Source organism: Orbicella faveolata, unplaced genomic scaffold (genome assembly GCF_042242905.1).
Source record: "Orbicella faveolata isolate gen_17 unplaced genomic scaffold, um_ofav_v1 contig_26, whole genome shotgun sequence".
NCBI classification, from domain to species: Eukaryota; Metazoa; Cnidaria; class Anthozoa; order Scleractinia; family Merulinidae; genus Orbicella; species Orbicella faveolata.
In genome coordinates, this window is record NW_028301554.1 from 19920001 (window position 1) to 19981520 (window position 61520).

The 61520-nt window shown below is 38.6% G+C and overlaps 3 protein-coding genes, 1 long non-coding RNA gene, 1 other non-coding gene and 1 pseudogene across 7 annotated transcripts; 3 read left to right on the forward strand and 3 right to left on the reverse strand.

Moving 5' to 3' along the window:
* Window positions 1-1185: 1185 nt before the first annotated feature.
* On the reverse strand, window positions 1186-2456 carry LOC149108467 (melanocortin receptor 5-like). The gene has a single exon (XM_089296078.1). The coding sequence runs from the start codon at window positions 2446-2448 to the stop codon at window positions 1528-1530; it is 921 nt and encodes a 306-aa protein (XP_089152204.1). The 5' UTR covers window positions 2449-2456; the 3' UTR covers window positions 1186-1527.
* A 6412-nt stretch (window positions 2457-8868) lies between these two features.
* On the reverse strand, window positions 8869-9854 carry LOC149108468 (5-hydroxytryptamine receptor 1D-like; annotated as a pseudogene).
* A 4456-nt stretch (window positions 9855-14310) lies between these two features.
* On the forward strand, window positions 14311-28000 carry LOC110066742 (tRNA:m(4)X modification enzyme TRM13 homolog). Of its 2 annotated transcripts, XM_089295449.1 has the most exons (14): window positions 14316-14535; window positions 15314-15357; window positions 16104-16170; window positions 16671-16733; window positions 19130-19199; window positions 19542-19648; window positions 20276-20354; window positions 20689-20780; window positions 21635-21713; window positions 22594-22668; window positions 23080-23170; window positions 23690-23928; window positions 25319-25412; window positions 27166-28000. In XM_089295449.1, the coding sequence occupies exons 1-14, from the start codon at window positions 14395-14397 to the stop codon at window positions 27341-27343; spliced, it is 1419 nt and encodes a 472-aa protein (XP_089151575.1). In that variant the 5' UTR covers window positions 14316-14394; the 3' UTR covers window positions 27344-28000. The 2 variants fall into 2 exon arrangements, with proteins under 2 accessions (XP_089151576.1, XP_089151575.1); XM_089295450.1 differs by lacking the exon at window positions 22594-22668 and having other exon boundaries at window positions 14311-14535.
* Window positions 15731-15803, forward strand: Trnan-auu (transfer RNA asparagine (anticodon AUU)). Its single transcript has one exon. It is a non-coding gene; the product is annotated as a tRNA-Asn (tRNA).
* Window positions 28001-29802: 1802 nt separating the features above from the next.
* LOC149108469 (uncharacterized) lies at window positions 29803-31422 on the reverse strand. The gene is made up of 2 exons (XR_016208979.1): window positions 31340-31422; window positions 29803-29990 (listed from the first exon to the last, which is right to left on the reverse strand). It is a non-coding gene; the product is annotated as an uncharacterized LOC149108469 (long non-coding RNA).
* A 16386-nt stretch (window positions 31423-47808) lies between these two features.
* On the forward strand, window positions 47809-59150 carry LOC110066723 (neuronal acetylcholine receptor subunit alpha-10-like). 2 transcript variants are annotated; one of them, XM_020773965.2, is made up of 7 exons: window positions 47809-47898; window positions 51377-51484; window positions 54630-54772; window positions 55521-55565; window positions 56268-56377; window positions 56904-57349; window positions 57841-59150. In XM_020773965.2, exons 2-7 carry the CDS (start codon window positions 51421-51423, stop codon window positions 58563-58565), a joined length of 1533 nt encoding a protein of 510 aa, XP_020629624.1. In that variant the 5' UTR covers window positions 47809-47898; window positions 51377-51420; the 3' UTR covers window positions 58566-59150. The 2 variants fall into 2 exon arrangements, with proteins under 2 accessions (XP_020629624.1, XP_020629623.1); XM_020773964.2 differs by lacking the exons at window positions 47809-47898; window positions 51377-51484 and adding an exon at window positions 53885-54232.
* The last annotated feature ends 2370 nt before the right edge of the window (window positions 59151-61520 follow it).

Here is a 61520-nt window from a genome sequence, read left to right on the forward strand (position 1 = left end):
TTTATGGAGACTCAACCGCCGGCTGTTTCAGTACATCTAATAAATAAAGCTAGTAATTTCGAACCGAAAGTGAATTCTATGCAATAGTGTGGAGAACATTTATTTCAATAGACCATTTCCGAGCTACCTGGTACCTCTGTTTCAAAACCAGCCCCCGTGCAAAACCTTTCATATGAAAATGAGTTTGATTCGCATGGAAATAAACCTTTACTTTTAAGCAGAACGCATTTCCATATGAACGGTTTCGCACGAAGACTCGTTTTGACAGGCAGGCAAGAGGCAACTGGAAAGTGGTCTATTTACGTGTGTGCTTTCATAGACATTTTTTATTTTCGCAGGAAGGAAGCTACAGAAAATGTCAGTTAATGTTTTCTTGTTTTATATATTTAGACATGATCCGAGCCCTTGTTAGGCCTTTGATTTACTCCTTCACTGACATGTTAGTTTTTTTTTCGTGAAAACTGCTAAAACGACATCGTACGATTTAATACAGTGGGAAAGAAAGTTTGAAAGTTAGGAAGGCAGCATTTGTTGAAGTTCTGAAACAATCACATCTGGTGTGACAAACTGCTAAGGGAAGTCACGTGCATTTTAGGGCCTTGCCAATTTTCTGATGGAAGCTAATGCTTTATGTATGTAAGCATATTGTATATTTACGCATGATTACTCAAAATGTTAGTTTTTCCCGTGAAAAGTAATAAAACGACATCGTAGGAATACACTGGGAAAGAAAGTTTGAAAGCTAGGAAGGCGGCATTTGTTAAAGCTCTGAAACATTCACAGCTCGGTATAACAGCTAACATGTGGTTTTGACAACCTCATAAGGGAAATCACCTACAGTCTTAGACCTTTTCAATTTTCTGATGAAAGCTATGTTTTATGTATACAAGCATATTATGTATATTTACACATGATTACTCAAAATGTTAGTGTTTCCCGTAAAAATTAAAAAAAACGACATCGTAGGAATACATCGGGAATGATAGTCTCAACGATGGGAGGTCGGTGTTTGAGAAAATCCAAAAATTCCAGGCATCAACTGGTTTGACAAACGGATGAAAGGACGTTATAATACCTTTTGCTTCAAACCCATCACCGATTATTTAAGAAATTAAAACAAAATGTGAATAAGCCAGGGCATGTTTTATCGAGACATTTCATTTCAGTGATCGTTTCTTTCTGCTAGCTGAGCGTCTACCGTACCTTTACATGTACAAATAGCATTCGTGTCGTTTTAAAAATAGAAATTTTCATTGCAAGATTGCTAAGTACGTTGAGTGTAGGTCATTTGGGGGCCGTCGACAATCGAATTTTATTTTTACGAATTACTTTTTCCCGATAGTCCTTGGTTTTACTTCAAAGTTTCGCCATTTTAACATGCATTAAGCCAAGTACTGCTTTTATTAAACGATTCTTCCTTTATTTCGATTCTATTCACGGACATTCTGTTACCCGGTTGCCCGGATGTCTTCGCCCATCAGCAGAGCTTGGCCTCAACTAAAAACTCAAGCAACAATTAAATAAGGTCTAGGATGATACACAACAGTTGAATTTGATTGTGTCCTTCACTGCTTGTCTCACGTCTTTGATCTTCCAACAGTAAAGTATCGGGTTCAGAGATGAGTTTAAGAAGAGAAATGAAAATGTTACGTCTGAAGCGCTGCCTAAGTCTACATGTAGTACATCATGAAACGATAAAATATTGACAACAGAAAAGGGAAGATAACAAACAAGTAATGCCAGCTGCACCCATGCTATGCTGGAAACCGTCTTCTTGTATCGCGCTATATTCAGTGGAATTTCTCCTCCGTTTGGTGGTTGTCCTTGTTGTTGTTGGTTTTCTTGTAACTGAATTTGATGATGGCGGAGTCGGAGATAAATCTTGATGTAAGAGATGATTGAGGTCAGGATACAAAGTATTATCATAACCATGAACACATTTCCTCCAATTTCCACTTTCCCAAACTGTATCCATGCAGCTAATGCGCAACTTAGCATCCAAACACAAATTATGAGCGCTCGTACTCGTCTTAATGTTACAACATGTCTGTATCTCAGCCCCATCATCAGAGCGAGAAGTCTGTCCACACTTATTGCCGTTGAGGACAATATCGATACTGCCACAAAAACAACAACTGAAGCATCGGAGATGGAGCTCATAACATCCCAGTTAATGTCTAGATCTGTTATTTCGGGAAGCAGAGTGATGACGAACACTGGTTGTGTAATAAGGCCAACCCCAAGATCGGTGACTGCCAAACATCGAAACAAAAGTTTTGTTGGAGGATAAATAGAAGTCACTTTATGAAGAGCGATTAGGATCAGAGCATTGCTTAGTAATGCTGTTATGGAGAGAAAAATGTTCAGGGCTACGAGAAATACATACAGGCCATCTACTGACCTTGCAGATCTCGTGTAGTTTCCATCGTTGACAGTTATGTTCGCCATCGTTCTCTGTAATTAGTAGTTGGTTCTTGAGTAGACAGCATTTTAAACTGTAAAGACTTGACTGAACTGCTTAATTGCGGTTAAGCGGATGATTTTATGTTTGTCACCGGATAATAAGGCCAGTTACGTTTTTTTATGGCTTATCACATCTATTGTTTTTTTTTCTTACAGACTTGGTGGCGTTTAAACAGGTGTTAATTGTTGTTTGGGTTAAAAGACTTAAATATCGCCCCTTTTTGTTGGTTTTTGCTAAGTTTGTTTTTTTCCCTCTTGTAGAAACTGCATGATTAGAAACAAAGATCCACAAAATAGAATCGGACGAGTGTTCATTATAAAACCTTTTCAATTTTTGATAGCTTTTAATGGAAGTACAGAAAATGGCATTAATGTTTTTGTACATAAGCATATTTTATATATTTAGGCATAATTCGAGCTACTGACACGACTGTCGTTTACCGTTCATCGCTCAAAATGTTAAGTTTTTTTCCCCTCGAAAACCGCAAAAACCGTATCGTAGGAATAAAATGGGAAAGAAAGTTTGAACGTTAGGAAGGCGGTATTTGATGAAGTTCTGAAAAATTCACATTTAGGTATAGCAGCTAACAACATCTGGTTCGACAAACGGATAAAGGATGTCATAACAACTGAGAAATAACCTGCATACTAAGTAGTAATTGACTATCTTTTTCTTTTGTGTTTTATCTTTTAACATGTAGTTAGCAATTAGCTGATCAGAAGAATTTTAAAGTTGTCATATACCCGTAAAACTCAGAAAATATAGCCGTTGTTTCCACTCATCAAAGTACGGTGGCCTGTAAGGGACACCTCGATATTTTTCATCGTCACATAAAAAAATTTTGCTTTGGCGACTTAATAAATGAGCATAGCTTTCTTTTTTGTCCTCCTTTGTCTCTCGACCGCGATTTTATTAATCGCGATCGCGACTTATAACTTTCGATCGCAACTAATAACTCTCGATCGCGACTTATAACTCTTGATCGCAACTTATTTCTCGCGATTGCAACTTATAACTCTCGATCGCGACTTATAACTCGCGATCGCGATGTATAACTCGCGATCGCAGCTTATAACTTGTCGATCGCAACTTATAACTCTCCGTATAACTCTCGATCGCGACTTATAACTCGCGATCGCGACTTATAACTCGCGATCGCAACTTATAACTCTCGATCGCGGCTTATAACTCTCGATCGCGACTTATTACTCTCGATCGCAACTTATAACTCGTGATCGCAACTTATAACTCGCGATCGATATAATCGGTCGCTACTTATAGCTCTCGAGCGCGACTTATATTAAAACTCTCGATCGCAGCTAAATATATATATTTAAGCCAGCGTAAAAGCGTAGCTCCTGGGCCGGGTTGTGCAGAGCCCGAGTAAGCTAACCCAGGAAAAGGTAGAATTTGAATTTGAGTTTTCAACTTTGCGGTGAGGTTTTCTGTATATTGTTTGGCCTTCTGTTTTGAGTTTTAATAATCACCATATATGCGAAACAAAACAGCAAAAAACATTTGTATAGAAGAAAAAGTTATAATTCGGTTAACTTTTAATCCTGGGTTAGCGTTAACCGCCTTCCGAACAATCCTGCCCTGTTTTCAACAAGTTAACCTGACATGAGACCGCAATCCAATCGAAAACCAGCACTTGGTCTGCGGTCAACTTCAAAAAACGCGTGACCTCGATGAGCTGTAAACTGGAGCCCGCGATATGGTCACATAATACTGGTCAGCGGATACCTTGTTTTGACAGATGTCAATTGATCACAACATGGATGTCCAATGTCAAAGAAGTTCAGGGTAAAGCAAGGGTGCATATCTCTGTCACCTGTTATTTGGAGTATGGTCGCCATGTTGCGCGACTCCGTCGTCGTCGCCGTCGAAAAACAACTGGGTTTCCTTCTCTTCCCATATGAGTATGAGGCTCCGCTTGGCGGCCCATCGGGCCGCCGGAGCTCCGCTATAACTCGCGACTTCTAACTTTGCAATTTGATTTCCTCTGTGCAGTGCGCGTGCGCTTACTGCCCGAAACAGTGTAATATGGCGGCTGCAGTCCGCAATTACGGTAGAAACCCGGTAACTCGAACTCTGAAGGGAGACGAAAAACAGTTCGAATTAGCGGGGGTTCGAGTTACCGGGGTCGATTGAATATCCAACTTGCCACGTTAATGATTGATAGTTTGCTGATTTTTCAGCACTTCAGTATACAGTGACAGCTAAAGCACCGCATCCAGTATTACTCGTAAGATCGGAAAATGACTGTTAAATATATGAACGGTCGGTTGCACTGATTAAAATCAAATTGCTGTGGTGTTAGTTTTGAGTGTTTTTACCGATTACAGGACAAGAAAAGCTAATGGGATGACATCCCTGGTAAGTTACATGAACCAGAATTCGAGTTATCGGGGTAAATTTTTATTAAGGGAAACGAAATTTAGTTCGAGTTAGCGGGGAATTCGAGTTATCCGAGTTAAAATGACTGAAAAGTGGGGTCAAATCCATGGAAAATGGGGCTTCGTTCGAGTTAGTGGGGAATTCGAGTTATCCGAGTTCGAGTTACCGGGATTGTACTCTACTTCGCTGTGACTTTTCTTGTGGCCCTTTTCCGATTTCATGCCAACGGAGCTCTTTTAAATTACATTCCTAATTTACGTAGCGGCAATGGAAATCGAGAGGCCTTGATAGAGGATTTCTTCTGTCTTGGATTTTTTTAGCTGCTGGGAAGTGCTCTCATTTCTGCTGGTATATCATGGCACCTCAAAAGGATCCTCAGAAGTCGTGGACTACGCAGGAGAAGTATCCGTTCAAGTATCAAGAGAGTCGTGGATGCTGTAGAGCAAGAATTACAATGCAACCTGATGTCTTTGAAATGCTACAAAGGCACTTAACACACGTTTACTCCTTTTTGAAGCCAATCATATAGCAAATACAAACTAAAAATCATAGGGAAAATGCACACCTCCTCCACTTCGTCCGCCATATTGTAACTTGCGGCGCGTTCTGTATTACCTCTCACCGGGCCCCTAGTGTTGGCGCGAACGCGAGAGTTATAAGTCGCGATCGAGAGTTATAAGTCGCGATCGAGAGTTATAAGTCGCGATCGAGAGTTATAAGTCGCGATCGAAAGTTTTAAGTCCCGATCGAGGGTTATAAGTTGCGATCGAGAGTTATAAGTTGCGATCGAGATTTATAAGACGCGATCGAGTCATAAGTCGCGATCGAGGGTTATAAGTCGCAATCGAGAGTTGTAAGTCGCGATAGCGAGTTATGTATTGCGATCGAGAGTTATGAGCTGCGATCGACAATAAATCAAAGACAAAAAAAGAAAGCTATGTTCATTTAATTAAGTTGCCAAAGCAAAATTTTTATGTCGCGATGAAAAATATCGAAATGTCACCCACAGACCACCGTATCAAAGACTATACAAGACTCTTAATTTAAAAATGAATAAAACATCACATGTTTTCCAAGACTGTTTATTTTAACAATCCAATTTCTAAGCACACAGAGCGGGTATTGTAATATAGATAGGACCCTGCACGCGCTCTGATTGGTCAGAAATCCATGTTATATTTATAATAAAGTTTCCATATAACGCGCGCTCTGATTGGCTGAAAGAGCGTGCTTTATCAGAGAACGGAGCACGGGTTGATGACGGTAAGTTGGCTTTCAAATTTTTGCTTCGGAAGTTTGACAAATTTGCCCCAAATTAAACATCGCCTGTGATTCAGACGCAATGGAAACGAACTGTTTGTCTGTAGTAAATATGGCTCACAGAGACCATTGTTAGCAACAGTAGTGTTAAAACTGTACTAAAAGAACAAGTTTTGCTAGATTCCCGCCGACAAAACACGTAGCGAAATAAACAAATTCTCAACCTAAACAGTGCTTCGATAAAAGAAATTATATTTGTTACGAAGGCAGAAATTATACTTAAGAAGTAAAACAACGACAGAAAACAACAACTGAACTGTCTCTGTTTACGATGAGAAGCTTTATTTTTGTAAAAATGCTCAATTGCTCAAACAATACTTACATGTAGTGCAGTAACGCTCGTTCTCCGGTCATCTCAGCGAAGTGAACCTTCGAGTGGTCAGTGCAAAGCTTGCTCTGATATTCTCTTCTGTGCTCGGAGTAGAACCCGTGGGAGCCGTTTAGTCTTTCTAACTTTTACGCTAGTTCGGGCAATCTTGCTGCACGCGGCTACAAGCCGTAAATAACTGTAGCTCCTTTCAAATTCAACTCGGCATTTTGCATTTTCATCCGCAAGCTTTGAGCTCCGCGTTTCGTAATTTCCACTGGAAAAGTGCACGTTTTCATGGGCCACAATACGGCCGGATTCCTCTGGACTACTTGACAAGCCTTCACCTGCTTTTAGATCCGTATTTAAAAATTAACTTAAAAGCGAATTTCGAAGGCATCGTTCTTCTCTGGAAAGCCACTCAAACTACTCGAAACTGACAGTTTAGCCAGTCCAGGTTGTGACTGACAGCTGTCGTTTCGTTAGCCAATCAAATTATTTGAACAATTCTAACAAAGATTGTGATTGGCTTATTTTAGCGTGCTTTATCAGAGAACAGTGCACGGCTGACGCCACTTTTGCTCGTTTGGAAAATAAAGTTTGGTTCGAAAATTCAGCCCAATGCGTGGGGAAATTATCGGATTCTTTATCATAAAACAAATAAAGAAGCCTCGACTGTGCTCTGTTCTGTTGTAAAGCACTTAGGAAGCGGTAGAGCACTCAAGAAGTAGGGAAAAACACTGGACTACGTCTCGTGTTTTCCCCTACACTTCTTTCGTGCTCTACCGCTTCCTGCGTGCTTTGCAACAGAACAGAGCACAGTCGAGGCTTCTTTAACACAGTAAAAGTGTGTTTTATTGTTTTTTTCCACATTACCTCTATATCATAAAGCAAATGAAGAAGCCTAAGTCGTGTATTACACCGCGATAAAATACTCCGGACATTTGAGAACACGAAGGAAATGTAGAAAACACACTCCTGCGGCTCGTTTTTTGTACATTTCCCTCGTGTTCTCAAATGCCCTTCGTGTTTTATCACAATGTAATACGCGGCTTAGGCTTCTTTATTTGTTAATTATAGACTCTCTTACACAAACAGAATCTTCCTCATTTCACAATTAGATATTTTTGGCTAGATCACTAAGCACGTTGGGTGCATGTCATTTGGGAGTCTGGAAATCGAATTTGATATTCAAAGAATTACTTTTTGCTCATGGATTTTAGTTTTAATGAAAAGTATCTCCATTTTCACACACGTTTTGTGACTTTCCGCACACATACCAGCGTTTACTGCCTTGTTAAACGATCCTTTCTATTTCGATTACACTAGAGAGATATTTTACCACGGGTAAAAAGATTGTTGGGTCGCTTTGCCCATTTTAAAACGTTGCGATAGTAATATCTGCAGGTTATTTTGGCCATAAAACAGACCGATTTTAAAATTATTTGAACGAGGGAAGGTTTCGTTTCATGAGTGAAACGAAAGAGGAGGCAGCGTGGCCGAGTGGTTTAGGGCGCTTGTGTTGTAATCCCGAGGTCTCGGCTTCAGGGCACAGCGGGATTTGTTTCCCGGTAGTCACGCTTTATAAATAGCCAACTGGTCTGCCTCCCTCCAGTTGGGATTTTTGACTATGTTACGTTTATTTGAAATATTTGTTTCCTTTGTTTCAGTGCCATGCCTGTAAACTAGCCAAGCTTAGTACTTGTATAGCTAAGTGCATGACCACTATAAATAATATTTACATTTTTACATTTTTTTTAACATCTACTTTTTTGGATAATTTCACACGAGCCCCACTTCCTTAGTGTCTCATCGTATTTAAGAAAGTCAGGAAACCCGAAGCAAAATCCCAGGAACAACACTCGACAAGTTAAGAGATTGTTAAAGAGCCTATAAGGAGGTCGGTTCCTTGCTGTTGTAGCTGGGAAAGCACTGGCAAAGATATTAATACCATTTGCCTTGGCTGACAGGTTTTCTTATGCGCCTCCCCAAGTCCGGATTTTAATTCTGTTTACTTGGGCGTTCGTTTAATTAATAATATAGCGGAGTGAATCATGTCCTTCAGTATCGTGCTATGTTACCTGGCCTCCTACTCTGTTCAGTTCAAATTTCGGTGGTATGCGAAATCTTGTTTTCGAGGTTTCATCGACAGCAGCACAGTTGATAGAATTTTTTAAGCTGAGTAAGCACTGGACATAAGTGTTTAACTGGGGGATAAGGTAAATCCGTTTGCTGCAGACTGTGAGGGCTTCGGCGATGCTCAGAACATGAAACAAGTTTTACCAGCCGCAGAAGTTCGGTTTGGCGGTTTCTCGGGTGTTTTTAGCCCATTAGCAGAGCTTGATCTCGACTGACAACTCGGGCAACAACTTAATGAGGTCTAGGATGATGCACAACAGGCGAATTTAATTGTGTCCTTCACTGCTTGCCTCACGTCTTTGATCTTCCAACAGTAAAGTATCGGGTTCAGAGATGAGTTTAAGAAGAGAAAAGAAAATGTTACGTCTATAGCTCTGCCTAGGTCTACATGTAGTATATCATGAAACGATAAAATATTGAAAACAGAGTGGGGAAGATAACAAATGAGTAATGCCAACTGTACCCATGCTATGCTGGAAACCGTCTTCTTGTATCGCGCTATATTCAGTGGAATTTCTCCTCCGTTTGGTGTTTGTCCTTGTCGTTGCTGGTTTTCTTGTAACTGAATTTGATGATGGCGGAGTCAGAGATAACTCTTGGTGTAAGAGATGATTGAGGTCAGGATACAAAGAATTATCAAAACCAAGAACACATTTAAAATAATGGAGTGAATTTTGTCTTCCCCAAACTGCACCCATGCAGCTAATGCGCTACTTAGCATCCAAACACAAATTATGAGCGCTCGTACTCGTCTTAATGTTACAACATGTCTGTATCTCAGCCCCATCATCAGAGCGAGAAGTCTGTCCAAACTTATTGCCGTTGAGGACAATATCGATACTGTCGCCAAAACAACAGTGGAAACATTAAAGATTGAGAACAGAACATCCCAGTTAATGTCTATATATGTGTTCAGAGAAAGGAAATAGATGGCATATAGTGGTTGTGAAATAAGGTCAACTCAAATATCGGTGACAGCCAAACATCGAAACAAGAGTTTCGTTGGAGGATAAATAGAAGTCACTTTATGAAGAGCGATTAGGATCAATGCATTGGTTAGTGATACTGTTATGGAGAGAAAAATGTTCAGGGCTGAGAGAAATACATACAGGCCATCTACTGACCCTGCAGATCTCGTGTAATTTCCATCGTTGGCAGTTATGTTAGCCATCGTTCTCTGTAGTTAGTAGTTGGTTCTTGAGTAGACAGCGCTTTAAGCTGTAAAGACTTGACTGAACTTCTTGTGGTTAGGCGGATGATTTTATATGTTTGTCACCGGATGATAAGGCTAGTTTCGTTTGTTATGGCTTATCAGATCTACTCTCTTTTCTTGCAGACTTGGTGGCATTTAAACAGGTGAAAATTGTTGTTTAGACTTTCAAATATCGCTCTTATTTGTCGGTTTTCTAAACGTTTTGTTAATTGAAATGGTCAGCTAGCGCAAGTTTTAAGTTGGTTGTTCCTTTTGGTAGAAAATGTCGCTTATCATTACTTCCTGCGCACTATTCGTCAGTCTGTTGTCTTTTGCAAAATTTGATGGCACTTCCGGCAGCGAAAGACACAACTGTCCCGCTTTATCTGCCAAACATGCTCTACCCCATAAATTTTTCCCCTAAATTTCTTGCATCCTGTTAACTTTTTACCCAAATATCCAGTATCCTGAAAACCCCTAATAGGGCCTCACTGATGAACTGATAAAGCTGATCAAGATACACAGATCATAATCTTTTAACTTGATACTGTCTATCGTTTTCTTTTTTCCTTTTTTTTTTTTTAATACACATGTGACTAATCCTGAAAAAACGCAAAGGCTCCCAGCCAAATTACTTTATCGGGATTTTTTTCATTGATTTAATATTTTAATTTAAATCCTCATTACGCTATGCATAGATTTTGTTTCATTTCTAAAAGGTCAGATTTTGAGAGAATTTCAAAATATTAAAAAATTCGTAATTTTCTGAAAAAAGCATGATTTCGAAAAAGGAATGCATAGCTATCTTGCCAACGTTGGCTTTGATCGAAAAAGGCTGGATTTAATGAAAAACCGCGTTTCCTTTAGCATTTAAAGAAACCGGAAGTGCGCCCGATATATATTGGAAGTTACCCTATCAGTGCGTGCGCAGTTTACACTACTAGCGCACTTCGGTAAGATCAAACAAAGCCACACGGAGTTAGTTTTTCTCTCTCTATTGCTCTTGTCTTTCTGTCTTTTTCTTATTTTGTCTCTGCTTGTACTTTTTTTACTTTGCATTTTGTGAAACACAAAGAAAAACATCTAAAACGTAAGCGAATTTGGAAGTTATATTGAGTTGTTTTTATTTTCCGCGCTCACGCTGACGTAAGTAATCGGAAGTGAAATTTCACCTCCTTAGCAACGCGCGCGAGCGGAAAATAAAACTAACTCAATAACTTCCAAATTCGCTTACATTTTAGATGTTTTTCTTTGTGTTTCACAAAATGCTAAGTAAAAAAAGTAATTTGCCTGGGAGCCTTTGCGTTTTTTCGGTATTAGTCACATGACCATGGGCGTGGCCTGATGACGTCATCACTAGTGTTACTAATCATGAAAAAGTTAAAACACATGAAATAACTCTGAACTAACTAAAAATGATCAGATTATATGAGAATAAATTTTCCTTAGCAACGGCTCGAAAAGATCAGTTAATGGGCCCTTAAACTTCTTCTTCTAACATTTTACAGTTTTAACTGCCCAAAATTTTATTGCATGTTTTTACAGGTGAGACATTGCTCTTTAAGCGGAGGGTAGTTTTGGGATCTCAAGTGATGTACTTTTGGCGATATTTTCCTTTAAACTTCGCCTTTTTTATGGCGCTTCATGAGTAGTCCGAAAGGGAAGAAATTTAAAATTCTGTAGAAAAATCAGGTGATGATCAAATTGCCAAAACAGCCTCTCAATGTAACAAGAAACATTTGCTTGTCTCGAATAAAGGGTTTTTACCCGGATTTAGATCGTTTTCTTTGTATGGCAAATTGTTAAAAATGTGCCCTAAAATGGCCGCTGAAAGCCCTCTCAGAGCGGCAAAACCAAGATGGTGGCCCCAGCGCTAAAATACGAATTGAATTGAACTGAAAGTTATATTTTTGTGAATCACTTATCTAGACCATTCATCTGAGAAAGTTTGAGGAATTTGATTTTTTCTGGTCCAAATGGCCATAGTTGAAAATTACAGAGGGCGCCTCTTAAGATCCAGCGGAGAAACTCGAGTGAAATGAACTCCGAAAATGTATTTTTACTTCAAATCCATCAAAGATTGTACGAGAAATAGAACATCACATGTCTCCCAGTCTGTTTATTTTGATAATCGAATTTTTTTTTAACACTCCCTGACTGAGCGGACATTTTAGCCTCACTTGTACAAATAGGATCTTCGTCATTTTACAAAAAAGGTGGCCGAACACAGTTTTCAAGAGCCTCTGCCTAATTCACCATTACTTTAAAGCTATTTATGCTTTGGCGCCCGTTTTTTGCAAGATTCAAGGTTAACCACAGAAGGGTTTATTCTCACATTTTGGCTAAGGTGAGTGCTGTTGCCATGGCAACGGGGCTGGTTAAAAACAAGGCATAAAAAATGGTTTTTGTTTATTTAAAAAAAATTCAGTCGTTAGATTTTTTTCATCATTTGCCCACTATGAATTGACATTAAATCCCTTCTGTCAACACTGTTCTAATAAAATTTTGACATAGGCGACTTTCGTAATTCGCCGTAAAGCGTTTTCACTGCATGTTCTGTATTATTAAAAATTCCCTATGTCAAAATTCAGATTTTTTGCGATAGATCATTCGCGTGGTTTCTGAATTATTTTTTTGCCAAATTTCTTGAAATTCTATCGACTGGATCGTTAGAAATCGGCAAGTTTCTGCAAAAGCAATCGGTCTCAATTTTTCGAGCAATTGCGCATGCGCTGCATTTAACTGGGTTCTTTCGGTAACAAAGAAAAAGCTGAGAATTGCTGGGTTCTTTGCGTCGTTACCTTTTCTAACATAGCTTTGTAATATAAGACTAAAGGCATCAATACACTGCGTTCAATAATGGAGAAAAATAGCACATATAGTGTGGGTGGTGAGTAAATAAAATGATCGCTCTATTGAAGGCACGTTTGTTTTTCAATCCTTGTGCACGCGCTGAATTGCATCAGCAAAAGCGTGCACGAAAACTGTGTTCGGCCACCTTAAACATTTTTCGTTAGATCGGTAAGCATGTTGGGTGCATGCCATTTGGGAGCCTGGAAATCGAATTTTATTTTCAAAAACCTTTTTTTTTAATGGCCTTTAGTCTCAATAAAATGAATCGCCAGTTTTACATCAGTACATTCTGTCACTTTTCGCTTTCATATCTGTGTTTACTGCATGTCTTGTTAAACGATCCTTCCTGTTTCTATTATATTAGAGAGATATCTTACCACGGCTGAAGACTTGCTTTGTCGCTCTGCCTCTTCTAAAACGTTGAGGTAGTCATGTAATATCTGCTTGTTATTTTGCCGGCCATCAGAGAGGCCGATTTTAAAATTCTTTGAGCGACAGATTGCAGTTTTGTTTTCAAGCAATGTTATATTATTTTGGATCGTTTCACGCAAACCCCACTTGCTTAATGTCTCGAACAGAAACAATTCAGCAAGCCTGAGGCGAAATCTTAGAAACAAATCACGTTCTTGAAACTTTAGAGTTTGTTAGAGAGCTTGAGGAGGTCGTTTCCTTGCTGTTGTAACTGAGATGCGGTGACAAAGATATTAACACCCTTCGCCGTGGCTTTCAGTTTTTCTTATGCGCGTCCCCAAGTCCGGGTTTTAATTCTGTTCACCTGGGCGTTCGTTTAATCAATAATATAGTGGAGTGAATCATGTCCTTCAGTATTGTGCCATGTTGACTGGCATCCTACTCCGCCGGTTTAGTTCAAATTTCGGTGGTGTGCGAAATCTTGTTTTCGAGGCTGCACAGTTAAAGACTTTGTTTAGACCGAGAAAGTACTGGGCATTAAGTGTTTAATAGGAGTAAGGTAATTACTGTAGACTGTGAAAGCTTCGGCGATCCTCAGGAATATGACACAAGCTCTATGATCCGCAGAAATTCTGTTTGCCGGTTTCTTGAGTGTTTTTAGCCGATCAGCAGAGCTGTGTCGCGACTAACAGATCAAGCAAGAACTTAATAAGGTCTAAACAAAGCAAGATTTCGAAAAAGGAATGCATAGCTATGTTTCCAACATTGGCTTTAATCGAAATTCGTCGAAAAAGGCTGGATTTCATGAAAAACTGCGTTTCCTTTAGCATTTAAAGAAACCGGAAGTGCGCCCGATAGATATTGGAAGTTACCCTATCAGCGCGTGCACAATTTACACTACCAGCGCACTTCGGTAAGATCATACAAAGCCACACGGAGTTAGTTTTTCTCTTTCTGTTACTCTTGTTTATCTGTCTTTCCCTTATTTTGTCTTTGCTTGTACTTTGTTTTTGCTTTGTATTTTGTGAAACACAAAGAAAAACTTCTAAAATGTAAGCGAATTTGCAAGTTTTTGTGTTGTTATTATTTTCCGCGCTCAGGCTGACGTAAGTAACCGGAAGTGAAATTTCACCTCCTTAGCAACGCGCGCGAGCGCACGCATGAATCGGTTAATGGACCCTTAACGTGGAGGGGTGATAGAAAATGACTTCTTAGGGAATATTTACGCTCGCGCGCAGCGCGCGAATGGTCGAGGCTCGCAGATTGCCCAGCGGTTAAACAATTTGGCGCAAGAACTTACAACTCTCCAAGATGGCGGACGACGTGGTAGTAGAAACTGAGAGGAAATCCTGTGCGTTTTTCTTAAAGCGAAAAAACCGCTTTTGTAGAATGACAGTTGGAGAAGGGAAAAAATATTGCGGCGAACATATGATTGTTGCAGGTGAATCTGAAGTAAGTGCTTGTTCTTTGAAATTAAGGAATCTAGATCATTATTATTTCACGTGTATACCTCAAATCACTTTAGATCACTTACAATATTTCATACGTCGTAGCTCATTTTCTAACGTCGGCAGGGATCTTTTGTAGAACGCCGAACGCTGAATGCAAAATTTATTATTTGACGGAAAAATGTCTTTCTCGTTGTGTCAGCCAAACTTGGATGTTTTACAGTGGTAATGGTGTGCATTAAAGTAAATTTCAAGGGGTATAATGCTTTTGGCTTTGAAATTAATAAATTTCTTCATAGACATGTGATTAAAACTGAAATAATTCATTTAAATGTATGTGCCTTGTTTTAGGTAGGAGGGTTCTGAAGACTCAGTGTTGGTTACTGAGAATAATTCTCCACCTTGCTTCAATGTCTTCAAGTTGTCAGAAGAACCTTGCTCTTCCTTGCTGTTTATTACCGTGAAATTTTCAGTGCTGGCTGTTTTTGTTTGGGGGCAGGGTGGTGGGGTTGGGATAGGGGACTAGTGAAAATGACTCTTGGGCTTATACATTTCCCTACTTACAGCTTGCCTAGAGGGTAAGCTGTAGAACTGATTTTCTTTAATGGGCTATTTATAACATGTTCTCTCCATTTCCCAAAGTCATATATTGGTAGCTCTGGCTATATGTTTTAACTTTTGCTAAAGATCTATCCAATGAGGAGGTAACAAGAACTTTATGTTTAGATTTCACTGGTTAAATAGAAAACTTTTCCATTCCATTCATCTGTCTTTTCTGACAGGCTGATGGTCGAAAAAGGATTACCTGCCCTTTGGATAAGAAACAGTAAGATCATCGTTATTTAGACATGATTGATCATCGTAGTTATACACACAACTTAAGCAGTTCGAATATATGATATTTCATATATTCACTTGTATTCTTCACCATCTACCTGTATATTACGAACTCACAATGTGACCAGCTCCCAGTTGGCTTGATAGCTCAGTTGGTAGAGCACTGCACCGGTATCGCCTGAATTGTGTTTTGGGCTTTAATTTCACAACTGCTTAAGTTGGGTGTGTAACTGCAATGATCAATCATGTCTAAATATCTTTCTCCGCAGTTTAAATATATGATATTATATATATTCACTTGTCTTCTGCACCATCTATGGGTATATTACGTTACGAACTTACAATGTGACCAGCTCCCAGTTAGCTTGATAGCTCAGTTGGTAGAGCACTGCACCATTATCGCAGAGGTCATGGGTTCTAATCCCATTCAGGCTTAATAATTTTACAGCTGCTTAAGTTTTGTGTGTAGTCTGAGCACTATTGGGTTTGCTTTATCTGTGGCTGGAGGACAAAGTGGGGCGAGTTTTTTTTCCAGCCAATTGCTTAGCATAGTAATGCAAAACCAAATCACATAATTTTATGAACATTTGTGTGAAACCACTCTTATTGATTGGAAATAATCATAAGGTTTCTTGGGTGTTTTAAGAGACTGCTGTGTTCAGGATTAAGTTTGCTTTAGAGTTGTTTTAAATGTATTGTGCTTGCTTAGGGTTGTTCCTTTTTGAATCATTCTAGCACAGTATTTGAAGACCAACTTGAAAAGCATCTAAAGAAGTGCAATCAAACAAAAAAGACTCGAGTGGTAAGGTTGTGAGTAAACATAAAATTATTGATCAGTATGCATGTATGTAGATTTGTAGTACATGTACATTGTATCTGTAAATGATGTGCTGGTTTTTTTGATGATAGATTAGCACATATCAGTACCATTCTAGAGACTCTGGTTTTAGAAATCTCATGGTTAAAATTATTTTAAGCATGTACTTTTGGTTTGAGGGTTTGAAACTCGTCTGTGTTTATTTTCCTTTGTTTCAGATTTTGAGAACAGAGGAAAGTAGCAATTAGGCTACTGTAGCTTGAAAAATTTCAAAACAGAAATGAATTTTCCCATATCTGTTCCTCCATACCATGAAAATTCCTTATCAAACTGGTTAAATGGATTTTTTTTTGAGCTTAGAAGATAAAAAATGGATAGCAGGTGCTCTTTATCTCTGAAAAATATATTAATCGACTGTTTTTACATGTTAGATGTATGTCTGGTAACAAAATAGTGAGCCTGGTGTGATGTTTTCTTTCATGCAGGTATACTTCAGTGCTAACATCAACTCTGGTATACCCAATTATAAGTTTTCTCCTGCTGAAAAGGTACTATTTGGGAATGTTTTTAGTGTGATGCTTTATCCTAAAAATTCAAAGATACCCTGCCTTCTCCCAAAAGAAACTTCCTGAAAATAAATATCCCAAAATTCAGTTCCAAAATTTAAAAAGTGAGCCCATGCATTTCTAATATTTAGAGTTAGCTCTCAAAACAATGTGGACAAATTATCCTCATTTTACAAAGCATTAATTTTTATGCATATATGCTTTTGTTACATCATTTAGAGAGTTAACACATATACCTGCACTTGACCTAGCAAATTGAATATACATGTAAGACTTCTGATGCTTTGGTGACACTCATGTCTACTACCTTGCTGGAATTCCTTATTGAAGTCTTGCCTGAAGGTGTCATGGTAGAGGGATTGACAGTGTTTGGAAATCACACTCTTATGCTGGCGCTTTGAAAGAAAATCCCATCAACCTATACATTTTCTGAAAGCTTAAGAGTTACAGAATACAACCGTATCTTTGGAATTTTTCAAAAGGTTATTGCCACGGTAATATTAAAAGAAATACCCAGAAACACTGCTTCGCTTAAACTGGTTTGCTTCTGCGGGTGAATTATTGGAGTGGCGCGATTAACATCGGAAATGTTTTCTCACTCATCACCCTCAAAAATGGTGTCGGCGATTTTCCAGATGTGGTTTGGTGTTTTTTCTACACCCTCCTAAAGTTTGATATTTTCAATGCGGACGTTTCCTTCCACTAAAGAGGCCATAACTTTGAAACGGAAGCGAAATTAAACAAAGCCCGACACCCTTTTTCGAAGGAGGTATTCTGGTACATACCTGCCAATTTACAGCCAATTCCATCGGAAGACGCGTGTAAATGAATTAAAAATGTTCATCCTTATATGCAGTTTTATTTTATTGAGACAAAGAAGAAAAACCTTTTATGAGATTGGTATGATTAGGTGTTGAAAATCCCCTCCGCACTGACAGATGTTGGTATAGGTCAGGTTCCCACAACAATGGCTTATGACAACTTGAAAGAAACAGACATCTGCAATTCTGGCGTGGAAACCCATCGCAGTGAAATCGTCCAAGAAGCGACAAACTACCAAGAGCTTTATACAGGTTTGTGTTTAAACTGCTGTGATTTCTTTTACTTAGAAGATTTTGTTGGTGGCATTGGTATTATGTTGCTCAAGTTTAGGCTTCTTCGTTCTCCAGACACTTTTTGAAACCCAAAAAGAGGAAATCTCGAAGTCTGCATTGTCTACATCTACATCTGCACTTGACTCTCTTGTTGTGGAAGTTTTGGAATCACGTCTGTTCTCCAGCAATTTCGTGCGACTAGCTCTTGTTGTATTTTGTCCTTCAGCTTTACTGGTGGGACTAGTGTCCTTGAGTTCCTTCAACCATTCTTCTTGGATACAGTGCGACCCACGGTCGCTCAGAGCCAAAGATCTTGTTCGACGCTGAACCTGTGGGTTCCACCAGATTTTCGCCTCTTCGGCTTCTTCGAAGATGAAATTGGGCAAGGTGTTTTCTTGCGTTTTCGTCCTGACATAAAGAAAAGTTGACAAGAATGAAAGCTAACTTGCAATGAAACAACCAGATTGAGAACAGTTCGCGTGCACGAATGAAATATCACACCACAATTTGCATTACATGTGACAACTGGTGGTGAATTTTAACTAGACAGGTTAATGAGATACAAAAAAAGCTTTTTTTCTCCATTCTTTTTGCAAAATATTTATCTCAGTCTTCTTGAAAAGCAAAAAAGATTTGTTGCATTCTTTGTAAAAATCCACCTACCATGATACCTGAAGTCAAAAATTATCTGGAATCTTCTCAGATCATGATGTCAGATTTTCAGATTTGTTTGCTTAGTAAGCATGTAAATTCAGAATGGTCATGCCAAATTTGTTGATTTGAAGACAAAACACCTTCAGATTTTCTTGGACAATCTGCAAAATGTTTAGAAGCATTTCTGACCTCAAGACAATTTTTGAAAAACCTCTGGAAATCATCAGAAATCTTCTAACAGTCATCCAAAAGTGAAACAGTGGTGAGGGTTAGGGAGTGCTACATGTAGCCTCGCTCTAATGTGATCCAGGATCAAATCCTGGACCTGCATCATATGTGGGTTGGTTCTTGTCCTTGCCCTGAGGGTTTTGAACTCTGGGTTCTCCAGTTTCCCTCCTGGCTCAAAAACCAACATTTTGTTTGGGTTTGTGTCAATTCTAGTAAGCCTTGTAGTGTGGCTAGAAGCTTTACATGTTAATAAAGCTATTTTATCATTATTATTGTAGCTATTTATCAAACAATTCTGTGTTAAGATTTTTAAATTGATATTCAAAGTTATAAATCTCTTTAAGACATAAAAGGACCTAGAGAGTTAATAAATAAATATTATGACATTTTATTTATCTTTAGGTTTCGTTAAATTCTGTGTCTCAGAAGAAAGTTTCAAAGTTGATTGACAAAGTAAAGGAATATTCCAAAGGTACATGTTCATAAATGTACTAAGCAGTTGCAGAATTTGTAAATCTGAGGAATGTCGTGTGTGTGTAAATGTATTATATATTGTTATATTTACTGCCCAAATTTGGGTATAATTATTATGCTGACGTTAACTCGTTTTAGGAAGGCTAAAATGACTTGCTTTTGTTTACATTATCTGATGATTATCATAAGTCCTTTTGGAACTGCATTATGTAGTTTGCTTTTATTGTCATGTTGTACATTGCCATCTTTATTGTAAGGGCACTGTCAATAGTTTCTGTTCATAAGTTGATGTTGTTAAATAGTTTATTGTAATATTGTAAATTCTTTGTGTTCAATGCAGTTCAGGGTCCAAAACTCACAGAGGAAGTACTGTCTCACTGTGCATTTCAAAAGGAGCTTTCAGAAATGCAGGGTAAACCAACCATCTTGAAGCATTTAAAACAGCAGGTATCAATTTTTTGTTCTTGTTACTTTTGGTATATCTATTCTAAGGCACAATCTGTGTAACATCATTTTAACCACTGGGTAATCTACATGTACATGGTCAGATTCCATGTTTTGTTTTCGTTACATTCTACCTGTAGAACGTATCTGATCATTTTGCACCAGTATTCTTGGAGTCCCTACTGTTTGGACAGCTTTCTTTCCACGTCACAGTGTGAAACTTCCTTATTGTCTAATCCAGTCCAATCATACATATGTACATGTGTGATGTTTGTACTAATAGGCCATGCTCAATACATTTCATTAAGTCTTTCTGACAAACTTTTACATTATTTTGGTCTTGCTTTCTTTCTATCAATCCTCTACCAAAGAATTACCAGCCAAAAGGAATAAAAAAAAATTTGACATTTTAGGCAGAAATTCATGGATTCATGCTAGAATTATTTATTAGGTTTTGCACATAATTATATACACTTACTTGGCTTGGTCTTGTGACTCCTCCCATCCCAGAACACAGAATAAAGAAAGTCTGATATTGCACATGCTATCTGAATCTTATTGTTGACCTTCTTTATTGGAAATACGTGTAATACTATGTTATGTGGGTATAACATTTTATTTTCTCTTCAGGCTTCTCTTATTGGTCATATGGACAAGCTACATCTTTTAAAACAAAGTACAATATTTATGGAGTTTGGAGCAGGGAGAGGTAAGGGTGTCAATTGTCGTAAACTAGGTTTTGGTCTTACATGTACATAAATGTAGGTGTTGGTCATAGGTTTGGATCTTAGGTCATAGTTCTGATCCTTCGGATCATTTTGTCAGTTCAGAAATGTTGGTGGCTGCTGCTTCACCCTTTGGCAAGGCACAATCATGCTATTTTCACCTCTCGTGTTTAGTGTAAAAGCTGTTTTACCTGTAGCCATTAGACATGTACATGGTAGTTTAATTGTTAGTGACTGCAAAAGAAACACATTGAGGTATCACTGTATGGCAGTTAATTTAAAAAATTATAAATCCATGTATACTAAATATTATTGTAGGGAAATTGTCTCATTGGCTTCAATTGGCACTGGGGAATTCTGCAAAAGATGTAGACTATCTCCTTATTGACAGAGCAAGTAACAGGTATAAGGTATGTAGAGTGACATCACTCAGGGTTTTCAATTAGTTTTGAAATAGCCATCTGAGCTAACTAAAGTAGGCGGCAAACTAATGAATTTTTTTAATAATTTGAGTGAAAATACAGACAAAGTAGGCAGTGGTAAGGGGTAAATTCTGACAAAGTAGGCATTGATTTTCACTGGTTGCTGGCTTCTAATGAAACCCCTGATCACTATGTGTTGAATGTTGTCCTTCAGTATCATGTTGGATAATCTAGAGTCCTTTTGAGTGAGGACTTAAAATTCTACTGTTCTTGATAACTATGATCAAGTCACTGTTCAGCTGAGCTTTCGCCAATTAGTGGCATCCTCAGGGATAGAAAATATTCCACTGTGCAACTATATAATATAGGGGTAATGAGGTGTGATGTAATGACAAACAATGCTGATGAAGAGAGTGACACATTAGTATAGTGTGAGATAATGTCACTATCTTTATTCCATGCCATGATAAATACAAAGGTTGTCCAGTACCTCTGCACTGTGAGTAATGGTCAGGGATGTAAGGTCTCATTCATTACAGTCATTCAGCCTGTGAACTTTACACCTGGTCCATAAAGAGGTGGCAAAATAATTTGTAAGATGAAAATGAAAAAGTGAAGAATTGTTGTTGTTCAACAGCAATTGATATTAGTAGTAATTGATTACATGTATGTTGGTAATTGATGAAAATTGATCACAAACATTTTTGTGATTTAGACATGGTCTTAATAAAGCATTGAAGACAGATAAAGCATTTACAATAAATTTATTAACCATAACAATCACTTTTCAAGGAAAAGGGGACTGCAGTTGTCTTACTCAGTGAATTTGTTGTTTATTTAAGTATGATCGTTATCACAGAGGTGGAGATCAAGGACCATCCTTCCAGCGATTAAATTTGGATATTGAACACCTTGATTTAAGTGAGTGCAACATTTTATTTCAAATTACTTGTTATCCTCTTGTGATATCTACTTTGTGTCTTTTGATCCTCTATGTATGTACTTGTGATTTCCTTGGTAACAGTTTTGCCTAGACATGTTCTGTATTATGTATATCTGTACAGAACACTGTACACATGTACATAACAAGTTTCTCAAGGCCCATAATCTTCCAGGATTTTTTTTCAGGACTTTTTGCGATGCTATACATTTTAGTTAATTCCATCATGTAAACTACATGTACTATCAATGGACAGTCATTAACAATTGAAGAATGAACACTTCAGGGTTATGAATGATGTGCTCACTGTTTTGTCAACTGTTTTTTAAATTAAGTTATCAAATATCACAGACAGTGTTCCATGGCAGTTGAAAATATGACATTTAGTGGAGTATATATGATAATTTTCAAGGTGCTTGGAAATGCAAGGAGACACTTTTTCCAGTCTTTGAAATATCTTCTAGTTGAAACTAAAACTAAGGAGAAAACAGGGAAATAAAATTGTGAAAATCTATGCTAATTAAGATCAGATATCCAAACACCATTACTATCATGATTTCCTTTCTTAAGACGTGATAAACTATTAATGTGTATGAGAACAGATGGGAAGGGAGGTTGGTGGGTGGGATGTGTGATGAAGCACTGCTTCTCATGTTTGATGTATATGTGGGAATTAAGGTGCAATTTTGTATAGCAATCACTCTGGAGTAGTTTGAAATGCTTTGGGAAACTGGTGCTTTACATTGTTACCAAGACTGCAGTGGTTGTAGCATTTGTCAGTAAATCAGTCCTTTTTAGTGAGGTTGAAGAGACAAAGTGATATGATAATGCTTGTCTCAGAGGTTTGCGGTTGTGTTTCAGGTAAGGTGCCGTGTATTGAAAACAGTAAGCATCAAATTGTTGCTCTCAGCAAACATCTTTGTGGGGCTGCTACAGGTGAGTTATGGCAGTTTATATAATTTGTGTGGTCCAGAAAATTGCCATACCCCTTCCATGGAAGGTTCAAGTTTGACCTCCTGCTCCCCTGTAAATTTTAGTTTAGCTTCATACTTTCCTTTATAATTTTGGCCGAGCTCTGGATTGAGCTCTCTTGGTTTGAGCCCTGGCCTAGGTCATTGCATTGTGTTCTTGAACAAGACACTTTACTCTCACAGTGCCTCTCTCCACCCAGGTGTATAAATGGGTACTGACAAAGTTAATGCTGGGGGTAACCCTGCAATGGACTAGAATGCCATCCAGGGGTGGGAAGAACTACCGTTAGTCACTTCTTGCTGCGTAAACGGGGATAAACTCTGGCAGTATGGGCCGCTCGACTGGCATGATGCATACTTAAGCTTTTCTTTTTAGACTTGACTCTAAGATGCTTGATGGAAACGCTAAATAATTCGGGAGAGAGATCAGGTCAACACACAATTGCGGAAAAGGGCACAGATGATAGGTTGGTGTTGTTAAGTGTTACATGTGACTCAGAACTGGGTTTTTGGTACATATAATAACCATAGTGATTGCTGGTAATGCATTATCCAGGTTATGACAAGTAAACCAAGCAAGACAGGCTTGGAAACCCAATAACACGAACTTTATGTCTTCAAGTCGGCCTGTATTGTAATTCATTTTCATTAATCACTCTCACTTCCTTACTGGTTTCTCTCATTTGATCAGCAAAACTTCAAAGCCATAAAAACTGTTAGGTATTAAGCATCTCCAAATCATTTTGAGCATAAACTGGTCTTGCATAATGAAAACACCCCCCTCTCCCTCCTCCGGAAGGGATGCTAAGCAACAACAACTTTATTTGTACCCAGCAATCACAGGTTCTTCCCAAAATTTTCTTCTACACTATACAGCGGCCTTAGTGGTTTCTTATCGAATATTTTGATGCATAAATCTATACTCTAAACTTGAAATTGTTATTAGAAATGGAAAATTATATTCTTTTCATCTTAATAACATACAGGGAAAACAAGAGGATGAAGTTATCTCCCAATAGCAGCCGAGTGGAAGGTGTGGTATTGGCCTTGTGTTGCCACCACTGTTGTTCTTGGCCTCAGTATGTTGGTCGGCCTTTTCTTCAGAATCTTGGCTTTACAGCAGAAGAATTCCATCTGCTATGTTGTCTTAGTAGCTGGGCGACCTGTGGTATAAGCCTCAAGAAACGACGCAAAGAATTTGCTGCACAACCTTATAATAACAGAGGTGACAATGCTTAGCAATGCTTAGCCTTAAAGTTTAGTGATGAAAGTTGGCCTCGAGGTTATATCAAATTGCTTTGGCTTACGCCATAGTTTTTGAACAGAGCAAGACTCTATGTCGAATACTGCAGACTAATGGCAGGATCATGAACAATTCGGACAGCCTGAAAAAAGATTGGAAACGTTGTGAGCTGCTTTTCAGACTCGGAAAACCATTTGGGCTGGGTCGCTCAAACCCTGATTAAGCTAACCCAGGGTTAGTGAGAATTTTGATTTCAGTTTTGTACCTTTTAGTGAGATTTTCTCTTTATTTTGTTTGGCCTTCAAATTTGGGTTTGAATACTCTTAAACTACGCAGAACATTAGCATTTAAAAAACATTTTTTTAAAAGAAAAATCAATATTATAATATTGTATTATATAATTGATATTATAACCGTTTTACCTTTAATCCTGAGTTAGCGCTAACTGGCTTTCGAACAACCCAGCCCTTGTCTGGATTACTTCGTTAAAGGAGCTACGTCACGGTTTGCGCATATTGAAAAGTTTAGCCTCAATTTTTCAAATTCGTTGTTTGTAATCCATGTTAATCCTCTCCATCCTTAGCCATCCTTGTTCCTTTATGATTTATCATTATGTCTTTGGTGTTTGTCTATCTTATTAAACTGTTATTTTCAGGTTTCCTACCATTTAAAGGTAATTTTGTGTGTGGCCAAAATAACTCAAAATACCGTGACTGAGCTGGTATTAATTCTTCAATACAGATGTTTTTCACTGCTTCTGTTTTGTGTAGTTTGAGATTATACAAACTCAAAACTGAAGGACAAGCCATAAAACAGAAAACCTTAACAAAAAGTCACAAAACTGAAATAGCATTACTCAACAATATTGCTAACGCATGAAACATCAGCTGTTTATAAGCTTCATTTTATAATATTTAGTTTCACATGTGAAGCTAATTGATTTTGAGGTTTGGAGTGTTGCTCCAAGTCTAATAAGCCACTTTCGATATATTAAAATTCAGCTTGATAGCGAGGCCTAGAGGACACAAACAAGAGAAATTAATAAACATGTCATTCAATTTCCTTTGTTTGTGTCCTCTAAACCTCACTGCCAAGCTGAATTTTAATATATCGAAAGTGGTCTATTGTATATGTAACATCTGCATCAAAGAAGAGATTTTCGTTCTAGGCGTGATTCTCATTTTGTTTTCTGTCTTGTGGTATATTACATCCTGGAATTGAAGACCAAAGAAAAATGATCGATTTTTTGTATTTGGGTACAGTATTTGCCCCACTGCTTGAATTTATGTTTAGTTTTTATCAATGTTTTGAGTCGATAACAAAGACAATGATAGTTGCGATAGTGATATTTGGTTTTTATCAATGTTTTCAGTCGATAACACGGACAGTGATAGTTGCGATAGTGATGGAAATGAGGGAAATATTTCAGAGGATAAAGGAAAGAGTCAGAGCGACGATGAAGACAGGTAACTGGCTTGAATTCCACTAGGGTACAGTTAGGTTCCATATCTGTCACGCTCTCTTGGGTCCTGTTCCCAAAGGTCATCCCTGAGAAGAGCCCAGGCTAATTTTCCTGAACAGCAGCTGGTAATCGAGCTAGGGCACACTGCACAGTGAGAAAAGCTAAGAGGAGATTTTAACCCATGAATTTAGCGATGCTGAACTTAGTGGCGCTGATGTGTAGTGCACAGAAGGACTTGGCTGTATACCAGCACTGTGTCTACAAGGTACATGTAGCTATTTGCCCGTCACCATGAGGCTTTATAGCTCAGTTGGTTACCAGCTGTTACCAGGTAGCGCTGCACGGGTTCAGATTCAGATTTCTAGTGCTTTTACAGTGTTGCCTATGCAGACAGCATGTATCGACATAATTTTTTTAGCTCGCTATGAACCAGTGGCTGTCCAAGGAAGGGATTGTTTTCTATAGTGTGATCAGCCGTGTTAAATTATATTTACCCAGGGTATTGTCTAACATCTGATGTGCCATGTGACTCTTTCAATCTTTTCATGTGTTATCAGTGAGTGAACGCGGAAGCAATGAACGGGTATAGTGGTGGACCGAAATTCACTGGCTTGGTTCCAGTAAACTTTGAAATAGCGCTTATTATATCTATGCACATTAATTTCTGCATAATTATTAGGAGACAGTCAACATTTCGTAACCATTGTTGTTCGCGTCGGAACTTTCAACACAGTATTTCTCGCTCCTCTCAATCGAAATAGACCTTCTTAAGTTTTAAATGGGCCACAATGTAGATAACCTACGAATGTTTAACCACCGGAAAGAGGACAATGAAAATCTCAAAATTAAAGTAGTGAATTAATCTAACATTCAGAAGAAATTTGCAGAGAAGGGTTAATAATTACGTACCAACAGCAGACTATAGCTTACAACATGCTGCTGTTTACCAATCCAAGTCGCATTCACAAGTGACCTGGCGCCTTCGATTTTAGGTCTGTTTGCGCTCACCGAATCTTTGTACTGAACAGATGGCACGATAATGTGGAAGATGGTTTAGTAGTCTGAGAGTAGTTTTGTATTTCTAACTACCTTACTAATACGTGATGTGCACTGATAATGCACCATTATTCGTTGACTAAGTTTAATGATTGCATGAACAATGCGCTTATTTCTCTTACTCATATACATCTAAGTCAGAGCGAAAATGTAGCTTTGCAATTAATCAGTTGCAAAAGGAAAATCGGTTGTGACTCAGCTGGTTCCTATTGCTTTCTACAATGTTCAACTGACGCAAATTTGCGTCCGCTTGTCACCGGTTGAATGGTGAAGTTCCATATCTTTGCACCATTCTTTGAGTTTGCTCTACTGTGCTCTTTGGCCAACGCGACTTTTAAGCGACTCCAAGGACTTTCCCGGGTTTTTCACCCTGGACTTGCATTTTCTTGAAGTTCTGATTGGTTTCTTGGACTATTTGGCCCACGCGTTTGACATTTTCCCCCGCTTCTCACCATTGACTTGCCTTTCCGTTGAGTTTTGATTGGTCTACTCTTCCATTTAGCTTACGCGACTTTTCCCATGCTTGTCACCCGTGACTTGGGTTTTCTTTAAGTTTTGATTGGTTTATAGTGTTCTTTGTCGGCAAAGCGATTGGTTTCTGTCTTGTTTTGGTTTGAGGCAGTCATGAGAAAGCCAGTCTAGGCCAATGGATGCCAAAAGAGAAGCCACAAAACTCTAAAACAATGTCGTTTTTCTTTCAGATGGTCGCATTACACCGTATCTGAGAGAGAAGAAATAGGTCGACAGTGTAAGCGGCTCATAGATGCTGGCCGTCTGTGGTATCTGGAGTCACATGATTTAAATGCTAGGCTCGCATTCTATGTCGACTCCACCGTTTCGCTGGAAAACGCTGTTCTTTTAGCGACTCCGAGGACTTAACTTTGTCGAAGAACAAAATAGATTACATAGAACTCCGCTTTAGAAAATGTATGTTGCGGAGGGGAACAATAACGTTATGTTTCTATGGGTGATGCAAGCATACTGGCCGTCACTGAACTGTCCGTTTGATCGTCCAGGATGGATGCCACCTCTCGGACCCCCGTCGGCCAAGAGGACTGGAACTTAGTTAGGACATGCCTTTATGCATAACCGGTTGGCTTTCACTGATTTGCTTGCGATTAGCTTCACTCTGGTTTGCGTGAAGTAGTAAAAGCAAATTATAATGTAAGTGTCAAGAGGTTGGTGATTCTGGTGGGTGGCATTTAATGCTCACTGTCCGTCCATAGCGCGCTAAATTTAAGTAGTTACTTGCTCGCCATTTTGAAAAGGTTGCTTTCATGCCCGTCCCTCTTCACTCACTCTTTGTTCCTCACCAGTCCATTTTCTAATTTTTTTTCCATTAAGGTTGCAAACGAATGTAAAATACCTTAACTTTACAAATGAAGTTCTCACTGTCTATAAGCTAAAAATGATAGTAAAAATAAAAATAAACATATTGACACGTGCCAGGATAACTAACTTCAGTTATAACAACTGTTTCCGATGTAGGCCCTGTGTAAATAAAATAAACTTTATGAAAGAAATAAACAAGAGAAACCTGTGACGATTGAACAGAAGACTAAGACCAAGGTCAAATACTGCCAATTAAGATCAGATATCCAGACACCGTCAAGGTCATGATTTCCTTGGTTTAAGCCTGAGAATTCTTGTTTGAAATCGGTAAAAGGATGACTAGAAGTGCTTTTCCACTGAGGAAGAGCGGGAGAAACTACTTAGTCATTGCTTCATTCATTCATTGCTTCTTTCTGAAAAGATTCGACATCATAGCTGACCCAGTGTGAGAATATTTGTCGCATAGTCACTCACGACCGCTGATTGGAGTGACAGTTGCTCTGGGCGAACACCTGATTCGTCTAAATATCATTATTAGACCAAAAGGCCATTTCGAGTTGCCTATTGCCTTTCTGTCAAAACGAGTGTTCGTGCGAAACCATTCATATGAAAAGGGTTTCATTTTCATGTAAATCAAACTCATTTTCATATGAAAGGTTTTGCACGAGGACTCGTTTTGAAACAGAGGTACCAGGTAACTCGGAAATGGCTTATTTCTGTTGTTTGTATAGGTAATCACACGGTTTCGAGTTCGATTTCGAATTAATTTCAGCTTTTTGAAAAACTCACAAGTGCAAATTAATTCCAAATTGAACGAGAAAAACCGTATGATTACTTATTAATAATATAAACATGAAAAAATTAGCATGAGGAAATGCCGAAAGATCTTTCTTGAAGCCATTTTTTCTCATTCTAGGAAACTTTTTCAAAGTTTCCGAACAAATTTTCTTCATCATTCTACGTGATATCATTGGCTTAGAAAATTTGCCATTGTCTTTCAGCCAATCATAATCCAGAATTAGAATGTGTAATTTGCACTGGTGTTACACTTTCTGCACTGTGTTACACTTGAACTGCACTGCTCTCAGCCAATCAGAATCGAGTAATTTTTTCATGTATATTATTATGCCAGATACTCTATTTGGCTGTGCCAAACAAACGAAAACGGCTCTCACATAGAGGGGTTTCAGCTTCGATACTTAAAATTTACATACGGCATATATTTAGAGAGGCTACAACACCAAAGAAATGGGAAATCTGAGCACTTTAATTTAAAAAAGATTCTAATATGCACACTGCACGTATTATGTGCACTTTGCACATAATAACTTCTCTTTTTCCCTGACGTGTACAGCTTGTGTTTTCTGGCAGCACATTTGTCCTTCCTTTTCGATGATTATTGTTTTCATTTTAATCTTTATTTTCTGTACATCTGTTGTCTTAATTGTACTGTATTGTTTTATTGTCAATTAAAAACAAACAAACAAAAAGCAGTCAAAAATGTCACTTTATAACTCTTCGTTATACGAGTTTGCTATCCCACTGCATTCCGGCTTTTTTTTCACGATGGCCATACACAGTTCCTCTTTCTCTCAACTTGGGTAAATATTGACATCAAAGATGAACACACTTAAACTGGATGAAATAGGTAAAACGTCAGATTGAAACTGTTAACGTCTTATTCAAACTGGATGTAACAGGTTTTATATCAGCTTCAGACTGCATGTATCGGGTTTGACGCCACATGCGAACTGAGTGTAACGGGTTCAGTATTAAACCAGACTGGATGTAATGCCATCATCAGACTGGGTGTAACGCCATCCCCAGACTGGTTGCACTGAACAGGCTTGGCACCACCACCAGACTGGATATAAACGGTTCAATGTCACTTTCGGGCTGGCTGTAACGGGTTCACCGTCGCCTTCTTCCCCCGGATTTTAAAGCAAAAGAGAGAGTTCCCGGATGGTTAAAGACCACTTTCAAGCAGCATGACAAGTGTGCCACGGTTTCCTTTTTTCACGTGTGTTGGTTTCCTTCTTTTCCATTTCCTGATGTTATTTTGCTGCATCTGTTAATCCTCTTGCCGGTACTCAAACCCCCGCACCTGCTTTCGACTAGTGTTACCGTTGTCAAGATGAGTAATAACGTAATGGCTACCAGAAGGACCGAGGACTTAATTTCTGTTTGGAAACAGCTGTAAACAAAAAAATCGTCCATGAGTCTTAACACTAAGATGTAGCCTAATGGAGGTGGGAGGGAAGGAATTATTCCGAATTTCTTGTTTAAGTTATAAATTCAAAGCGGCGTCTAATCGACGATATGTGGTAATCACAAAAAAAGGAAACACAGAAGCAACGAGATGAAGCTGTAGTCGCGTCACGTGTTCTCCTCGTACCACTTCTTCGTCCAATCAGAATCAAAACCAATACCAATCGTGACTCGTTCGCACAAGTTTTCCTGCGCTTCGAGTCAGGTACATGTATTTACTTCGAGTTTTGATTGGTTCATTGGGTTATCTGTGTCCTTTGTGATTGGCTGGAGTTGGTTTTACGACATTCAATTGAAAACTGCTCTTAAGTACGTAAAGTTCCAAATGTAGAGATCCTCGGTACTTTCGGATTTAACAGCCTTTACCAGTCAATACTTTCGGAAGAGTCAGAACTTTCGTTGGTAGCTACTTCGGGCTGGCGAAAACATCGGTTAGCTGACTGTGGGTCGAGCAATCTAATAAAATAGGAATACTCACGAAAACAAACAGTCTCTGCTTTTATAACGACGGAAGGAAAATGGACTATCATTAACACTTAGAAAAAAAGGTGGTGGGTTTCTTAACTGACCTCGCTAAATTCATTTTCATTATTTGTTCCAGAATTTTCTCATTTTGTTCCTGAAAAGGGGAGGATTCGGTTAAGGTTATCTATTTTTGTTGTATCTGTTATTTTGATTACTTCTAGATGACAACTCAAATAACGTTTAGGTCGCTACTGTCGTTATCTAAGGAATGTTGCAGAAAATAACAACGTATCCATCTGAGATATTACTTCTAAGTTAAAAAGTTTGCCTATTCGAAAGTGACGTTTCAAGTGACGCTACGAATCGTAGGCCCAATTTGTTTGCTTTATTTGAACATAACGTGCATGAAAACGAGCCCGATTTATACAATCTGTAGCAACACACCGATTTATAGAATGTGTTTAAACGCACGGATCTTTAGTATTTCCTTTCACGAAAATTGACACCCAAATACTATACCGTTGCTACAAATATTTCTGCCGGAAAAAACCGATATCGAAATCCCAATTTGGAATCGGCTGACTTTTGGATTGGAATCGCGGACGACTTCAATCCAACGAGTTGGTTCGCTTTCCGATTTATCTCATCCGGAATAGAATCGGACCGACAAAACGGTACGTGTCAGTGAGCCTTCAGAATTTATATGATTCTATTCGGTCGTATAAATTAGCCTTTTTGCTTATAACACTGTTGCTCAGTCATTAAAACAAGAAGCAAAGGAAGGAAATGAACTGGCATTCTTTCACTTACATTGATATCGTTGTGAATGGCTTGGCTTGGCTTCCTCCGTTTGAAGACGGTTGTAAATGCCTGATGACACTTCTAGCGAAGCAGTTTATATTTTTTTCCGCAGCCGGTGTTATTGACAGTACGATCTGTATACTTGTACCATTTGTGTCGTCGGCAGACTCAGCTGGCAACTCAAGCGGTGGCAAAGCTTTAGTTACAAAATATTTTCTTTTTGTTATCTTTCTCTCTTTAGCGCTAAGAAATTGTTTTTGGAAGAAGGAAATCTAAAAGTTTAACTTAACTTAACTTTGTCGAAGAACAAAATGGATTAGAAAGAACTCCGCTTTAGTAAATATATGTCGGGGGGCAGCGATAACGTCACGTTTCTATGGATGATGCAAGCATACTGGTCGTGACTGAACTATCCGTTTGACTGTCCAGGATGGATGCCACCTCTCGGAACCCCTCGGCCAAGAGGACTGGAATTTAGTTAGGACATGCCTTTATGCATAACCGGTTGGCTTTCACTGATTTGCTTGCGATTAGCTACACTCTGGTTTGTTCGCGCTTAGCTTCACTTTGTTTAGCTTGCGGTTAGCTTTTCATTTGACGGCTAGGGCATTTTACATATATCCTTTATTTTGACGCTATATATAGCTTAAAACTTATCAAACTCTCGGCTAGCGCCTCGTTGGTGTAGTGGCGAGAGAGCTTGCACAGTGTCCCGCTTTCGATTCTCGGACGTGTTATACAAATTATTGTTCTCTTTCGTTATGTAAAATAGACTTAGTGTTAAAATGAGTAGTACATGTAAAAGAAAATTATAATGTAAGTGTTAGGAGGATGGTGATTCTGGTGGATGGCATCTAATGCTCACTGTCCGTCCATAGCGCACTGAATTTAAGGTGGCCGAACACAGCTTTCGTGTGCGCTTTGCTGATGCAATTCAGCGCGCGCACAAGGATTGGAAAAAACAAATATGCCGTCAATAGAGCGATCCAGCGACACCCGCACTATCTGTGCAATTTTTTCTATTTTTGAACGCAGTGTATTGATGGCTTTAGTCTTTTATTACAAAGATATATTAGAAACGGTAACGATGCAGAGAACCCAGCAATTCTCAGCTTTTTTAACCCAGTTAAATGCAATGCATGCGCAGTTGCTCGTAAAATTGAGACCGATTGCTTTTGCAGAAACTTGCCAATTTCCACCGATTCAGTCGTTAGAATTTCAAGAAATTTGGCAAAAAAATTAGTTCAGAAAGCACGTGAATGATCTATCACAAAAAAACTGAATTTTGACGTAGGGAATTTTTAATAATACAGAACATGCAGAGAAAACGATTTACGGCGAATTACGAAAATCGTCTGTGTCAAAATTTTATTACAACAGTGTTGACAGAAGGGATTTAATGTCAATTCGTAGTGGGCAAATGATGAAAAAAATCTAACGACTGGATTTTTTTAAGGAAACAAAAACCATTTTTTAAGCCTTGTTTTTAACCAGCCCCGTTGCCATGGCAACAGCACACACCTTGCCAAAATGCGAGAATAAACCCTTCTGTGGTTAACCTTGACTCTTGCAAAAAACGGGCGCCAAAGCATAAATATTTTAAAAGTAATGGTGAATTAGTTATAAGCACTTGAAAACTGTGTTCGGTCACCTTAGTTACTTGATCGCCATTTTGAGAAGGTTGCTTTCATGCCCCTCTGCACTCACTTTTCGTTCCTCACCGTTCATTCTCCAAATTTTTTTCTACTAAGGTTGCAAACGAATGTCAAATACCTTATGCAAACTTTATAAATGAAGTTCTCACCGTCTGTAAGCTAAAAATAATAATAAAAATCATTATTAATAGAGGGGACTGGTTATGAAGCCCGGCAAACATCAAAGACGCCAAGATCTATGTTAGAAGGTCCACGACAGTGCACAATCTTTTGTTTTGCGCCCATACACTATGCTTGAATTACGTAACCAACACGTTTTTATTGGTTAGTTCCTTAGAACGGACTAAACAACTATTGTGTTTTCTGCGCGGTCAAGGGCAAAAAAGCGAACAAAAACATACAACAAAGAACTTTGTCGGGTTTCATAACCATTCCCCTCTATTAACTATGTGAAAATAAACATATTGACACATGCCAGGATAACTAACTTCAGTTATAACAACTGTTTCCAATGTAGGCCCTTTGTAAATAAAATAAATTTTACAAACTAGATAAACAAGAGAAACCTGTGACGATTAAACCTGACCAGAATAAGATGCTGTGGTTGGGTAAGAGCTGCATGAATAATTAATTAGTTTGAGAACGCATTTCCAAACACCAACAGTATTTTTGACGAACTTCGAGGTGTTTGGAAATTTGGTCACCGTCAAACGCTGTAATTATTTTTTCCTTTTCTGTTTCGTCTTTTGATGCCAAATATATGATTAAGTGGTACTTGTGAGTTTGATCACTTGTTTGAGATCTCACGGCTTGCTCTGAAGTGTTGATATTTCCGCTAACCCGGGGGAACGTAATCATGAAAAGATAAGGCACTACTGGAGTTCAGTTTTTCCCGAACGTTGCAGTCATATAGCACGTGGCATGCCTAGTGAATGGACCAGTCGATAGCTCTCGCACCTATGCCTGAAATGTACAAACCGCAAAATCTGTGTCGCTATCGCAAGTTCGAAGCGGTATTTTTGCAGTTTTTTTCTTTCCGCTCAAGAAAAGAAGTATTTATTTTATTGTGATCATGAGAGGACATGCTAATGTCCATGTATCCGACCTATGTAACTGAGAGGCGGGTGGTCCTCAGGCAAGCTGGAGGATGGTTGGCAGGCTGTTCAAGCTATGCAAAATGTTCTACTGAGGGGAGTAGGGTGGGGGTAATTGTGATGGGAAAAAATCATCCAAGCTGCTTTTAGACCAAAAAAACTTACGTAACAAGAAAAGAAAATCATAAATCGCCGACAAAGATATATCTTGAGCATTCAGGGTCCAAAAATAATATTATACAATAATTATTACATAACTTTTTGGTGTCTTTCTTTCTCCGTAATCTATTATTTTCAGGTTTCCTTCAATTTAAGGTGGCTTACTACAGTTTTGATAGATTAAAACAGCCCAACTTCTAACTCTTTTGAAAAATGTTCCAAGATGTTTTTCCTTTCTCTATTTACTGTTTACTTAAGTCTTTTACCATTCTATGTGAAACTTGAACGATTAAACGTCAACAAATGGCCAAAATGAAAGATCGAGTACCTAAGGAGAGACTGGGCACTAGTAGGTTAGATCACGTTTTCCTCAAAATCTACCCGTATGACCCCGCCTCAAAATTTCAGGAATAAGAAATTGGCTCTGATTTAACATTCATGCAAATAAAATAAAAATCTGTAAGACAGATTTTTCGCAAACTAAGAAAATGTGAAATCAAAAATAGCTCAAAATCTGTCCGACAGATTTTTATTTGACTTCGCATGAATGTTAAATCAGAGCCAATTTCTTATTCCTGAAATTTTGAGGTTGGGTCATACGGGTAGATTTTGAGAAAAACGTGATTGAACCTACCAGTGCCCAGTCTCTCCTTAGGTACTCGGTCGTTCATTTTAGCCATTTGTTGGCGTTTAATCGTTCAAGTTGCACATAGAATGGTAAAAGACTTTGTTACACGTTGCTGTGTAAATGATCGAATGATTTATTATTCAAGAAACTACATTATACATACTCATTATGCATACATAGTGCGTGCCGATGTGATAGAATGTGCTGATGCATCTGATTACACGTGCATATTACTACATGTGCAACAACTTAAGTAAACAGTAAATAGAGAAAGGAAAAACATCTTGGAACATTTTTCAAAAGAGCTAGAAGTTGGGCTTTTTTAATCTATCAAAACTGTAGTAAGCCACCTTTAATAAATGTAATTTTGTACGACGCCAAAATAACTCAGAATGCCGAGACTGAGCTCCTTTAAACTGAACTGAATTTTATTTCCGACACATATGCTACAACTTGTGACATAATTTAAAACCTTCAAGTCGCTAAATCGAAAGACACTGGAAAAGTTGAAAATTTACAGATTATGTAAATAACATGTAATTAACACGTAAATAATCAAAAAGAGACTGTAAAGAATAATTTACATGATTTTTCCCCTTTTACATGTTTTGGAGGTTTCATGTAAAAAACATGTAAATATTTTAAGTGAAACATGTAAATGATGAAGAAAACACTGTAAATGTTTCAAAGCAAAGGGCTAAGATCATGTAAATAACATGTAAACTGTTCCTGCAAATACTGTAAATAGCCTGTAAATTTCTTGTGATTCAACCTGGAAACCCGTAAATAACATGTAAATTTAATACAGGGAGGCTGCCATAATACTGTAAATAACATGTAAATAAAAAAGGGGAGGCTGTAAACAACATGTAAATAAAAAAGGGAGGCTGTAAATAACATGGAAAATGAAAACAGGAGCCTGTAAATAACGTGTAAATCGAAAAAGGGAGTCTGTAAATAACATGGAAATCAAAAAAGGAGCCCATAAAGAACATGTAAATCGAAAAAGGGAGCCTGTAAATAACATGTAAATCAAAAAAGGGAGCCTGTAAATAACATGTAAATCGAAAAAGGGAGCCTGTAAATAACATGTAAATCAAAGAAGGGAGCCTGTAAATAACATGTAAATCGAAAAAGGGAGCCTGTAAATAACATGTAAATGGAAAAAGAGAGCCTGTAAATAACATGGAAATCAAAAAAGGAGCCCATAAAGAACATGTAAATCGAAAAAGGGAGCCTATAAATAACATGTAAATCAAAAAAGGGAGCCTGTAAATAACATGTAAATCGAAAAAGGGAGCCTGTAAATAACATGTAAATCAAAGAAGGGAGCCTGTAAATAACATGTAAATCGAAAAAGGGAGCCTGTAAATAACATGTAAATGGAAAAAGAGAGCCTGTAAATAACATGGAAATCAAAAAAGGGAGCCTGTAAATAACATGTAAATCGAAAAAGGGAGCCTGTAAATAACATGGAAATCGAAAAAGGGAGCCTGTAAATAGCATGTAAATGGAAAACGAGAGCCTGTAAATAACATGGAAATCGAAAAAGGGAACCTGTAAATAACATGTAAATTGAAAAGGGGAGCCTGTAAATAGCCTGTAAATTGAAAAAGGGAGCCTGCAAATAACCTGTAAATTGAAAAAGGGAGCCTGTTAATAACCTGGAAATGGAAAAAGGGAGCCTGTAAATAACATAGAAATCAAAAAGGGAGGCAGAAACCCTGTACGATAAATGACTTGTAAATAATAACTTGAAGAAAAATGCATGGAATGTACTGTTTTATTGTAATCAAATCTGTTGACCTTAATTATAATAGTAGAAAATATGCAAATTTATACAGAATCAGAAATTTATTGCAATCAGAACAAACTCAGTAAAATTAAAATAGTTTCTATATGCCATGAATAAGGTTTACAATGTATACATTGCAACAAATAAAACATGTTTTCTTTTCTATCTATCCATAACAAGACGGCTTAAATGTAATTTTGTGCAAGGCCAAAATAGTTTAAAATACCATGACTGAGCTCCTTTAACCGAATTCAAGCACTTTTCAAGACTACTAAAATTCAAGACCTTTTCAAGATTGTGCGAAACCATGTCATATTCAGCTCTATTTAATTCATAAATAATAAAATGATTAAGAACTATACTGTTGTCAGCTACAACTAGTAAAAATTTTGCAATTTAGGTGTATTACTAAATTAAAATTGTTTGCGAATGGATACCTGTCTTAAATATATACTAAATCCACAAAGTCAAATGTAACATAATGATAATACCTGTCATAAAATGAATGAATAAACTGTTTTTTCTTACTAAGTAATTAATGTAGGATTAAACTAGCCTTAATAATTATTATGAAAAATGGGTAGGCACGATGGCCTCATAGTTACATGTAGTGCACTCAACTCCTGATCGAGCGATCCGGGTTCAAGCCCTAGGCGGGTACATTCTGTTGCGTTGTTGGGCAACACACTTTACTCTCAGTGCCTCTCCACCCAGGTGTATAAGTGGGTATCAGCGAATTTAATGGTGGGGTAACCCTGCAATGGACTGGCATCTCATCCAGGGGGAGTAGAAATAGTCCTAGTCGCTTCCCGCTACAGAAAGTGGGATAAGCTTCAGCCTGTTGGGCCACGTGGCTCATTGCAGACTTTACCTTTACCTTATTATGAAAATTACTGCAATGTAAGTGTGAAGTATTGATCAACTTTTTTCATAGAGTGAATTGTTCTTTTGAAATAACAGAAAATAGGGAGAAAAAACATTTACCACAAGATAGAGATTGACATTTTAAATTCATCATAAAAACATTCATGCCAAAGGAATACTACATTGCATAACATAAAACAAGGCTTCTGACATCTTTTAGGCTATGTTTACAATGTCACAGTTTCCTTCTTTTTCCAAAACTGTACGGAATCCAAACAGTACAAACATTTTGGACCCCTGACAAAACATTCACTGTAAACAATATTCAAAATTTTACTTTTTCTTTTTGTGATAAAAAAAACTGTACTGTAAAAAAACATTCATAGGGGCCTGTTGAAATTGAAAGGCCTATCTAGTACCATAGTTCCCATAACACATCATAAGTTAATGAATTATTGTTCTGGTACTACATGTATGTAAACATAGCCTTTTCTTTTTATGATGAAATCTTATAGCTGCTGTATTGAACAATAAGTATCAGCCTAGCAATCTAAGATATTTAAATTTGATGCTAATTCACTAACACAGGTACAGTGTAGGTGATACTTCAAAGCATTAAAAAATAATGTTTAAAGTGGTTGAATTTATGCCAGAAAGCTGCCAGAGCATATCAAAGTGTCGAAGGTCACCATGTTAGACTGTAATGCACTAGGGGCCCATTTCTCGAAGGTCCCAAAAAGTTTTCGCACCCAGAAAGCCATACCAAAATCTGAAATCTTATGCTTACAGAGCTGTTTTAATCGCTTATTCTCAATATGAACAGAGGTTTCCTTCACACAAGAAGTTTCAGGCATATACAGCTCTTAGTTTTTAGACACAGCTCAATTAAAGATGGCTTTGTGGGCCTGAAAAGTTTCCAGGGCCTTCAAGAAATGGGCCTTGGACCCCTTATAGAGTCAGAAGTACTGTAGACTTCTCAGTGGCTGATTTTTTCCTGATCAAGCATCAATGCCAAGGAGTATGCATGTATTGACCACTCTCAATTTTACTTCACCCTACAAGTAACATAAAACATTTCGTTAAATAAGATAAGTTATGTCTGAGTATGAATCAGCAAATTCTGTGTATGATATCAATCAGCAAATTTTACACTGGAGTTATTATTTAGTTTCTTATCATTCCAATTTACACTATGACCTTTGAAATCGGACTGTAGCCGGTCATGTTGACTGGCCAAAGTAATTTTAGCTCGGTCATGTCTCGTTTCTGACTGGTCAGGATATTTACGCAAAAAATCAAGTACATGTAATGTGAGCCAAATTAAACCCACAAATATAGTTTGTTTGTTCCAGTCACTGCTAGACCGTTTAAAAATTGGCTTAATATTTTTCATAACGGATTTAGCCCCAGTCACTCGAATGGCATTCCTATCGATCTTGAACACATGACAAACAGCAAGCGAATGGTTTTCAGCTGTTCGAACAGATTCATGTATGCATTGGTGTATGTTTTCATTAGAGGTCATAATAAAAAAGAGATTAAAAACTCTCAGATTTACAATTGGGGATTTGATTGTTTATTCAAGAATGAACAACGTGACTGTCTCAACATGACATGACTGGTCAACATGACCGGCGAGTGAAGTTTTTGGCCAGTCAAGTCACCATTCTGGCCAGACATTGCCCGTTGACCGGCCATTATTTTGAGCCCTGAATATTCGTCAATCAAACAGATCTTACATCTACATCTGTAGCTACTGTGTGACAAAAACTTTGCATCTCTGATTGGAAGGCACTGAATGTCAGAGGATGTAGAAGAACTAAACTCAAAATGTGTGGCAGTAAATATTCAATGTTCACCATTTTCTACATTGTAATATTAATGCATAGTAAATCAAACTCCTATCAAACAATGTTTAAATAATAAGTCAAGTTATTTGCAGGCACAATTTGATTGTTTCTTACATGCACTTATGCTCTATTGGTGGTCAAAGGTACAGCTGATGTCATAAATGTTTGTTTTTGTTTCTTTGTTATGTATTACAAAGCAGATAGATTCTATGTTGTCGCACATCTGTTCAGTAATAGATCACAGAAGACATTAAAATGTAGTAAGAACATCAGTGACACACGCCTGAAAAATTCACAGATTCTGTGACACATTCTGGTAATGGCTTATGTGAATATCTTTTGTTTTTACCACATTTTGGTGTTATCTGTGATCTACTCAGGGCAGGAAAAACCCAGGTCTGATATCCTCAGCCAAGTAAATTTTGCTCTTGGGCAAGTGAAAATAGAAGTTCAGTGGCCCGGTGGACAAGTGAAATTACAATGTAGCCTCAGTAGTCTTGTGAGTCTGACTAGAAATACCAGCTTGATAAATGATAATTTCCAGTCATTCCATTTCAAAACTTAACACCTAAAGATTAGTTAATTATTAGGTTGAAAGTAAGAATTAGTTAGGAATCCCAGCGTACTTCATTTGCATTTGTCCTCTGATTTCCTTACTGGCCACCACACTGGCAACTAATACTTAAATTGGGGCAAGTGAAAACTGAAATTGACTGGCCCACTGGGCAAGTGACTTACAATTTTTTTTCTTGCCCTGCTACAGATGAATGAACAGATGCATGACACATGAAACCTACATGTATTTGGTAAGAGCCCAATTTCGTACAAGTAAAATGTACAGCTGTAACAGGGCTCTAAAGTGCTGTCTGGTCATCCCAGGGTAAGGCAATCGATTAAAATTGATCCATAAATTGATATAAATCAATAAATTGACATTAATGTAAGTGTTATCAGTGCTATCAATCAATTGAAAGAAATTCATACTCACATGCTAGGGAAGTTTCAAGTTATCGATTTGATTTTACCAAATTTATCAGTCATTAGAGAATCAATTGAAAGTTGGCCTCTCTTTGTTAGTTCACATAAACTGTAGGAAAATTGTGTCCCTCAACACGCTCGGTTATCGAGAACAGATAATAAAGCTCTTTATGCACGGCAGGTAAACATCAACAAAGTCGATTCCACAAGCAATGTAACTTCTCCTTGATAACGACACATTCACGACCAAAGGCAAAACGAACTGTATACGTATCTTGACGTTACTTTACTCTACTCGTTCAATTTATGCAAAACTTGCTTACCTGTTGTTGTTGTTGTTGTTGCCTGTAATCGCTATCTCCAGCTTCTGGGTAACGGAAAACTTTGCCTTGAAACCGTGCACGATGACGAAGCGAAGGTAGAGTGGATTTTGGCCCGCTAAAACAGAGCTCGAGTTCGATGCAAGTTCCAACGAACTGCCAAACATGGCGGGAGAGCCGAAAGGACCTGGTACCTAACATGAAGACCGCTGATTCCTGTTTGTTGGAGATCGTGCACTCACAAGGCTGGTATGCTCTTACAAAGGGACTGGGATAACAGTGACGGCAATGAAAGCACAGAACGGTAGTAATCACCAAAAAAAAAAAAAATGTCATTTTGGGTACCGAAAAAAAGTCAGCTATCATTTTCGGAAAGGCGATAAGTCCTAACGTTTTCGGGAAATGGACAAAAAAGCCCTAATAAGTACGAGAATACTCATGCTCCTCTAGAATAACCGAACAGATAAATTTTTTTTGCGCAACCTAAAATTAACCTACAGAGCTTTGAAAGTAAACCAGATAGCCTAAAACAGCGTTTCAAAGCCTTCGAGAGAAAAAGGTCGTTGGGCCGGCTGTGTCCCTTATGGTTCCCTGCCTAACCTAACTCGCGTCAGTTCAAATTCGGTCACTAGGGCTCTTTCCGTCTTGAACTCACACAACACGTGACGCTTTCATGGTCCTTCATGAATAAATACGTACGTGTCCGAGAATTAATTTTTCTCTTTTCTAGAGACGTAAGCTTGGGACGCCTGCATGTGCAGTATTAATTCTAGTTTTATTTTGTCGTTGTGGATGCGCGGAAAGTTCACAAGAAGACAGCTTAGTGCGGTGTCGATCAATGCAGCGATTTAGTTTGGTGCATACCTTCTAACCCAACTTCAATTTAAAGCACACTATAGCACACACTTGGGCTTTAGAGAAGTTCAACTGCTTCAACGTAAAAGGCACCTTAATGGAGGCTTCACGGTAGGTTTACGGGGCTTTAGGGCGGTGTTACATTTTAACTTTACGCGCCTTTAAAAGGTCCCATTTATATGTTCACGGTTACCCGAGACAACCCTTCCTCTCTCTCCTCCCCGTCCCCCCAAGTTTAACCTGGCCGGGGTAACTTTTCATTTATTTCTTTGCAAAATCCAACCAACCGTTTACAGGAGGATAGCGAACCTGTCGATAACTTGGAATTTACATCATTTGAACAGTCTCCGTTGGTTGAACCGTTACACCAGAGTTATATTAAATAAGCCCACTTTCCCATTACATGGTTTTTGCAGGGTTTAGGCAGGCCTTCTCTTAAATTTAGATCTTTTTTTTCTAAGAGTCTCTCCATTTTACATTAACGTGGTCTTTACAGTTTTTCGAAAAACCCCCATTATCTCATTTAAATTGTTTTCACAGCCTTTGCAAGGTCCCCCTTTTTAATTTCCATGTTTTTAACAGGCTATTTACAGCGCCCCACCGCACCCGTGCAACTCCTATGTTTTCCATTTACATGGTTTTTACATGTTTCTTACAGGCTCCCTTTCTTTCATTTACATTGTTTTTACATGTTTCTTACAGGCCCCCTTTTTTTCATTGACATGGTTTTTACATGTTTCTTACAGGCCCCCTTTTTTCATTGACATGGTTTTTACATGTTTCTTACAGGCCCCCTTTTTTCATTTACATGGTTTTTACAGGGTTACAAACATAACATTTCCAGACTTTTTACAGCATTCGCTTGAATTATTTACACGTTTCTTACATGGTTTAGCAAAGCAATTTACATGTTTTTTACAAAGGCAGATACTGTAAAAGTGCGTAAAATATTTTACAGGTTTTTACATGTTCTTCAAATGATCATTGTCGACAAAGACAATGTAAATCACTATTTACAGAACATTTACATGCTGTACTAAAAGCTGTAAATTTCCTGTAAATTTATTTTACAAAACCCTAACATGTAAATTGTAATTTACAAAGAATGTAAATCAAGATTTACATACTGTTAATTAAAATTGACATGTCCATGTAAATTTTCAACTTTTCCAGTGAAGAGAATCAAAACAAAGAAACTTAGCACTGATGGTCTTTAATTTCTCTACCAGCAAGTTTAACCAGGCTGTTTTCGTTGCACAAATTAAAATTGATGGTGTCTTTGTCGCATGTTAGCACTTGTTAAATCCCGATTACTACAAGTTTATTTCTGCCCTCGTTAATGAGATTCATGTTACAAAAAGCTGTTAATCTGCTACTTCAGTGTTATATTCTATTTGAATCAAACTCCAGTTTTACTTGTACTAGCGATTCAAAAAGACTGTCAGAAATCAGTGGCTTGTTTCTCGTCATCTTCTCGTACCACTAGCTTCTTCTCTAGCGCTCCAAGTTTTCGTTGCTTAAGGTATTCTTTCTTGCAGTTGTTTATCCTTTTCCCACTGCTCAGACTGCCGCATGCGCTTTCAACTTGTGTGACCCTGGTCAAGCTGATGGACAAGATGTCGACTACCACAAAGATCAAAGACTTTATGTCTGATGATGTAAACAAGAGAAAAATTGTTCATGAACAATATGTCATCTAGAAATACCCTGATAACCATAAATGTAAATGCTATTAAATTTTTAAACTGTAAATGTCATAAACTGATTTAATCATACATATAACAAGGGTGACCGTAAATGTAATAATCTAACTATATGATCGTTAAATTACTTAAACGTCTTTAGTTACCCAACAAAATGATAGGCAGAAAAAAGATGCATAGATTTTCGCATCCTACAGGTCTATAACTTGAGAGCAGGTTCAAATGTGTGAGTTTTGCACTCTTGAATGCGCTGGTATCTGGATTATCTCTTTGGCGCGCGAGCGAGTTTACGAACGACTCGCGTGGCGGAACGAACGACGTGGGGATGGAGAGCTTAGAAACTAGAGCCTGCATGGTAAGAGGCGCATTTAGTAAACGATTTGTAAAATAAATGCCCCAACCACATTAAAAATTTCATGAATGATCGGAAAAGAATCTCTAACTGAATAAAAAAAAACAGTTCTCGAATACTTCAATTCAATGTTAACCTTCGCACGACGACGTTAAAAAATTGAGCAGATTTGAATATGAAATGAATGAGACCAGAGGCAGCGAGAGCCTGCTCGCGGGCTAAGAGGTCTATGATGATACAGGTGCATATGGTTTCTAAGACTTCTTTCTTATTTTTCATCCGGAACGTTCCGCCAAACTTTTAGCAGAATTTTCCGAACCCTTTAGACCGCACGTAATAAGAGAAAATGTTTACCAGAACATCTCTTGAGGGCCAAACTGATAAGTACCTCACGTCATTATTAATGCTACCACGATTTCTTTTCCGCCATTATTCCAAATTGCTTTATTACCTATCTGTCATGTCGTGCAAGCCCGCCACTACTAACACCCTCTGGTTCATATTCGCTGTAGTCTAACAAAGGAAGGAGTGAAACTAGCATTCGATCGCTCACCTTGTCTCACCTCTGGATGGCTTAAAGATGTCTCTCGGAGGAAAGTGTCTCACTTGCAGCTCAGCTTGTCACAACTGGTTTAAAAGATCTTACTCACGTTCTTTTAAAGCGGCTTGACTGGAACTGTCAATTAGCTGTCAAACGAACCCCATCTCGACATTTAGGCTTACGTAGTGCCTTGCGCAGTTCACGTGAAGGCAAAGAGCGCCTGCGCACGAGCACCGTCAGCGTATTTTCCTTTGACCGAGTACAGCGAGTCGAAATCGTTTTCTTTTGCAATTTTCACAATCGTTCAAAACATTTCCAGCCAAAATAAAGGAAAATTGCAAAAACAATTTTTACCGACTAAAATCCATGTCAAGTGTCAACTTTTTCGGGGAAAACCTTAAAGTAAAGATTGTTAGTAAAGGTTGTTATGCAAAAGTAGTTTACAACGACAGAAGGTAAATAATTTAAACAAAGAAGGCCGGACTTCAAGTTCCTCCTTTTCCATAAATTGCATAGAACTAGCTGACAAGTTTCGAAATGAAAAATGCGTAATAACAAGTGCAACAGATACAAAAGGTGTTCACTATGAGAGATATCAGGTACAATTTACGGGTCCAGATAACTTTTTTTGATAATGAAAGGTACTGATAAGTGACTGAAACGGGTCAATAAAATTAGTTATGGACCTCATTAAAGGGACTCGGAAGCTCTCCATATATTTGTCGGGATTTTGGTTGGACGTCTTGCTCATCTCCAACACTTTTTATACGGAACGTTATGAAGGGAAACAAAACGATTTAGGTTAGAAAAGAAAGTACTTCCAGGAAAGAAATAGTAACTGGCCAGTTTTAGATCAACGAGGTCAATACCTTATCGGCCTCTTGCAAACAGTATTGAAGTTTCTCAGGCGGGCCAGATCTAGCGATAATTCATCACAAACAACTGACCTTTAACGAGACCGTTCCAGAAGATTATATCATCTAATCCTGACCAAATTCTAGCTGAGGTACATGTCAAAATGGAGTCTCTAGTTCCATGCAACACTAAGTTTCAATCTGGTATATTTCCATTACATGTATACGAATCAAAAAGTACACACGAACTAATAGTTGATCACAATGTTTGGCAATGAAATGGAAAACTCAATGTCGAGAATTTTGTTTTAAAATTTAATAATACGGCCCCCTATATGTGATGTTCAGTAGCTCAGCGGGATTACTCTTTTTGTGCCATGCCTTGCATAAAGAAAATACGAGAAGCAAAAGATTGTGCAGTTCTTAGAGCCAAATCGTACACTATAATATAATGTGTTGGACAAACGGTGGAGAGTCAGATTTATTTCTTATCTCGGTGAGCTGACGTTTACGAGACATTTTAGTGCAGTGCCAGATAGTAGTGCAGTTCGAGGTTGCGAGGGTTCAAGATGGGGAACAGTGAATTGACTGAAAAGCGTGTCCAAGGGTGAATGTTTTGAGTTCGAGATAGCAAGGAATTCGAGATACCGTAGATCCTCGAATTAGCGCCCCCTTCGAATAAGAGCTCCAGTCTACCGGCCAAATTTTTTTAATTAGCGTCCCCCCCCCGGAATATTCCGACCGAAATTTGCCGTTCCATTTTGTCAAACCGGTTCATTGCCCTACTTCTCTTTACTTATGTAGGGAATTCGGAAAAGGATTAAAAAGATGTTAAGAGCCATTCCTCTTGGTTGGCCCGGTTGGGTAGGAAAATGTCGTTCCATTTTCCCCGGGTATTCCCACTGGTTCCTGACCGATCGCTCCGACATTATGGAAAGCACCCCATATTTGCGATTTTTGCGGTTTCCTTCACGACCCGTGAAAGAAGTTCAAAAAAAGTTCACGCGAAAAAAGCTGTTCCTACACAATTGCTGTATTTTCCGCAAAGGTTAACGCTACTCTGAAGACGAAGAATATTGATAAGAAAAGGAAACGGTATTAGCACTCCTACAGAACACAAGCAGATATCAATTCATCGTAGGTGGTTCTTTTCCAGAGTAATCCATCGCAGCCGAAAAAGAGCTCGTTGCAAGCAACTGAGTAATAATTATAAAGCCGAGAGTTAAACATGTTTTCCAAATGAACATTGTGTTTCTACAACCTTTTCGATTACGTGCATCAAAAACATCTCCTATTCGAAAATCAAAATGAAATACCAGAAAATCCAGAAAATCTGAATCCGTAAAATCAAGCCCCCCGTAAACACCTCGCGCCATATGCTACTGCAACTGTTTTCTATCATTTTTCTCGTGGATGGTAGAGAAAGGAACAATTGAGGGTCTCTTACACACACAGGAGTAGTTTCAGAAATAACTGTGTGGAAAAACAGATTTTGCCTGTTCAAAATAAATGTAACAACTTGTAACATGGATATGTATGAAAATGCACCAGGACTGTGAGAAAAAGCTGGTAATAGTAGGGAGAGTAGGTACGGATTGCCGGTGTTCAGAAACGGCTTTCTTTATTAGATAGCCAACATGTCATCGTTGGCTACATAAGTCCATGTTTCTTATCTCATAATGGCGGATGTTTTATGGCCGGAAGGGCGTCTAGGCAGCTAAACACACCCGAGAAGCCGGTCTCTTCATTACCTCATTAAATGTGTACTCCATTGTTTTGAAAATTCAAGGATACAACTTAACCAAAAGATGCACAATATACTCTACAAGCACGTAGTCCACTCATGTTTTATTTTCAAGTCACGTTTCGTTTTTTTAGTTGAATGCTTAAGGATTAATTTCCGTGCATGCACGATAACGATATATAGACCTGGCTGACGTCATAACTTGGATGGAACACGCAGCTAATTGAGCGTTAAACACTGCTTACTGTTGTGTTTAAATATTGATGAGCCTCGGAGACCGAAGTTCAAAGCTCGCGCTTGAAGCCTTCCTGGTGTTTAAAATATGTAAACGACACAGTTAAGACTGATTTCCATGTTCCTACATTGACCATTTTGCCAAAGAACATCCGCTGAAAGATGTAGTAACTAACGACGGGGGTCTTCCATTCGAAGTAGCATTCGTCGTGTAATCAGGTTTCTTTTAACTCATCAATCCCTTTGTAGCGTGGAACAAAAGCCACGTTATGTTTGTAAAAAACAAAACACAACTCCATTTGAATACAACCCGTTAAAACTAAAAGCCATCAAACTTTACATAATTATTGCTGGTAATTGTTCGCTGGTTCGCTGGTTTGTTTTCTCTTGTATTCCGTCTCTGTTATCCTCTTTCTGGCTTAAGCAGACTGTCTGGAAAGTTACTTTGAGGAATTTACTGTTCTTATCTTTTTCCTTGCGGCATCGTTTTTGGTGTGAAGTACTCTCTTGGGAGGAAAACCAGGACGGAAAGGTACTTGGTAGCCATGGTGTTGTGTTAAGAGTGTCGAAGCACGACGAATGTGTTCGCTAAAAAAACCATTCGTCATCAATCATAGTAAATTATTCGCATACATTGAAGGTTTGTAGAAACCAATGCATCGGGCGAAGAGAGACAATGGCACATTTGCGCTCTTTTTAAAGGTGTTTACTCGCAGAATTGATATGGCAGTCTTTGCATAACATTCAATGATCATCTGTAATAGTAATTGCTAAATGAAGTCGTCGTGTTTCTTTCATCGTAATGTACAGTAGCTCATATGCGACAGAAATGTGATCGTTACTTTTGATTTTCAGTGCAAGAAAATAACGAAACAGAGAGAAGGACAGTTCTCATTGAAGTGGTTCAACTTCGTTGTGTAAATATCATCTTCCAACAAAGGCGTGAGTATCATATTTTAGTTTCTTGTTTAGATCCTTTGTATGCAATAACTGCTTTTTCTCTTAAAGTGTCGGTCCTTGCTATGTTTTCAAAGAGTCAGCTTGTGTATTGCTCCTAGCGGTATAATTTTAGGATAGTATAAACAGGGTAGCGGGACGTGTTTTGTGCAAAGCTTTATGTCAGTCCTGGATAACCATTTTCTCAATGTTAGCGCGTCGTAAAAGCTGTAACCGAGATCTTTTTAACGAAAGTTTGCTTGTAAAGTTTAATACAAAGTGGAACGACATTGCACAAACGTTACTTGATAAGTTTTACTTTAGTTTTCAAACTGCAACGTGGAAAGATTTGTGGGTCTGATAGCAACGACAAACCAACGACATATGACAGATGAATTTTGCTGTCATAAACGCTGGCAGTCGGGCTTAAAACAGGAACTTCTATCGAATCTTAGGCTTGCGTGCAACACAAACCGCTGAGAAGTGCCTTCAAAACATTTTCACCCTTGATCTATTTGTATTTCTCACTTATGTTCAAATAAAGGTTAGTTTGGAATTCTGTATTAAACCCGGAATATAGGCGAAATTGGACACCCCTTGTAATACAGACAGACATGACAGCAAATTGAAATTTGTTGAAAATGCATAATTGTACCAACTCAGTGTAAAATTGAGGCTAAGGTCTACCGTGCGTGAATTTCATGACAAGTTAGCAAGTACGAAATTTAATTTTGCACTTAATATAAATGACAAAGGGGAAACTGGTAATTACTTATAAGAGGCGGGCCAGCGCTGCATGTGAAATGTGCGAAACTTCGTCAATTAACGTAAATTTGATCAACTTTTTCAAAGGAGAACTTGCCTAAGTTTATGCCTGGCCATGTTTCAAGTAATAACATTAACAAAATACACAGAGGCCCTTTGAAAAGATCGATCGTGTAAAACACAATCATATTTTGAGTTAAGCAGGTTATTTTATTTAACGGCTTAACACCTACCCTGCTTCAAAAACGTAATGTCAAGGCGAGATTGGAGACCAAATTCAATTAACTGAGAGATATGTACTCCCAGTATTGTAAGATTAACAATAGCAAGTTTCAATAATTCCTTTCCACCTGGCTACAATTTGTAATCTGCACAAGATTCCATTTCGTTACGACTCTATTTGTTGCCTTTGTCAGTAATTGTTGGTTTTCCTCCAAAGTTCGCGCGTTCAAATGAATACACAACAGTGAGGAATATTAAAAAGTCAATTGAGTGCCAATAAATCTTCTTCGACTTTACGTTAATGACTTTTTAACAGCGTGGTATTCTTTAGAATTGTTTATTCACTTCACAGCGCTTTTTATTCGTAGTTTTAGTAATATTTAGTTGGAAGGGAACAAAGGAAACTCCAGGAACCGCCAAGAATGTATTGACAGTTGTACATCTGTGATTGGCGCTTGAGCAGCGATTTCACGCGCGATAAGATGATCTGTTTTGACATTTTCAGTCCCTGGTTCCGTATATCAATATTACTTTTCCATTACTCTTTGAAAAGATTTTCAAAGTTGGTTATTCTCTGCATTCTATTCACCAGGGGCTCCTCAATTTACAGTTCTGTATAGAAATTGTAAGTTGAAATCTGTTGATGCTCAAAAGGAGCAATGTTGTTCAGTTTAGGAAAATGAAGATGGAATACGAGCTGAGAACTTAAACGCCTTTCGCAAATTTTTCAGTGTGTTTCATTGGAAATATATAACTTCCATTTGGCTGATGGATCAAAATAGAAGTCTCTTTTCAGTCTCCTTTACAGCTGTTGTTTGTGGCGACTTATAACAACAGCTACTAAGCTAACCATGCACATCAGGTGGAAACCTATCAGAGGGGACTGGTGACCTAGACAAATAGACGAATCTCCCTCCGTGTTGGAATACGATCCCACCCCCTCCCCCCTCTCATTTAATTGAGCGCCTGTTGGTCCGCCACTGTTACGTTAGGCGATTCTAATTCTGTTACATCCACATATTTTGATCATTGACAGTCACAGAAGTATGCAAACGTTTTTTTCACTGACGCGACAGAAAAACGAAAAGAAAAATACGGTTGGACACCGCCCTAGGGCCAACTCGTTATTACGGCCACTGTTTTAGCTTGAGCTAAACTTCAGACAGTTTGTCATCTCAAACTCCTTTAAATCCAACCATCTCGGTTAATGTGGCCAGCATTCACGCGTGGAGTCGCTGAGTGAAATGAAATGTTTGATGTTGTGCAATTTTTATAACGAAGACAAACATAACAGTTACTAGTAGTTCTTGTTGTTTTATATTTACAATGTTATTTTCCTCGAAGATATTAGCTTTTTAACTACTTTGTAAATTCGAGATAAAATAAAGTCATATATGTATGCATGTGCGAAGTATTTTTTCTTGAGCTAAAAATATGGTTTAATTAGGCTAGAATTTTGTAAGTATTACGTGAAGTGTTTCCGATCTTTCTTGTGTCTGTGGACAGGCAGACTTGGAATTACTGAATGCTCTGTACCGCTGTCCAGTTTAACCTGTTTATAAGGAACATCAAGCCTACGCTTGTCAATAGGTAGTTTAATAATTCAGTGCGTGGACGGTTGGCGTCTGCGAAAAAGGTGACTCTTGATTTTCGGTTCGCACGTTAATTTACCCAGGTGAAAATAAGCGACATTAGCTTTGCCTATTAGAAGTTGAACACACCAAGGCGGGTTATGTGAGTTGTGTCTACCACCAATTTGGGAGACTATTAACTGTAAAAACGTTAAGTATGTAAGTGATATGTCTTGCGTGGTGCTGCGCTGGTTGTAGGCTTTGAAAAGGCCATGTTAATGGAAAGGAGATTAAAGTTTTCGTGTGACACTTAGCGCTTTTGTTATCTAATATTCTGTCTTTCAGTGCACTATCCCAACAATTTTGAATGCTAAAGAAAGTCTTTATTAAATCACCTAACGGAGTAAACAATGTATTCCCCGTGTTATAGATCCAGTGGCCGAAGATATAGATCAGTGTGTTTCAGAGTTCTTTGTTTAAAAATTGACTAATATATCGATATTTGCTATCTCTACCATTAAGACAGAGAAGCTTTTTTCTTAGATACAACATGAATTCATATATATAGTTCAAAAGTCATATTTTTATGAGCGTACGTATATGCCAATCGTTTGATTTTGCAATAAAATTTTACTCGAGTATTTTTTTTTTTTTCGAGTGCTAGAATTTCATAGAAGCTTCCCTTGAAACACGACAGTTCTTTCAGTCGGACATTGGCCTCCTTTAATAGTAAAGATAGGTCAGGTTTCTAATGGGCTGCCGGCGACCTTTGAAATATTTATGTAAAAATCTCAAAGCTAAATTAAACTTACGATTCATCAACAGCTGAACTGGTAGCCTTTCGATAATGCCTTATAGAGGTGTAAATTACCATCCACCCTTTTCTCGACCGAATGAAAAAATAAATGGTTTTCTTTTACTTTCAGGTGGTACCGTCTTGTTGGGTGTAGAGTACTTTTAGAATCTGATAATGGAAATTTCCAGAAGTTTGGAGTTTATCTTTCTGTGTTTCGCTTGGACTGCGTTTCTTGGAGGTACGTTCATGTTTGAAGTGACTGTGTTGTAATTAGATACAGCGTACGACCTTGTTGCATTACGTTTAGAATGTACTGTTAATATTGAGTATGGTACCTCGTACGTTAACGGGTTAACGACTAGAAAAAGATATACATAGAAAACGGCAAAAATCCATAGCAAAGTCATTTTTAACTGCGATGCATAAAGCAGCGTCCACATTACGCCGGAGACATTTGAAAACGCAGCTTCATTTCTACGATTAGGCCTACCTTCCACACTAATCCGGACCGACTGAAAACGGAGCTTGAAAACGCACTACTAGCCGGAAGAATTTGAAAACGCCGGCTTTGCGTTTGTAGTGCGGACGGAAAACATTTTGAAACGGAGCTTTCCGAAAACCATGACGTCTGTATAACCGTGTGTATCGGCGTAGCGTGGACGTAAAACATTTGATGCGTTTTCTAAGTGGAACCTCCGTTTTCAAATTCCTCCGGCGCAGTGGACGGGGCCTTAAAAAAGATATACGTAGAAACAAGCAAAAATCCACTGCAAAGTCATTTTTAACTGTGATGCATCAGAATGATTGTAACTCGCCGTAAAACGTTTAATTTATAAAGCCCTTTAAGTGTTTTGTGGCGTGGGTTACTGCGTCACAAAACCGCTGTTTATCTTTCCTTTTTATTCACGGGAATATTCTACACGTTTTGTATCTTTCCTTGCCGTCTTTGGTATACAATAAACCGTTTAAACCTTCCATTAAAAGTAGCAAACAAACAGCATTTGACACCGATATTATCAATCAATGATCCGACCGATAGTATTGTAATTTACAAAACCTGCGAGGCCGTTGTGATAAGACTGTAGTTTTAACCTTTGCTTTTCTCAATTACTGCGGGTATATTTTATCAATTTTATTAAGGCAATAAAGCCTCGGGAATTTTTTAATAATTCATTGCATTTATCTTGAGTTACGATATAAAAAGTAGCATAGTTTTCTCTAAAAGGGGTTTCAGTCTAAACGCTGCAGGGTGATCATAATTTAATTTGGTCCTTCGCAGTCACGAAAAGGCTAGCATTGCTTATAGCCGCTCAAAAAAGTGTGTATAATAAAGGCATTTTTGTCGAAATGAAGAAAAAACCGCCGTTTTTATTCCAGATCACCAGTTCTCCTCAAATTTTCAGTGAGACATTGCTTCTCTGGAACCTCTCTCTTCTCTTAAGCCCGTTGTAAGCACTACCTGTAATGGTTTTTTAGGGCTAGGGGCGTTGTTGTCACCTGTTATCTATTGTTTAAAGAAACAATGAATTAACTCGTTTCGAGAGCTAGTGGGTGAGCCTAAATTTGCCCATTCTATCGCATAAAAGCCTGAAACTATTAATAGGGGGCTTAAGCTGTGTTGTGACATTCTCGCTAAATGTTGCTACGCCGGCAGCATATTTAGCTGACACCTGCAAAGGTGTCCTACTCGCAGGCTGTGTACTGACGGAGAGGTGCAAATGGCGTGTTAATGAACTCTTCTTCCCCCCCCCCCCCCTAAAGTACCCGCATGACATAACACCCCAAAATATTATATCTCCAAAATACACCCCATATCAATTCTCAAGTAAACAGTAGCGATATAAAAACATGACACGTCGGCGACGGCATGTCACCAAATTTTTTTATTGCAAACTACTACAAGAAATGTAACGTTATTTATAGAAATGAAATTGTGAACTGACTACATTAGAATAGAATAAGGTGTGGAAAATAAGACAATCTGCTTAACTAAGTGATCAGTTTGGCTGGAATGGAGTCTGTTTAAGTGTTTAAAGTTGGTCCCGTCTTCCTAAGTAAAACCAAAACCAAGAGAATGCCTTTTGTTACACGACTCTCGTGGTCTTTATTTCTAGTATCTCCCAGGGTTATGAATCCCCTTCGCATTTTTTTCTAAAGGCGTTTTAAAAGAGTTTCTGTTTTTCTTCTCATTGGTTTAAAAGCTGTGTCCTCTATTTATTGACCGCATATTTATCCAAATGGACTGTCTTTTGTTTTGCCCATGAGCGACGCTGTTCATTGATTCGTTCCCTCGCCTTTTAGAGCGTTTCATATGTTTGAGCAGATGAAGAACTGTTCTTTGCATTGATTAAAATTCTCCTCAGCTGTTTGACCTCAGCTTTAAATTGAATAAACGATCCTTTAGTCTGTAACATCCAGCTTACTATTTGTACAGTAAATCATATAGGTTTGTTTCATGCTTCGGAAACCAGGAATAGTTCGGGAAGTGTTTGGCCCAGATATATGTCCCTAGTAAGACGAGCCTGGTCGAACAAATGTAATCAATTTCCTTCCCTTTTCCCGCGTTTGCTCCAGGCTAAAATACTCTTGGCGGAACCAAACAGAAAATAGCTTAATTTAGTAGCAGCTAAAATTATATTTAGAAAACCCGTGCCGTTTTGGCAGGGGTGTTGCGAAATTTTTCCGGGGCTTTGTCAGGTGTTCCTCATAGATGTGAATGTCGTTTTCTATTCGCTGTCTAAATTGTTTCAGGTCGGTTAGACTTCCTGTCTTACTTCAGCTGCAGCCTTAATACTATATGTCGTGAATTTGGTGAAAGAAATTTTTATTTTGTCAGTTGTGAATTGTTTTTAGGAGGATTTCATGTCTGAGCAAACTGCGAATGCGAGATTTGACGCACGCGACATCAATCGTGTTTGTTGGCGAGAACATTGGCACCCTTTTTTCGTTAACTTTGTTTGGGAAAATCCAATTACAATGTGCAAAGGTTGTCCATGAGTTTATATAAGAACCCTTTCTCTATTAATATGATCATCAGTCCAGTATATTTTTAACTCAAGGAAAAGTTCTAAACTAACATTATATCGTAGGTTGCAAAGTCATTGACTCACTGAATATATAGGTTAACGTCGCTAACGTGACGGTAAATAGAGCTTATAGCATGCTTTGGATACCGAATACGAGCACAGTAAAATAAGATTCTGTAGATCTTTTATTAAATTGGGTTTAAAAGGGTTACAAAGGGAGCTGTTCAGTTCCCTTTGACAATTAGTTCAAAGGAGAACCGATCGCAATGTTTCATTAAATATTTCATTTTAAAAAAGACTCGGTGATATTTTTACTATTTGGGAGTCAATGGTTATTTTTGATTTGTTTCTTTGCAGGCTGCCATGCCAGTAAATATGAACGGGCGTTGTTGAAGAAGCTCTTCCACTCCGACTACGACAAGAACGAACGACCTGTTGTGAACGATTCAGACGCGGTCGTTGTTGTTTTTGGTTTAACGCTCAATCAGATCGTGGATGTGGTAAGATATTCCGAACAGCTTTACATTCAGGTTTTCTTCTTCGTTCCGGCGTAAAAATGACAAAGTCGCTATTGTTATGTGGTTGAGATTTTCCATTTTCGACCTTTTCTCGCAGCTGTACTTTTGTACACGCCAATCCATGTCTGAGAAGGGCTGTGGCCGTGCTAATGGTTAATGTGTTAGACTCTGGATCGAGTGGTTCGGGTTCATCTTGCCTGGCCAGGCTCGTTCTGTTCTCTTCTCAGATAATTTTAAAAAGGAGGTACCTTATGGCCAGCGCATCTTAAAAAATGGCCATTGTTTTCAAGTGTATTGTTGGCAATCCATCTTAATCTTGTGCATTCGGAGCCGATTGTTAATTCTGGTTATTACTTCTCGGATGATTCTGACTATTGTTTTCAGGTTTTTCTCTTCTGTTTGAAAGTAATCTTGTACATCAAGTGTCGGGAACTAGCTCATTTAACTGTCACAGTCCCTCGCTCTTTGGAGATTATCCCTCACGCCTTGGACATTGTCTGTTCCCCAAAGCTCACAGCTTTCCTCGAGCTAAGCTTTCGGAAAACTGTTCGGTTCTCGGAACAGATAATGTCTGCGGACAAATATCCGAGCATATTTTCGCGCCAAATGGAGGCTATTGTTTATATAACCCTATTTCCAAAGCTTTAGTCCTGTGTATGTTTTACCACACCATATGTATAGCACGAATTAAAATGCTATAACGGACTGAAGGTATTCCTTTGCTCTTTAGGATGAAAAGAATCAAATTCTAACGACTAGCGCCTGGGTAAGGCAGGTAAGACCTATTAACATGTGCTTCTATATCAGTTATCTGTAAAATAAAAAGATTACAATAGGACGGTGATGTGAAAGAGTACAGGGCTGGTTAATAGAAGGTCATCTTTGCACGCCAAACCTCATCACCTCCTTTCTATCTTTCATTGTATTTCTTAACTTTGATCACAGTTGAACACGAATTTTCCTTCGGTGCAAACACAAACTCAGTCTGAGTGTTGTCACAGCCCGTATCATCTTTTGGAGTACTTCCGAACTCTAGTCTACGTTACCTGTTCAGTTGGAGAATAAGACACATAATCTTCAGTGAAGGATTTGAGACATGTTCTTACGACTGTGTCATAGTCTTGTGATCCTCGGACGTACAGTAAACACATATCGTAGAAAGAAAGGAGACGGTGAGAAGTATAGAATTTAGTTAGCAACCAGGAAGATAGATGAAGGCGACACTGAAGTAATACGCACAGATTAGGGAATGAAAGCGATTAAGGAAGCAAGAAAGAACACAGAGACACACAAAAGTGCACATAAGATATAAGGAGTTGGTGAAGAGAATATACATTCAACGAAGTTAGCAATCATAGCACAGTATCATCTTGGGTAAGTATCGATATTTTGTTGTTTAGTCAGTTGCGTCGAGTTAGATTCACGTAACAAGGCTGCTTTAATTTGAGGTTTAATCGTGCTGGATATCTGTCCTCAGATTTGGAATAATCCACTATTAGCATGGAATAGCAGCGAATATGGTGGATTAACAACAATTAATGTTGCTCCAAAGAATGTTTGGCTTCCGGATATTGTTCTGTATGAGAAGTAAGTAATGGAGTTTTGTGTATCCAGTACTTATTTACCCATCCATTTTTTTGTCGATAATGCATTTGTGAAGGAAAGTCATTTCTGACACCTAAGATTCAATTTTAGATGCGGCGATAGAGAACTTCAATATGCTAGGTCCCTGAAGGCTCGCCCAGAAAAAAGTTCTGTTTTTGTCCTCGCAACGTATTGCGGAAAATTCAAGTAAATTGAATTCGTGCGTCATGAAGTAGGGACAAGATGATCTCAGTTTTCAATGTCGCGTCGCGTACCCTTCTCTTGCAAACTGCCCCCCCCCCCCTTCCTTCCCTCCTATAACATAGAAATGAGCCAATATATATTGTCTTCGTGTGCACCAGCTTGCTTTCTATCCCCGTAATATGTGTCCTATGCGTACACACGAAGGGGATTGTCCCCTTGTGTGCCGACCGTAAGTCAATTTATTAAGATCTATTCTTGTCTCTTCTCATGTTTGAAGAAGCCAATTAAAACACTCGGTGTTAACATTAACCATGTTCGTTTGCAGCGCTGACGACGACATAAGCTTTGGCGGCAACTTGGACCGCCTGAACTTCAGGGTTGTTCTTCATCATTCGGGAAAAAATGTATGGCTCTCGCCGGTCACCTTCAAGAGCAAATGCCGCATCGACATTAAGTACTTCCCATTTGACACACAGAATTGTAAAATGAAATTCGGATCGTGGACTTACGATGGCTTCCGGCTGGACGTCACAAATGAGAGCATGTCCGCTGACCTGGGAAATTACATCGAGAGCGCCGAATGGAAACTTGTCGGCGCTCCGGCCCGGCGGAATGTTTTGAAGTATTTCTGTTGCGAGGAGCCGTTCCCGGATGTGACGTATACGATCATCATCCGAAGGCGTTCGCTGTTCTATATGATGAACCTGATATTACCGCTGGTCATCATCACTGTGTTGATAAATGTATCCTTTGTACTTCCAGCAGAGTCAGGTGAGTTAATCTCGTTTTCTTAAAGGTTCTGCCACTGTATGGTGGTCTCCTTTGCGACCGTTAAACCGGGTGGTTGGGAGTGGAGGGGAGGGGAGGGTGGGGCAGTCTTCCTAGCCTTCACACAGTCTTTGCTTCAACACGGTGAAAGCATTAGTTTAACTAAAAGAAAGGTTTGAAAATTGCTTTAAGACTGTTTTACATGGTTTCCGTAGGAGACTCCGTGATCTATATAGTATATACCAAATCAGTGGAGAGTGCTTTTCACGCATTCTTATTGGCTACTCAAGCTCGGGGTAGTTTTGTGCCGTCCACCTCCCAGCTTGCGAGAGTTGTAAGCAAGATGGTGTCTTGGTTTCCTACCGTAACAGGAGAAGAAATTTTAGCAGTATACGAAGCAGCTGCCCCTGCTAACTAAAAATGAACAAAAAGTAAAGTAAAGAAAAGAAAATAGGTCAATATTTAAATAAAAATTGTTACCTTACCCTTCACAGGTGAACGTATTTCCCTCACAATAACCATCCTTCTGGCCATGACGGTTTTTATGTTGGTGGTAGCGGAAACAATTCCTCCATCTTCAGATGTGGTCCCACTCATCGCCAAGTTCTACATGGCTGGAATGGTTGAAATGGCCGTAGGCCTGGTCTGGACGTGCTACATCCTGAAGTATTACCACTCTGATGTCATCGAGATGCCAAAGTGGGTCCGAAAATACGTGCTCGGCTACCTCGGCCACTTCTTTGGAATTAGCATGGAAAACCTCAAACGCATTCAAGAACATTCTAATCTGCGTAAGGATACGGGTCGAAAGGCCACCATTCAAACGGCTTTGGAACCGGTTGGTAGAACACACCAAACAAGGACTAAACTTCACGTGTCGAACAGCCACAACAACAACCCCTATGACAGTCATTATAGACACCTTAGTTCAACGGCAAACGGTTTTCTGTCCGTATCACCAGCGCTGAACGCGTCGGAAATCTCTTTGAACCAACAGGACGGTTTCCAGGATCCTGTTCTACAGCTTGGCGAGAGGATCCTGGAGCGAGTTGACACACTTGTGGAGAACTCGATCGTCGACGACAGGATCAACAATCACAAAGAGGAGTGGCGGATAGCAGCCATGGTCATGGATAAGCTGTCACTCTGGGTGTTTGGCATTGCTGTGCTTGTCACTGTATTCGGATGTTTCTTGCAGGCGCCTGGTTATGTTGCGTGATCGGTGCACGTTGCAAGGTTCAGATTTGAGAAGAAGCTCTTCTTAATTTCGGGCGTCTTGGCCTGCTCGGTCAAGTGCCGAGCTTCATGGAAGCTCCGCATTGGCTTATATGAAGCTGTAATTGTGTTGACTATTTGGAATAACTTGGATGAGTATGCAAATGGGCGGGACATTTTGTGAATGGTGTCAAGAGGCCCTGCATCTTTGAAGCTTTTTGTTGTTATACGTGGGACACACCGGTCGTGTGCTTGACTTGTTGCAGAACTATAAAAATGATGGCACGATTTGTTATGCCATTGGCATGATTGTACATCCCAGCATTTAGATATTCATATTTACCACGTTTAAGTATTACTTCAATGAAACTGAGTTGTTTCAGACATTTTCGATACCCAATTCGTTGACACTAAAGGAACATCAACGAAACAACAACAACGGCAGCAGCAATAAAAACATATTTGATTGATCACGTGTGAAATAGAACTCGATATTTTGTCATTGAGTTAAGGGGGCTCAGCTCTCCGACGTTTGTTGTTATACGTGAATAAGCATGTATAAATGAGATGACGACTCTCTATATCGAAATCATGAGCTGTACATGTACATCCTTGCATGGTAACAAAAAATCGCTGTTTATAAAAATCCAAAGAATCAAACGTTCCTTGTTACAAAAATATAAATAAGTCCACAAACAGTGGAGATACGGCATTAACCTACAAATATTCAAATTATGTAAAATTGGTGAAGGGCATACCGTTAAAAAGCCATCTATTCATGAGACAACGTTTGAAACGTACCGTTCGTATTGCGGGAAGAGTATAACTGTGGCCTGTGTTCCGCAGTAGTGTAGATCGTGTTAGTGGCAAAAGGGGGAATTCACAGTTCATGTTTACTTTACCACTTGTCTTATTGAAAAGATAGTCTCGTAACTGTTCTATCATTTCTGAATTTTAAGTTATATATTTTTTCCCAGCCCAAGTTGTTAGCTACACCATGCTGTCATGACATGTTTTGGGAAGCTCAGGAATCTTTTAACGTGCACTTGGTCCCAAACAAACATTATTTCGAAATGCAATAGAGTTCAAACCCAAGGAACGTTTGATTCTTTGGATTTTTATAAACAGCGATTTTTTGTTATATTATAAATAGGTAATTACTGACAGAAAAGGTAGCCCTTCGTGTATGAAAGCCTCCATATACGTTCCACTGGAAATGGTATCCCTTTTACCTGCCTAAAGGAGACCCACTTTATCCCTTTTCTACAATCTTGGATTGATTAGCATGGTTGAATGACTCAGTCTTTTGGTGTGTTTGTTGGAAATAGTGTGAAAGGACCAAATGACAGATTTCCTTATCCTTTATGAAATTCCTGCAATTTGGTATACCCCCAACCTGAAAAAGATTTCCCTTTCGGGCGGAGCCTCCTCGTGTAAGGAGTACTTCAAGGGATGCTCGTCATTCGAAAGTAGAATTCGGATCCCTAGGGACCCTACCTACGATCGCTACGAAACAGTATCACCAAAGGGATGGAATTTGCTTTATAGTGTTCTCGTTCGTGCAAATGCTCTTGAGTTATCCGTTCATCGCTCCATAAATTGTTTAATGCTATTTAACATGTTTTACATTTTTGGAATACTTTGGTCAACGGTGTCTCATGACTTTTGAGTTGAACGCAATTTTTTTGTTCGGATACTGTTACTTGTCAGAAAGTGGGCAATAATTATATGTGGTACAAGGAAGAGGTGGCAATTGAACAACTTGAAAACAACTTGAATAAGTTGTGTGGCATTTCCGTTGGTTTGTCAAAAGCCGGCGACAAAATATAGGAACGCAGATATCAAAGGTATTTTTGAAATTCACAGTTATCGTAACGCGGATTTGGTCCCGACAAAATCTCGATTTCTTTCCAATTGTTCTTTCTTTTGTAATGTGTAATAGAAATGATACGAATTTCTTTCAAATTCATGCTTTATAACTTTTAAAAATAACAGCCATTCTTTGCTTTCGGAAGTACGTGACTGCGGTCGTTTTTGCTTTGTTCTGGGACATTCACAGCATCCGATTTGATCTATAAATATTAAGGACTTAACAACCGTTTAATTGGCAAGACAAGGATGTTGATCCCATGTTCAATGGCCCTGTTTTTTTCTGTCTGTGTCGGAAACCACAGAGGAGAGAACAGAAACGCCTCACTGTTAATTTTCTTCTGGCTGACGGCAACACATTGCTTCCTGTGTTGTTAATACCTAACTAGTTTTACGAATGTTCTCCATTGATATCATTTATGTCTGGGTAATCCGTTATCAGTACAGACGTAATTACAGCCGTAAAACCAAAACAGTATGAAGTGCTTAGTTTTCATGGCACCTGGAACTCTCTCGTGTAACTTGAATGCCGCTGTCTTCATACTGTGACCTTAGAAGAACGCGTAGTAATAGTTTGCGGTTTTTCTCGCTGGATAACGCCAAGAAAATATTGTCTAGCCGCAAAAGCACACTTTGAGGGGTGAGGCCTTTCGCTGGCATTATTTCACGATGATTTTGATCTACATGTATTGAGCTACAAACCGCCAGACGCATGGAAGCTACAAAATGTGCGCACCACGTTTTTCGGCAGCGCCCATCACGCTCATTGTAAATGTTCTTTATCAACCTTATACAGTGAGCGAAAACAAGAAGCATTTGAACTGTAGTTAGTTAACTGAACTGACTCTCCATTTGCTCAGTGGTTGGGAGCCGGAAGCGTGAAACTTTCATGACCGGTAGAATTGTGTGCGACCTAGACCAAACATACAACCGTTTCTATACTCAGTTAACTAACATATTTATGGATGAAGCAGTTGTTTAATTCTCTTTTGTGCGGCGTCGCAAACCAATAGCAAACCAATAGTCCACAAAGTCGCTCTGATAATCTTTCGTCGTTCCTTTATTCACAATGCCTTCCGGCAAGATAGGA

What these genes read in the sequence shown, in the direction of transcription:
- LOC149108467 (XM_089296078.1), bottom strand. Translation starts at nt 2,448, where the DNA reads ATGGCGAACATAACTGTCAACGATGGAAACTACACGAGATCTGCAAGG.
- LOC110066742 (XM_089295449.1), top strand. Translation starts at nt 14,395, where the DNA reads ATGGCGGACGACGTGGTAGTAGAAACTGAGAGGAAATCCTGTGCGTTT. An exon ending in TTGTTGCAGGTGAATCTGAA is followed by an intron (nt 14,536 to 15,313) that starts GTAAGTGCTTGT and finishes CTTTTCTGACAG; the next exon opens with GCTGATGGTCGAAAAAGGAT. An exon ending in ACAACCTTATAATAACAGAG is followed by an intron (nt 23,929 to 25,318) that starts GTGACAATGCTT and finishes CAATGTTTTCAG; the next exon opens with TCGATAACACGGACAGTGAT.
- LOC110066723 (XM_020773964.2), top strand. Translation starts at nt 54,109, where the DNA reads ATGTCTGAGCAAACTGCGAATGCGAGATTTGACGCACGCGACATCAAT. An exon ending in CTAGCGCCTGGGTAAGGCAG is followed by an intron (nt 55,566 to 56,267) that starts GTAAGACCTATT and finishes ATCTGTCCTCAG; the next exon opens with ATTTGGAATAATCCACTATT. An exon ending in TGTACTTCCAGCAGAGTCAG is followed by an intron (nt 57,350 to 57,840) that starts GTGAGTTAATCT and finishes TACCCTTCACAG; the next exon opens with GTGAACGTATTTCCCTCACA.